This window comes from Aegilops tauschii, chromosome 6, assembly GCF_002575655.3.
Source record: "Aegilops tauschii subsp. strangulata cultivar AL8/78 chromosome 6, Aet v6.0, whole genome shotgun sequence".
In the NCBI taxonomy this organism is placed as follows: domain Eukaryota; kingdom Viridiplantae; phylum Streptophyta; class Magnoliopsida; order Poales; family Poaceae; genus Aegilops; species Aegilops tauschii.
Genome location: NC_053040.3, coordinates 422,689,357 through 422,761,445, shown reverse-complemented (window position 1 = coordinate 422,761,445; position 72,089 = coordinate 422,689,357).

Here is a 72,089-nt window from a genome sequence, read left to right as displayed (position 1 = left end):
AGCCACTAGGGCTGAAGAAAATGCTGTTGCGAATCACTGAAGACACAAACTGCCACTCAAGAGGAACCAGACATTCCTCAGCCTGAAGAACCTGAGATTGCGATTCCTGAGGTTGTGATGCAACTTACTGACACTCCTCAACCCAATCCAAAGGATCCATTCTCAAGGAAGCAAAAATTCAAGACTGATGATTTCTTCGGCGAGCACGTATTCTTCACTGATTACAACCCCTATGACTCTGCTCGCATTAGGAAGAGGCGTTTCTGGACTGCCAGCCAGGCAAATTTTTATTCCTCAGTGTTGTTCAACAAAGACAAAGTCTTCGATCATGAGCACATTCCTCACGTGGATATGGAATCTCTGTCGTGCTTCGTGCCAGTCCTCAGTGTTCTTCACGACGCTGGACTGTTAAATCTCTGCACTGATATATGTGATTGGAATGAAGAACTCATGCTTCAATTCTATGCAACGCTGCACATCACCGGAGACTCTGAAGATGTGAATTCATGGGTGCTGGACTGGATGACTGAAAATACTCACTACAAGGCACCAGCTACTGAATTGCTTCGTGCTTTGCCTCTCAGTCCTCCCCTTGAAGCTGCTCGTTGCATGTACCAAGAGCCTGAGCTTACATATCACTATATGCAGGTGCTGATGAAGCCATTGAAGCCAGGTCAGGCCCCAAGAACCAAATTCCTCGTGAAGGAATTGCTATATGTGCCTCGGACTGTCTATCACATTCTGACGATGACATTGAGTCCTATCAAGGGCCACGACTCGAATGAAGAAGAAGTCGTTGGCATCATGAAGAATCTGCTATTCAATATCATTCATGGCGTCCCCGTCAACTTCCATGATTTCTTCATGAGGACTCTGGCCAATGTCGCAATATCACCATTTGAGTTGAAGCCTTATGCTCCATGGATTATGAGATTCATCATAACAAGGTCTTCACTCAACTACAAAGCTGATACACTGAACCATTGTAGCTACTTGCCCCCGATTGAAGTCCTCAAACGGACATTTTCCACAGCTGATGACAAGGGCAAGGCTTCTGCTGTTATTGACGAAGGCATTCGTCCATTGGATGGTCTATTTCGCAAAGCTGCATCCTACTCCACCAATGACGACTCTGCCACCCATGACTCTGCCACCAACGCACCCAAGCAAAATCCTCAAGGCACAGCTCCCAGGGTGATGACTGATCGTGAGCTTCTCCTCAATCTTCACCAGAAGGTTGGTCGCAATCACAAATGGGTCAAGCGTCAGTTTGGTTCAATTCTTCACAACATGACTGCTATCCACAATGCAGTGAAGAAAAACCATTACTACCTCCATGAAACCTTCAACCGTACCTGGGTTGTTCTGTCTCACATTTATAGCAAAGAAGATCTGAAGAAAATGGGTCTCAAGGAAGATTTTGACTGGTCTGCTCCTCCACCGAAGAAATACAAGAAGGTTAAGGTTCCTTCCTTGGTGACCAGCTCCTATTCTTCATCACGCGACACCGACGGGCATGAAGACTTCGATGACACTGCGGCAGGCCCTACATCAACAATCGACCCCAACAACGTTGGCGCTCCTTCATCAACTTGAGATTCTTCAGGGGCGTTAGTCCTCAGTTTTGATCCTTTTGGTCATTCGATGACAAAGGGGGAGAAATTTAGGTTAGTCTTCAAGTGGGTCTACTTATATGGGCATTTTTTACCAAGTAACAACTCTCGTTCTTCTGATGACTTTGCTGGATCGAGTTGTAAACTTAAACTCTATGGTGGCCTGATACTTTTGCTGTGTTTTTCTGCATGCTTATTCCTCATTAATGTTTATGCACGCATGCTGAATTACATCAGTCACCATATTTCATCATGCATTTCAAATTCTTCATATTATATGTCAAATGCGTGTATGAATTACAAGATATAGGGGGAGATCTCCATGATTCTACTCTTCAAGTGTGCATTGCTTCAAAAGCAAATTCCTCACTATGCACATCTTCAGGGGGAGTTCCTCTATATCTTGCAATCAATCTTCTCAATATCAGTATTTACACTTCATATGTTTATCCCCGTTGAAAACTTAACCTATATTGTCATCAATCACCAAAAAGGGGGAGATTGTAAGTGAATCTAGTGCCCCTTAGTGATTTTGGTGTATTGAAGACTTATATGTTAAGGGACTAATGTGTTCATGAGTGTACATAGGTCTATAAGTCTATGAGGAATTTGATATTTACAGAGAAAGTCGACCCCTAGAAATGAAGTTCTTCGACTGAAGACTTGGTATTCATTCGAGGAACATGAAGCGTAAAGACTTTTGTTTTCATAGTTTCATTTTCCTTTCTTGAGTCATAGGAAACACCGTACAGTTAAAGGGGGTCGAGGAAATACTAAGGAAAAATTTCCATGTGATGCTCAACTCAAAATCCTACACCTACCAATCCCTTCGAGTGAAGCCATTGGAAATCTCATACAGTCGAAGTTCTTCTTGTCTCTGAGGAATTTGTTCTGATTGAGGAGTTAGGAATTCACCAGTGTGGATTTCCTACACAGTGAGGAACATGATAGCCCTGAGGAATTTGATACTCAAATTTCCGACCGTTGCTGTGCTACGCGCCAGCTGTCCCAAAATATCTACCCACCTAACAGTCATATTATTGAAGGGCATTTATGTCTTATCATGTCGGGCTGCTCCCTAGGCTATAAATAGCCGCCCCCTACAACCACTAGCTGGTTGGCTGCTCCGAGAGAAACTGACACTTGTCATTTGAGAGCATTCCATCCTCCGAGGACTCTGAGCGAAAATCATCGAGTGAGGAAAATCCAAACCCAAACACCTACAAACCCAAAGTGATTGAGCATCACTGAAGAGATTGATCCTGCGTGGATCCGATGCTTGTTACCTTTGAAGACTGTGCTTCTTCCAGACGGTTAGGCGTCATGGTCTAGACAATCCAAGAGGAATTGTGGATCGCCGAGTGACCGAGTTTGTGAAGGTTCGGAAGTCACCTGAAGACTTACCACGAGTGATTGGGCGAGGTCTGTGTGACCTTAGCTCAAGGAGAATACGGTGAGGACTGTGTGTCCGGGACTGTGAGTCCTCAGGTTTAAATACCTAGCCGCTCCAACTAGACGTACAACTGAGACAACAGTTGGAACTGGTCTACCAAATCATTGTCTTCACCAAGCTTACTGGTTCTATTTCCTCAACTCTTCCATTTCCTCATAACCGTGTTGTGCGCTTGTTCATATCTGTGTCTGAAGACTTTGAATGAAGACTTTCTCAATTTCCTTAGTTCAATTTCTTCAGTCTGTTTGTCTTCATCCTGTGTTATCCTGTGTTTACGCTTTCTGTACTCTATGCCTGTCTTCATTTCATCATGATGACAATGCTTGTGTTCTGCTATGTTTACTTTTGAGTACTTATTCCGCTGCAAGTAGTTCTTCGCTAAGGAATTTCCTCACCCGCAAATTCCTCAGTGAAGAATTCATAAAAATCACCTATTCACCCCCCTCTAGTCGATATAACGCACTTTCACCATGGACCTCGTGGGCCCCAGCCGTCAGGCTCTCCACGTACAGTCCTCTTCTGATGACTCTCGTATGTTGACCACGCCGCGCCAAGCGCACCGAGGCGGTGGACAACGTCGAGGCCCCAGACTGGAACGACCCGGAGATGGGGAAGACGCGGCAGTGGAGTCGCAGATGGAGAGGAGTGGGAAACTTGACTGGTTCGGGTGCGGGGTGGGCCTACACTCGGCAGATAATAACAGGAGGTGCAGAGTGGAGGGATGGCCTGGCCATCGGCGGGGCAGCGTTTCGCTGAGGAGCGCAAAACAATGCCGCTGGACGCCGAAGGCTGGAGCAGGCGGTCCCGGCAGCGCTGGGGGAAGAAGACGAGAGATTGAAGAAGAATGCCGGCCGTTGGATGTAAATCCAACGCCTTCTTAGGATTCGACCTACTGGCCCACATGTCAGCCAGTCCATTTGTTTTTTAGTCCATTTGGTGGGCTGGGTGAAACAATGATGTAGCATCTATGCAGCCCGTTTATATATATGGTAGAATTTAAAGCCCATTTGCATTTTTCTCGAATGGCCCACTCAACTTTCTTAATTCATCCAGGAAGTCCTTCCAGGTTTTGGAGGTTACACGGTTTAAGGCCCGGATCGCATAGTTGACTTGATCGCGCCTTTTCCCATATAAAATAAGATCTGCTGCCCGGGAGATGTTTTCATCATCATCCAGGCTAATTCCCCGGCTATTTAGAAGCTCCCTGGCTTTAGATTCCTCGAACTGGCAGGACGCGGAGATCGATTGATCAATATGCATATCGAGAGTTGATGGTTGACCGCCGCCCCCCTTGTCCTGCCCCGGCCGGGGATCCGCGGACTTCCTGGGCTGGGTGAAAATATCATGTTGGGCTAGACGGAGAAATGTTATAAAAACATAAACACATGATTGCACGTCTATTACTGCATTGGTCAGTAAAATCTTTGCAAGCTTATGTACGCAATCACTAGGAGTTAACTTGCCAAGTTATATATAAACAATTATTATTATTATTTTGTAAGAACTTTCAACTTACGAAATAAAATATCATTTAAATTTGATGAGTTAATAGTACGTGGGGTATTATTATTTTTTAGGCTAGACGTGGGACAGTTGAGTTGGTTCTAGGGAAAAGTACTGGGAGAAAACTCAGTTTACATCAAAAAGAAAGTGGGAGAAAATTCAGATATAGGATTAATGAAAATGAAAAATAGAACTGAGCTGTGCGTCGTCTTGAAAAAACAAACATAACTTGGGCTGCTGATGTTATAGACAAGCTAGGTTGGGAGGCCCAGAGGCCGCTTGATACCTGTTGGATCCAAAAAATGTTGAAACATGTCGTGGGCTGCCCATGTTAAACAACAAAACCTAGGCCATGGACCTGCTGGGTCCGGGACTGTCAGCCTCTCGACGAACAGTTGTCTCCCGATTCCTCTTGTTTTGCTGACCATGTTGGGAACGATAGACGGCGGCGCCACGGCTAGAGCACCAAGGCGGAGGACGACGTCGAGACCTTGGACCGAATGAACCAGAGCGGGGGAAGACGCAGGCGGAGGGGAGTACGAGGGTTGACTTGTTCGGGTGCAGGGTGGGCCGATGGAGCTGCCGCCGCCAGACAATGTGTGGTAGTAGAGGGATGGCCTGGCCAATAACATAGGCTATGATGGCCAGCCGCTGTATAGGAAGAGGACGAAATATTGAACAAAATAAATAAATACAAATGGATAGGTGGTTGGTCCCATAAGTCTGTGTACGAGACCTGCTGGGTCCACCTGAGGAGGGAAATATGTTGGGAGGAAGGAGATTCAAAGCACGACAGCCTAGTTAACTAGTTTTTTTAACGGACAAGTGAACTAGTTACATACATAAGCAAATATCCACTAAAAAAGCAAACAGGTTAATGGGTTCTTAAAAGAAATATTTCGGACAAAACAGATAATTACGACACATAGGCTAATGCATGAAACACTCAAATGATAAAGGTGCTTATAAACAGTTAAAGTACAACATCTAGACCTTCCTGGCACGCTTGATCATGACACTGCGGCTGTCCATGTACTCGTCGGTTACGGGAAGCAGACACGCCCTTATGTCCAAGATCTGCCTATACATGTCGTAGCATGCGTATGCGTCCTTGGCCGAATAGATTATGGAGGATAGATTCAGAGGTACCTCCCACGTGTTCAGGTCCTTGGTATCGTTGTCTTCTTTCATGTTGGCGTATCAGGGGTCCATGATGGTCTCGGCGAGGTCAACCACGGAGTCCTTCTCCTGCCCGTTGCTGATGATCTTGTATTGCTTTTGGATGTCGACAAGCTTGTTGCACCAGATGGCCGAATCGTCGCGTTCTTCCTTCTCTCCACCGTAGCGAAGGTGCAGTTGGCGCTGCCGATGAAATGGGTGAATGCTCCAGAACCCCTGATGGCCCTACAAAAGTGGTAGATGAGAACCTCGTCCCGCACACATACCTGGGGGACGGCGATCCGCTGGTCCCTGTTAGGAGACGAATAGATGGGCACAAGGTCTAGTCCTGCAACCTTGTGCTTTCTCGTCCTGTAGGTACTGCTTGAACTCGGCGAGGCAGAGCTTCACCGAGTCCGGATCGTTGGTGTACATCACATTCAACTTGGTGCAGCCATAGGACTAAACGGCGAACTCAAAGGGGAACTCCTTGCTGAAGTCCATATCCAGCACGCTCACCCCTCGGATCGCCATTGGAGTCTCTTCAAGTGAACGAGTGTGTAGGCGGCGGTAGCAGTTCGTTTTTCAGCTCTTGGGGAACTGGATTCAACAGTAAACTGAGTGTGTACAGGCGACAACAGTTACTACCCCTCCCTCATCCGCTGCATGCCCGGCAGAAGATGCACCCTCGGTGCATTCAAACGCCTCCATTAAGAAATCTACTCCGGCCACACGTCGGTTCATGAGCGGGTCTGTATTGGTACTGTAATAACAGGAGTTAGTGGTCACTTTACTTAAATTTAATTAGCTTTAATAGAAATTTATACTTAAAACAAGCAATGCATTGGCTCGTTCTATCAGTGCCACAGGATCAACATGCACAACAATTAGAATTATTATTCTCAGGACGCACACGATCAGCACATTTGTCGCACTTTCACAAAGATAATACTACCAAGTTTGAACTGTTTGTTATGGTTGTTTTCCTCTGCATCATCATGCCGTGTTTCCCAGCTTGCAAGATTCGGAACCAACAAATAAGATCCAAATAATAAGTACAACAAAGATGCCCACACATCTCCTTGATTCCCAGCTTGCAAGATTCAGAACCAACAAATAAGATCCAAATAAAAAGTACAACAAAGATGCCTACACATCTCGTTGATTCCCAGCTTGCAAGATTCAGAACCAACAAATAAGATTCAAATAATAAGTACAACAAAGATGCCTACACATCTCATTGATTCGCAGCTTGCAAGATTGAAACCAACCCATTAGAGCCTTTTGATAAAGTGAATATCAGGATTAAATCCATCTTGGCAAGCCATGTCATACAATCGAAGAACTTGACGAATGCTCTTGACCGTCACAACATCTGTAGTTGAGTATTCCTGTTTGCGCAGCACAAACAAGAAGAGCATGATTTCACTTTAATAGTGGCCTCCTTGAACTCAACCTGCAGCTCCACTCGGATGAGGCCTGCCTGGAGTTCCATGATTCACTCATGCGCCTTTTTCTGCAGTTCACCTGAAATGAAGCAAAGATTGCATCATTCAGCTAGCAAGAAGTACTTGCTCTCATGAGCTGGCAGGTTCTTCTTTAGTAGTTGCACTAAAATTGAGGAACATTAAGGTTGGCTGTCCGGCTCAGGTAAGGTGCAACTATAATTTTCTTATCCTTTTGTGCAGTTCCACTAAAATAAAGTGCCATTGTGGTGATAGTGACGGCTCATCTTGCAAAGGCTAATAAAATGTTGCACGAGATTACCAGCACAACTTGACGGAGATTTTGGAAACTCCAATCACCATTTTGTGCAGTTCCACCAAAATTGAGAGATGTTGCCCACGTGACATTTTAGTTGAACTGCACAAGACACTCATTCCAAAAAAAGTGTTTTGTGCAGTTCACCAAAAGATCACAATAGCAACAAGGTGAAATGGATATCCCTATCTGCACAAGAAGATAGAAAGTAAACAGTTGCTGGTCAATAAGAATATACGAAACATATACGAAATGAAAAGAAGAATCTTAATTATGTTCATGGAAATCACGCAAGGACAGTAGAAATTTTAAAACGTCAGCAATGCTTCATGTTACCAGAAGCATTACAATCAACAATGAGATTCCTCAAATATGGGATTACTTTAATGATGGCATTGCTTGTTTACCAGATATGGTAAATCAATAGCAGCTAAAGAGTTGGTTTAAGGGCATGGGGCCGTGGGGACTCTAGGACACTCTGCAGTGTAAAGGAGCAACTTACTTATCATACTGGGGAAAACAGCAGGAGTGCCATTTGTAACACAGTTTAATTGCATCTTATCACTGGAGGCATTAGATTAACAACAACACTGGTTAGACATGTCCCTAAGGTAACAGTGTGATCGCTTCATTTTACATGCGCCCTTACATTAACAACAGCAAAAGGTTGGTATAAGGACATGCGACAGTGAACGCATCAGCACAATGTACCTACAAGGAGGCATAAAGTGGTGATGCCGAGTTTGTTCATGTTATGTGAGGGCAGCAAATCTAATCCTGGAGACCTTTTACTATGTGAGGGCAGCAAACCTAATCCTGGAGACCTTGTACTATGTGAGGGCAGCAAATCTAATCCTGGAGACCTTTTACTATGTGAGGGCGGCAAATCTAATCCCGGAGACCTTTTACTATGTGAGGGCAGAAAATCTAATCCTGAGACCTTTTACTATGTGAGGGCAGCAATTCTAATCCTGGAGACCTTTTACTATGTGAGGGCAACAAATCTAATCCTGGACATACTCTGTTGACTTGTCCACCAGCCGCCACTTTCTATCCCTTTTTCAACAAATAATAGATCTATTCCTTATCCAGTTTGTACTGCGTTTTCCCATTATTTCCCTTTTCAACCAAGAGACCGGTTGGGTATCCGGTCTCTACTACTTTCACCATATTATTTCCTCTTTGAATCAAGTCCTAGATTCATGCTACAACTTTCCCCCCTTTCTTCGTTGTTTGAACAAAGCCCTAGATTTGAATGCATGAAGTAGCTTTACCTCTAATAATACTAAAAAATTAGGTGGCTTTGGAAGAGCTGATGGGAGTAGAAAAAGATGCACATGCAGACACGTGGGGAGCTGGGGCAGTAGAGCAAGGCCACTTTCGAAGAACTTATACCTGAGGGTCGTTGGGATGTCGGCGGCGGCAGGTCAAATCTGCGGACAATACGGCAGGGAGGAAGAAGGGTCGGAGGACCACCCGAGCAGGCGCTGTATCGGAGAGAACGGCACGGGCAAAGGATCGGGCCCCTCCGGCAGCTGTGGGTTTCCTCCCTCGCCGGCGATGACCGCGTGAACGATGCACCTAGTCCTCTACACACACCAGCCGAAGGGATCCAGCCGGATCTATGACCAGCGGTGAGCAGAGAGAAAATGTCGCTACCACTGTCTTGTTTATATCTGGAGAGGATGAGAGAATGAAGAGAGCAACCCTAGTAAAGCAAGCGCTCAGGCCCCTGCGCACATATATAGTGGAGTGATTATCTTTTTCTCTCCACAACAAGCGTTTCAATTTGTGTACGTGGCATTAAAGAAAAGAAACTCTCTATTTAAGGTGACTACCTGTACGACTCCTACTTACTACTACTAGTAGTAGTATTGTTCACTTGTGCTCCCCGGCCCTCCATTCATTGAACAACCCCACGGGTGAATAAACATACAGTACTAGTATCTATATAGAACGAACGAGCTCGAACTATTTTCGCAAAGTTAAAAGTTGAGGGCGGGGCTTTTCCCGGGCAGTACGCGCGACAGTTTTTGCGTAGGCGGTTTGACAGAGAGGTGAGGAGGGTGAGGGAGTAGCGGATTCAACTTACTTACTGCTGGAAAGGTCGTGGTGTGCGATTTGACGGCGCGTTACTGTTTGGATCCATGTGTTAGAGTTAGTTTGAACTCAACTAACCCAAAAATATCCAAACAGGAGGGTTAGTTTGGGTTACTGTTTGGATCCATGTGTTAGAGTTAGTTTGAACTTAACTAACCCAAAAAAAATCTAACCCACCCAAGAGGTGCTTATTTGGGTTAGTTCTTCTCGGGACACTAAAAACACATTTTTCTCTCGCTCTCCCCGTAGCACATCCCTCCCCACTTCCTCGAAACTTCTCGACCTCTCCCTCCCTCCCTCCATCCCTCTCGCACCGCCCATGAAGGCACCTCGCCGTATTCGCGCTCCATCTAACCCTGTCATCCAAACACCTCTTTCGCTAGAGTTACTTCAGGGTTAGTTCAGGATTAGAATCTAACTCTAACCTTTAACCGAGTTAGAGTATCCAAACAGGGCCAGGCGGTACGACCGGCGTGATGCCCCCCTTCCGTTCCACACTCTAATCTAGTGCATGACACATATTACGTCAACCCGGATGCTACTGGCTGTCCCACATGTCGGCGAAGTAGTACCTAGTAGTAAGAAGAAGCAAAGAATCATGCGGTATAAGTCTTTCTAGAGATTCCAACAAGTGACTAGACTACACCGGTGCAGTATCTCAAATCTCCCTTCCGGTTTATAGGGCTCAAATCTCAAATCTCAAATCTCCCTTCCGTTTATAGGGCTCAAATCTCAAATCTCATCAACTAAGGCATTTTGCGATTGGAGGAATGTATCTTGTACTTTACAAAACTACCCTAATTAAACTCATGCATTAATTACGTAGTTCTCTCGTTTTCCTCTCCGCCTTGGTCGCGGTGCACAATATTGGCCACTCCTATATGACTAGCCGCTCTATCTACATGCGGGACATCAAAGCATCCGGGCCCGCGTGCCATCCACCAAATCACAGCGAGGTGCTACAGTCGAAACACACCGGTCACCCCAGTGTGGCCGTCATGACCCGTCATATCACAAAACCCACACCTTTACTAGTAGTGGTAAAGTGGCCTCGAAGTTGGACTGGACGAAGCAACCATCATTTCATTGGAACACTCGTTGAAGCCCTTTCTCCCCTTTCTTGAAGAAAACCTCACTCCAGGCTACTCACTTCTGCCATTTTTCTTTTGTACCGTCGAAGGAAAGGTGGGCGAATCAGTGATGCTGCTATATTTTCATTCCAAGAATCTTCTTTTTGCGAAGCACCGACCGATTCTCACAGCCTATTCTTTTCCCGTTTCCATTGCGATTGTGGTTTCCTTTCGATTGCTTTTTGTTTGTCAGTTCATTGATGGATCCTGGAGCACTAGCCAAAGAGTTTCCGGCGAACAACCCACTGGAGACAGCGATCTCCAGGAAGCGAGCACCGACCAATGAGTTGACCATGTTGGCGGGCCAACCCATGGAGACGAAGAACTCCAAGAAACAAGCACTGGCCAAAGAGTTGACGACGTTGGCGGACGAACTCCTCAAAGAAAGTTGGAAGAACAGTTAGGGCCCCACCGTGCCTACCCCAGAAACTCTGATGGCCACCTATGCGAGGCTCAAGGCCGAGTTTGAGAAGATAGTCGCCGTTGAGAAGCAGTATTCCCCTGGCAAGGTGATGGCCCCCATCGAGGACGAGGAGATGGCCCCCGGAGGGATGGGATCCCCCCGGTGAGCTGCACAAGGTAACAAATAATGGCTTATTACCGAAAGTTGTGGTTTTTGATTATTTGCAATGTGCTTGCTAATATGTTAGGGTTGTGCAGGTGCCGGTGGACGTCCTTGATGATTCCGATGTCGCGGCCCGTCCTATGGACAACGCCCCAGAGATCGTTTTCGATGTCGTGGTCCGTCCTGTTGGCATCGCCCCGGAGATTGATTCCGATGCCGCTGTCCATCCTGTGGACATTGCCCCAGAGATCGATTCCTATGTCGCGGTTAGTCCTGTGGACATCGCCCCAGAGATTGATTCCCATGCTGCTGTCCGTGCTATGGTCATTGCGTGAGAGATCGATGACAAGAAATAGTTGGTCGCGCTAATCCTTCAGGGTAGTTTGCATTGCCCTGTGTTTAATTACCAGAATGATGCGTGTTATCAAACCATCTTAGGGCTAGTGCACTGTGTTGTGTGGGCGGTACTTGCTACTTTTGTTTGATAGTGAATCATGCGAACCCTCTCCGAGTTATGGAAACAGATGTATCGTCACCAGCTTTTGATGTAATATATGGCATGCTTAGATGTAAGTTTGAACAGTTTATCATATCAGCAGGGCTTATTTGATGATTCTTGGTGTTAGTAGGCTAGCTGATGTGCGTGCTATAGTACTTGAAAAACACTCACCGAAGAGAAATGTTGGGGCTGATGAGCTCGTGGTAAGCTTATACTGATCCGTCGTCGATCGGCCAATAGCCCAAGCTCCTAAAATTGTAGGCTTAGCGATCGATCAGACGATAGTCGACACAGATACATTCAGGCCTCATTTGGTTCAATAGGGTAGGAAAATCGTAGCAAAAGTACAGAGACGTACAACACAAAATCATAGCAGTATAGAGACGTCCCTCCGTTCCAAAATAGATGAGTCAACTTTGTACTACTAACTAGCAAGAGGCCAATGCGTTGCATGGAACATCAAGATGCATTTATACGAGCTGTTTATCTCATGGGAGATGAATATGAACGAGGGAAGTCCTTATCTATATCCATCAGATATAGATCGGACGGTCTATATTGTAGGATGGCAGGCACACCATCATCACCAACTCGGTTTTTTTATAAGAGTAGAGACTTTGAAATGGAGGGAGTACAAATCCTAGGCGGGCTAGTTTGGCCTGGTGGGTTTTAGTGATATGACGTGGTACAGTGTCGTCCAGTCTTCGCGTGTGGTAGCAGTACTGCGGGTAGAGTAAGTTTTCATGAAGAAGCGGAATTCAACGAAGTCATGATGGTTCCTTCGTCCGACTAACTTTGTGCATGGGAGGTGGACCAGGATAATGTGGTGAATGGCAGGTGGACCAGGATGGTCGACGTCCCAGATGTCGGCGAATGAAAGTATTCTTTCCGATATAGTGGACGAGCAACGAGTATTCATTGTTTATTTTTGATGAAACCTATTGTCTCCACTGTTACGACGGAGGAGTGTGAAACATGGAAGCCCAGTGAACTTGGCATGTGCACCACTCCCTCCTTCCTCATGTAATACTACCATAGTGTTGACTATAAGGTTACAACTTTTTCTCACTCTCTCTCTATCTATTTCCTCTCAAATGTTATTTACCTTTCTTTTTTTAGACACAATTGTTTTTTTGCCTCTTTTTTAGAATTAGTTTTTTTATACCTAGGAGCACGTGTAGAGACGGGCTCCTGCAGATCCCACTCCTTGACTTTGTCAATGCCTCTCTCTCCTCCACATAAGCGGGCTTGTCGAGAAGACAAGAGATGATCTCTTAGCACAATATGTTTCACCATGTTTTTAGGAATAACTAGTTATTGAAGATAAGGCTAAGAGATGATCCATTGTACACATGTTTTTTGTCATCTCTAAATTACATGCAAGACTTATGATAAGACTATCTTATCAACCATTGTACATGCCCTTTATAGCCCAGAATTTTACTGGTACTACTTGCTATGAATGCGGGCAGCTGGCCTCTGAGGGGGGAGCGCGCGCGGGGAGGTGGTGGGGTGGGGGAGGGGTTCTGGTGGGCCAGGGCGGTAAGAAGCGGGCTTGGAAGCGGTGCGGACTCCCGCATGGCCCACCTCACATTATCACCACATATTTCTTGGAGTCCGTGCACGGCGGGTGGCGATCTCTTCTCGCCCCCGTCTCTCCCCCCTCAGTCGACGCCCGCCGAGCGATTAGATTTTGGCTATCGACGGTTTATTCAATTGCAGTCCCACATGTCAGTGAAAATGCAAGACAACGCGTTTCCCCTCTGGTGAGCGGCGTGCGAGCCAGACTGTCGGGGGTGCGACGTGAATGCGACGTGTATGAGTTGTAAGTGTGCCGCCTTTTCCTTTTGAAATTGCAAAGCATAACATTTTCGTGCGATCGATTGATAGAAATCCAGAACGAAATGACAAGGGCGGTACTTTCCCGCGCGTTAGGCGGGCTAGTTTGAGTGATATGACGTGCTACAGTGCCGTCCACTTGCTCCATTTTTATGTAAGCAAGAGTCTACACTCTTATGTGGGAGGAGTGCGAAACACGGCGGATCTGATTTTGATCGAGGGATAACTGTTCCCTGTGAAATAATGGAGCACTGTTAGCGATTATAGCATGATAGTTAGGGCATCTCCAGTGCTGGCCCTCAAATTTACACCGGCATCTGTCCGAGGACACTGATGGATGCCATCCAATGTTGCCCGCATACCTTTTGACAACTATATGAACTAATCGGACGAAATTTGTGCAAACAAAGAAAATTTCAAATTGACCAGATGAAATTCATTACATTTCGAGAACTTTTCCTATAAACTGGACGAAATTCATTACATATTTCGCACAAACCGTACTAAAACCTACTGTAAACCTAATCTAAACGATCGCCGGGCCCCGACCACCATGCCCAACCATGAACCCGAGAAAGCCGGCCATTGCCTTTGCCTCCTCCTTATCCGCCTCGATAACCTCCTCCTCCGGAGCACAAGGTTGTGAAGATTTCTGCCTCCACGTCGCCGTCAAGCGGCTAATCAGCCGCCGATTTTTATCCCACCATGCTTGGCATCGACTGAGTGGAGGAGCGGTGTCGGTGTCAAAACCGGCGGATCTCGGGTAGGGGGTCCCGAACTATGCGTCTAAGGTGGATGGTAATAGGAGGCGGGGGACACGATGTTTACCCAGGTTCAGGCCCTCTCGATGGAGGTAATACCCTACTTCCTGCTTGATTGATCTTGATGATATGAGTATTACAAGAGTTGATCTACCACGAGATCGTAGAGGCTAAACCCTAGAAGCTAGCCTATGATTATGATTGTTGTTCTTGTCCTACGAACTAAACCCTCTGGTTTATATAGACACCGGAGGGGGCTAGGGTTACACAGAGTCAGTTACAAGGGAGGAGATCTACATATCAGAATTGCCAAGCTTGCCTTCCACGCAAAGGAGAGTCCCATCCGGACACGGTTCGAAGTCTTCAATCTTGTATCTTCATAGTCTTACAGTCCGGCCAAAGTACATAGTCCGGCTGTCCGAGGACCCCCTAATCCAGGACTCCCTCAAGCGGTGGCCTTCCTGGGACCAGAGCGGTGGCGACCTACCGAGTACTACTCTTCCTCGCTGCCGGCTGCGCCCGCGCCTGCGCGCCAGCTTCGTGGTCGTGGCGGCGGAGGGCGGCCGGGGGGGGAGCCGGCGATCTCCTTCGTCTGCTCCTGTGAGAGTACGTCCAAGAGAGCTTTGGAGCGCGCCTGGAGCGGAGCCACCGATGTCCTTCGTCTGCTCCTGCAACAGTACGTCCAAGAGAGCTTGGAGTGCCCGGAGGCCATGGTTGGAGTGGTGCCAACAGAAGGAAGGGACTGGAGGAGAATGAGTGTGGGTCTTTGGCTATGGCCGGGAGCTGGGGCTCAAGTTAATATAGCGAGCGAATGGCAATGAGCCGCGGCAGACGGATGGATGGCTGGCACTGGAGTAGGTTCGTCGGCAGCCGTGGTGTCATTAACGCGGAGAAGTCGCTTGCACCGGGATGCCGCGCGGGTGGCGCTCCCTCGGCCGTCGTGCTGCTGCAATGCCGGCGCCAGTGAGAGGTCGCGTCGGGCGTGAATGCAGATGTTGCTTTAGTGACTTAACCGCAGGTGCGTTGTCTCACTGACATGTGGGCCCAACGGGCATCAGGACCGCATGTCAGTGACACACCAACTACACCTGCAATTAAGGCCGGTGAATGCGGCATTGATGTTCTGGAGAGACGGTGATCGTTTCAGGCGAGAAGCGCGCGCTAGCGATGGAAGGGGTTTCGGTAGGCCAGGGCGGTCAGACGCTGGCGTGGTGGTAAAATGTGAACTCATGGATGACGAGCCTTTGAAGCGTACTCCCTCCCTCCTTTAAAGAGTGTACTTCCAACTTTGTAGGAAAGTCAAACACTTTTATGTTTGACCGTATTTATACAATAATACACCTACATTTATGCCATCAAATTAGTAGCATTAGATTCATCATAAAGTTTATTTTCATCATATATCTAGTTGGTTTCACAAATGTTGCTATATTTTTGCACAAACACGGTCAAACTTTAAAATAGTTTGACCCTCCAACAAAGTTGGAATCACACTCTTTAAAGGACGAAGGTAGTATGCGGCACGTATTGACAACCAGGCATCCATGCAACCGCTCTTGTCGCCAGCTAGCATTCGACGACCACCATTAGACACCACACAACCATACATAACTTACGAATAATGGACGAATCGATGAGATACACACTCGTGTGCAGTGGCACTATGATCGGTTGCTCACGATAGTACATGGAGTACTCCGCACCATAGTACCCTCTCTAGCTAGGCTGTTTTATAGATTGTCGTTGTGATGGACGATATACATGAGCAAGGCGCCGAGTCACGAGTATGACCGTTGGTGTTGAGCCAGGTGAATACATGCTCGGTGTTTGCGGAGGCCTCCAGCAAACGTCTAAACAGTAATGTCACATACGCATAATTTTGGTTTTTATTTCTTTCTCCACTAACAGGTAGGCCCGCATAGATAGATAGATAAAGAACACGAGCTAATGAGGCGCATGCGGACTGTTTGGCCGGTCAACCAGACAAATACGGAGCTATACGCTGAGCCAGTGACCGTATAATCACCATATCTCGTATACAATGATCAAAGTGAGCTATCAAGACAAGTTCAATGACCGCCAATGCATTTTACTCGGTAATAAATGACCAGGATTGAAGGGGAATCCAAATTTCCTTAATCTTCTGTCCTTGAGCTCTTGACAAACCAATGCACTTTACGGTTGTCCGGCCACTCCACCCCAGAGCTGTCACCAAGCGTCGTTCATGCCACCGCGCCGCACACTAACTGGTAAGGAAGCAATGGCATCCCGCTGCGCCGAGTTCCTCGCCGCCCATGACCGCACACAGAATGGTAGGCAAGCGGTGGCATCCCGCCGTGCCGAGTTCATCGTCGCTCGCGACCTCACACCTATGTGGGCGGAATTTGAAGCTGCCAAGGCCGAATGGGCAGTAGAGCAAGAGGCAACCAAAGCCGCACAGAGGGAGTGGAAAAGTCAGAAAGCACTCAAGAAAAGAGAGGCTTGCCACTGCAAGAAAGAAGAGGACACACGCGCTGCTGCGGAGAGGTCGGCGGAGATCCAAGCACGGTGGGGTGTCGCCGACAAATTCGGGAAGGAGAACGACGGCGTCTGGCCAGCATGTGAGAAGTAGTAGTACGAGTAGTTAGTGTGTGTGTGTATCTGTGTCGCCCGTACTTTTGTTTAATTAATTATGAGCATGTAACAGTACTACTAGTTACTACTGTAGTTTTTAGAGCAAATTACCAGTACATTAGCCTAGACTCAATGGAAAAATTCATATCCTATGCATCAACTGGCATCTCTTTCTCTATAGGAATTGAGATGCATGTCATCTCACTTCCTATGATTTTCATATTCCTATAAAATTCCTATCCTATGAACCAAAGGAGGCCTCTGCTGGAGTAACTACTGTAGCTAGCAGTACTGCTGGTATAGTAGTTTTCTTCAAGAAGCGGAATTCTACGAAGTCATGATGGTTCCTTCGTCCGAGAAACTTCACAGTGGGTAAGGTTGGGCCTGTGATTTGATGGCTCATTAGTAATTACTGCGGCGCGACGACCGGGGTGACTCTCCCTTGGAGTTCTATGGGCATGGCAAGTGGACCAGGATGGTCGACGTCCCACATGTCGGCGAGCGGAAGTATTCTTTCCAATATCGAGGAGCAAGGAAACCGCGTGGTATAGTATCACCGGTGATTTATATTTATTTTTTATTTCTAATGAATGCTAGCGTTTCAACTCTTACGACGAAGGAGTGCCAAACACACGGCACGTGCTGGATGTCGCACACGTTAGCGAAAGGAGTGGGACATGAACAACGTGGTAGAGCGTCTCCACTTCTGGGTCGGAGACCACACGTAGTAGTACTACTGTACTAGTCGTATGAATGATACAAAGTGAGACCCGGGGAGAAAGACACGTCTAGTTGGAAGGTCTCGGGGCATACACGTAAACAAATATAAAACCTAATATGTGCCTCCAATTAATATAGTAGTAGTAGAGTACTTAGTCACGTACTCCATAACATCACCGGGCATTGCATGTACAACATTTAGTGGTAGTAAGAGACAAATGCCTATATGCCACGCATGTTCATACTATTTGTGCCTTTCTACTTCACTTACTGTGGTACGTTACACAGGTTCACACGTCCACTCCTGGGTACATGTCCGTCTCGTAGTTCCAGTCCCACGTGTTCTTCATATAGATGGAACGATCCTTGCATGACACGTGCACCTTGATGCTAGATGTGTCGCGTGTTGGCAAAAGGATGAACAAAGCTCACGTAAAAAAATAGAGTGGAAGAACATAGATTCCCGACGACCGAGAAGGAGCAAGGAACCTCGGGGTGGAGCGTCTGCACTCATAATATTTTATATTATTCAGTGATATAAAATCAACCAATCATCTCCACAGTGGACTGGAAGAGTACGAAACACGACAGCCCAGTGTAGTTACATCATACTAGTACATGGCTAACCCACGCTATCACCATATTTCTTGGCTTCCGTCGACACCTATCTCTAGTAATCCAGCAGCGCGTATCGCTTCTCCCTCCTCGTCTCTCTCAATGTGCGGCGGCTGGCGTTTTTGCCGTCTATTGAGGTCGGTTAACTCATCACATGTTAGCGACATGCCAAGAGCATTCTAAAAAAAATCCTTTCACGTTCCGTTTTCGAAAAGAAAAAATCCCTTCACGTACGAATTTTTGACTGTATGCTTTGAGCAACTTGCTGTCCTATACTGCTCCTGTTTGGATACTCTAACTTAGCTAGAGGTTAGACTAACTCATGACTAACCCTGAACTAACTGTAGCCAAAGAGGTGTTTGGGTGACCGGGTTAGATTGACAATAAATGCACTTGATGGAGAGAGAGAAGTGATTTTTCAGTGGTCCCAATGAGAACTATCTCCAGTTAGCACCTCTTGGGTGGGATAGTTTATTTTTGGTGGGTTCGGTGCAACTTGCTCCAATTTAAACCCTCATGCTTGGATACTTTAGGGCTATTTGAGCCCCAACTAGCTCAAACTAACTCTAACCCATGGGTCCAAACAGGGCCTATGGCCAGCCTCGACGCGGAGCAGTCGGTGCACCGGGAAGCAGCGCTCTCTCGGCCGCCGCGCCGCTTCAAAGCCGGCACCAGTGAGAGGTCGCCTCCGCTCTGGCCGGACATTAATGCAGCACTGACGCTCCAGGGCGACGCTGACCGTTTCACGCGGGAAGCGCGAGCTGGCAAGGGAGTATAGGTTTTGAACCGTTTCATGTGTAGTACTGGTAGTTTGCAAAACTACTCAACTATTGCACTCAGTTTCCTAAGAAATTGTGGTAAAAACGTTACTCCTCTGTCTAGGTGTGTAAGTCACCTTACGAAAACCAAATAATCCCAAAACACTTAGGCACGGTACATTAACTCCCTCCCCGTTTCTTGTTTTGTGAGATATCAACCAATAAGAGACGTGGGCCGTGCATGCTTTCAATGACTTGAGACTAATAAGCATGACATGCAGTGGTTAGTTCATTGCATGCAATGCTATTAATTAGCAAAAAGACATTAAGTTTTCTCGTTTTCCTCTCCGCCTTGGTCGCAGTGCACAACGTAAAATGACTTACACACCTACTCCACAGCCGGCTTCCCTTCTCCTTCCTCTTCCACCACCCGCGCACGTTCGCGGGAAGCGACCGATCAACCCTTATATAGGAGTGCTAGCACAAAAAGATGCATGCATGACCACTAAAATTTCCAGATTAAAGAGCCGCTCCGGCGGGAGTATGGCGTATGTTGTTACCTTCGGCCGGGCCATGGATATCGGGGGACGGCGACCAGAGAAGAGGCGGCGGGAGGGGAATGAATGCAGCTACTGTTTGGGTTCGCCGTCCGGCTTAAATAAATGCTCAGCATCACGTGTACCCGCGGGTGCACAAATTGTAACATACGTGTCTGCTTAAGTGGGCGTCACGTAACTGGTGTGTGTGTGTGAGAGAGAGAGATTCTGAGAGACAGAGTGCGTGTGTGCTACTCTAGTCTTCGGACATGTAGTCAACCTTTTGCATCGGGATATAAGTATAATGGTATTTACTTTAGCTAGTGATTTACGTGGCCATGTTAACGTGGTTGTGTAAAAAATGTCACTTCCTGCTCGTGATTTGTGTTATATAATTACAAGCAAGATGCTCGTGCATTGCACGGAACATCAATATGCATTTTTTACAAAACACATGTTGTGCTTTACCCATGCAGGAGTAATCCCATGTGTAAAAACTAATGATATTTCGAGAATTTTATCAGAAAACTGGTATCTCGAGAATGTCATCGAAAAAATGAAAGATGAGAGATAAGGTGAGGAGGAGTGGAGCGTGGTGGTGACTGGTGGTCGGAATGGGCGGAGGCATGGGGATGGACGGCGCCGACAGGCGGCAGCCGCCACCATGCTAGATTGTTCCGGAGACTTTCTTTTTTAATTGCTCAGCAATGAAGTGTGGGAGATAAGGATGTGGAGAGAGGTGCGGCTATCTTTTGTAAAATTATCATAGTTTGCTTTCTATCCGTCAGATATAGATCAGACGGTCTATATTACAAGATGGCAGGCACACCATCATCGCCAACTCGGTTTTTTATAAGGGTACAGATGATAAGTTTGCTAACTACTAAAGTAAAGTAGAATTTGTCCATGTTATACAAGTAAATTAAGGTCATTGTTTATCATACGGGTAAGGGTGGATGAAGGGTGGTAGGAACAAATGCTCCGCCTAGAGCATGTGTGTGGCGAGCAGAGGGAGTGAGGCACAACGATTGTGCAAAAGAGATCAACCTATAAATGAAAGAAGGTTGATGGAGAAACAGATAAATAGAAAGATAAAGATGCTAGCTAGTGTGCGTTAGAGATAGGAGTCGAGTGGATCACAAGGCTGAGTTATGGGTGTGGGTGTGAGTGAGATGAAGAAAGGGTGCATGTGACTCACATACAAACAAATACCGGAGAGAAATGAGATCTCGAGAGATGGAGCTTTGTGTCTGCAAGAGAGAAAGATATTTCAAAACGAGAGTGATAGCTAGAGAAACATATGAGGGAACGCAAGATATCTCTAGGGAGAGAGAGTGTGTGTGAGCGACATACAAGAGAACAGTGGAGAAATATGAGACCCTGGGAGACAGAGTTTGTGTTTGTGTGTGAGAAAGAGATATTTAAGAGGAAGAGTCGTAGGTTGTCATACCTAAGGAGCGAAAGACATCTCTGTATGAGGGGTGTGCGAGTGGCACACAGGGGAATAATAGAGAGAAATGAGACCCCGGAAGACAAAGTTTTGTGTTTGTGTGAGAGAAAGAGATTCCACATGGAGAATCATAGTTAGAGGCACATAGCAGGGAGCGAGATATACTTAGAGAGAGATAGAGTGATGAAGGTCGAGGGAGAGAGTACCGTCAGTGTGTTACGAAGATAAAAGATCATTGTCGACATACAGGTAGCACGAGAGATACCAGAGAGACGATGTACGCGTATAGGTCTAGAGAGATAGTCCTATATAAGCATGAGTGATAGTCATATGAGACGAATATCTGGATTAAATGGGATTCAAATATTTAAACTGGAGATCACGACATCGATAATATCATAACGCAAATTGGTGTATCAAACATGCATATTCATTTGAATTTGGGGACACGTGTAATGTTATATAGTTTATCAATATTGGTGATCCATAGATTCTTTAATTAGAAACAATGCATGGTTTATATGCAATTAATGTCTAAACGGGATTACACTATATGTTGCGTATGTGAAACACATTATACATGTTTGAGAAGTAAAAAAACCCGCATGAAACACACATTAATTGGAGACAGTTAGCGAGGAATGCATACATTGGATTTCAACATAAAGTGGTTTCAAATATTTGAAAATCCAAATTGATGGCTACAACCTTATGAATATGAGATCATGCCATTTGTAAACAATATTTATGTGTAAAGGGTGTTGTGCTTTTGAAAGTATACATAAAAAATGATGTATATAGAATTTTATTCCAATCGGAAATGGATCTCGCCCGAAAAAAAAGAATACAAACGGGATTCGAATTGAGTTGGCACGGTAAACGTGCACTCTGCAAAATTTGAACGAAGCGGGGAAAGTCGCAGTAACCGCCCGAAACCAAAATCAGCGAGATGGAAATCACTACTGCCTATCACTGCCATGCAAATCCTATCTGCTGGATTTCTATAGGCTTCGATAGGGGTAGGTTTGTAATTTCACCCAAACGTGACGTAACCGCCTCTCACCCGGATTCATACATGGTGGGCGCCAAAACACAGTGTGTCCTCGGCCGAAATCGACTCCCTCCCTGATTCATATTCATACACGGTGGGCGCCAAAAACAAACTCTCGTCGGCAAATATTCGGTGTATGCGAGATTACCGTCCTATCCCCAACCGACTAATGTTGCTGTGATGTAGTAGAAATTTGAAACGGGGGCTAAGTTTGTAAATTTCCTCGCATTTGAGACTAGCGCGCCCTGAATACATGGTTCCCCCCTTCCTCTCTACCTCCCTTTTCCCCATTCGTACTCCGTGGGCGCCAAAACACCCTCTCCACCCCAGCCTCCTCCGTCCGCCACCCCATCCACCGCCGTCCTCCTCCACCATGCCGGAGCTGATACCCCGACGCCACCGTCCGTTACAAGAGATCGACCTCTCTCATCCACGGCTTCAGACCGGGATCCTTGCATCCCGTCCTCTCGCTTCATCCCCGTCGTCGTCCACCTTGCCGGCGCCGCTCCTACGACCGTCTCGTCCACCGCGCCCCGCCGCCACCGTCTACCCTCCTAGATCTGCTTCCACGCCGCCGACAGCCATCGCTACCGCAGCACCATCAAATTCTCAAGAGATGCATACACGGCGCCGCACCAGAGGCAGTACTCTTTCGTATCTGCTCAACTTATTTATCGCAGCAAGAAAATAGATCGCCACTGCTTTACTCTGATTTCTTGTCCATCACTTATTTGCTAGTTGAGAGCAAACATTGGTTGCGAAGTTGCCTTTGTCCGGTTTGCACATTCAGATCCGCCATGGCATGCTCAACACTATACTCCCAATGCTTATGGTTTTCGCCTTTTATGTTCCACACTAGTTAAATCACAGTAGACTAAATTTCAAAATTGGGTCAGTCGATTTTTCAGAGCTCGTCGGAGTTCGCCGGTGCGAACGAAGGGGCTCAGGTGGGGACTTTGGTTGTGGGGGGGCGTGGTGGGACCTTGCCAAACGAAGAAAACTCGACGCGGGTGGGGGCGGGGGTGGGGGTGGGGGTGGCGGAGGAACACAGGCGGTGGGGGCCGATGGTCCGGCCGGCGGCCCGTGCGGTGTTCTGTATGGGAAGAATCAGAGACGAGGAAGAAGAAGGGTTAGGAGACGTAGGATCTTCATCCAACCGCCTGAAATGGTCGACTGACCCAAATGCAGACATGCCTTTATATTCAGTACCATCATCGTACCTGCTTAGCACTGCTCCTGAATCCATCAAGCTAAACAATGTGCCACTCATAATTCCAAACTTGTTGCTCAAGTACGAATCTAATATGATGCTGATATTACTAAAACAAATAACATTTAATTGGTCAGCTAATGTTCCTACTTTACTTTAGAAAAAGCACGTGCACCACATATAGAGAGACACAGGGAGTTGCTTTCTTAATGCGCTCTGGTTCATCATGGGTGGGCACTGCGCAACGAACATTTTATTATCCAAAATCTGCTTGCTCTTCTTTAGCATGTTCCTCTTCCGTTCTTCTTTAATAAGTACTCTCTCCGTTCCTAAATACAAGTCTTTGTATAGATTCCACCATGGACTACATATGGAGCAAAATGAGTGATTCTACAGTGTAAAATGTATCTGGATACATCTGTATGTGATCCATAGTGGAAATCTCTACCAAGACTTATATTTTGGAACGGAGGGAGTATGATAGTAGTACAGTATGTTCCTTGTAGTGAAGATGAGCAGGGACATTTGCTGTGTAGAGGTCTATACGGTCGGTTGGTATGGACAATTTCAACTCTTCGGGCCTCTTTGATTCGTAGGATTTTGTAAACATGGGAATAGGATTTGTAGTGGCCTGCCCACTTGAATCCTATAAGAATAGCAAGGAAATGCGGGGAGCTGTGTCGCCTTTGAGAGTTACACTGATATTAACAGTACCGCACCTTCAGTTGAAGAGAGCTGGTATCCGAAGCCTTTCTAGCCGTACCGGCAATACTAGCACATATATTCCAGCAAGTTCCACCTTGCTGATTATACTCTGATGCTTATGGTTTTCCTGTTATATCTACACTATGATCTGTGTATCTGCTTTGTGTCGCACTAGCAGCTGTCCACTCTTGAAGCTAAACACCGCAATGACTTACAAAATTGGCACCAAGGCATTGAGTGCCATTCTGGATGCAATGAAACTCATACGCTCCCCACCTGTTGCTTGTTCAGAATATGATCCTAACGACTCTTGTTCAAAATTGCAACGTATAGAGAGACATCATGGAGTTGCATTTCTTTGGGCGATGTGATTGATCATGAGTGGGCAACCAACATTGTATGCAATTAAGCGGAACCTCAAGAATATGCTTCCTATTCTGTTCTTTAACATGTTCCTCTTTTGTTATTCTGTATTTAGTACGTACAGTATGTTCCTTGTCAGGAAGGGGAGCAGGGACATCTGCAGTCAACAGCTGATAGAGCTCGCATGTACTTGATCGATAGGCTTTCAATTACTAGCGGCAATACAATTTTCAAGCCAGTTCCACTTTCCCGATTTATATATCGTGGTTATGGTGTACCCCTTTTATGTACACTATGATCTGCCTAGTTGTTGTGTGCTCTTGTTATCATGGTTTGGCAATAAACTCTCTATACAGTATATTTTGAACCTATCATCTGCCAACTATCCTTACTTCTGGAGCCTTTTTTGTGTACTTGTGCCAGATTATATAAATGCACGCACCATATTACAACACACATGAGCTCTCTCATCAGAATCCAGTGATAGCACACAAGTGTTTACAGGGGCGCCCCTATATTAGAATATCCTCTGCATTACAAAGATAATCTCACAACTATTTATGTTTTCATGGTTCTCAGATATTATACGTAATTACAGTGAATATCAGAATCCGCGCATCAGAAGAATATTGTGGAACACTGCAATGACTTACAAAATTGGCACCAAGGCATTGACTGCCATTCTGGATGCAATGAAACTCATACGTTCCCCACCTGTAGATTCTTGTTCAGAATATGATCCTAGTGACTATTCTAACCTCGAGCAGTCAAAAGCATATGGCCTGTCATGTTCACCTTGAAGGTGCCTGCTCTAATTTGGCAAGGTTTTATTGATTGCGTGTATCTTGCATATGTTGTATTGCATTTCTTCTACTTTGTTGCACTGCCATATGCTTAGTTTACTCATCATATATGTCGAGATGCCATGCCCATCCATTATCAATACATATTCCATCTGTCATCATACCATGTTTTTTCACTCAAATGTTGTTCTTGTGCATCAGACATCAAAAAGGAAGAGGGTGATTGCCGAACCTGAAGGAGCACCAGCAAAGTCCTTGACAAACGTGGTTGTGTCGAAGAAATCAGACAGCACCCCACTTATATCGGATGTACAACCAGTGACACAAAACGTCGGACCGACTCCAACAGACTGTAGCCATACTTCACTGGCCACACCACTAGCCCCGCCACACAAGACCTGCACTCCAGCAAAAGGTATGCCGATTTCAGTTGCCATAGCACCAGCCGTACCACAGAAAAATCCCACTCCAGCAAAAAGTACAGCAAGTCCATCGGCCGAAGACCTATCCCAACTGCAGAGACGGCCAATTCCTGCAGATTGGAACCCCATTCCAGTTATTCCCAGTTTAGAAGACAATGCTTTCAATGTTGTTAGGACCTACGTGCAAATATTTCCATCATTGGAAGATTATAGTGAAGACAAACACCATTTTCACATCTTCCTGTCCCACTTGCGTGTAAGTGCTATTATTCATGGTGATTATTTTCCTGTTTTCTGCTGATTGAACACATCAATGATTTACATTACATTGTTGTAAGTAGGCGAGGGTCAATCCAGATAGTCATGACGAGCAAAGCTTGCTTGCGCTTTTCAAGGAAGCATTGCAGCAATATTGGTGTTACCTGAGGAAATCACACTTTGATGGCAAGTCTATAAACGAATTTCTGATGAAGTCTCTTGTGCTAAATTTAGAAGACATTGAATGGAAAAACCTTGTTATGCACTGGTTTCGTTCCGAGGATGAGGTACTGTCTATGATATTGCATGACAATTTGAACTTCTACTTTTTCGCATGTGCCTTACGGATCTCTTTTGCAGGAAATCTGCTCGAAAAAGAATTCCGGTTTGAAAAGAACGGCAGGATATCACAAATATGCTGCCCACTGCTTTCCTCTTGTTAGTACCTGTTGTCCTGTATCACTGTACTTGCATACATACCTGGTTCATTATGTGATAGCAGTATGCATGATAGCTTGCTTATCAATTGTTCGCTCCAAATTATCTGATCTATATGAATGGTTACATTAGTGTAGAATATATCCAATGCCAATGAAATTTTTTAGCTCTGCATTGTTCTTGTAAGTACCTGCTGTCCTTTATCAGTGTACTTATATTGACAGGTAGTTGTTCATGTACCATCACTCTGCAGCTTATTTTCCTTTGCCCTCCATTTTCTACACATAAGATCTATATTTACTCTTACCATAAGGTTGGATAACACCGATGGTACTGAAGAAGTTTAGCTCTGCATTGCTCTTGGCTGTACCTTTTGCATGTATCGATGTACTCACATCCATAGCTACTTGGTTATATAGCATCACTCTTCATCTTATCTTAAATATTCTCCATTTTTTCTTATATTGTCACATCTATATTTACTCTTAACAAAATGTAGAATAAAGGCAATGCTTATGAAGAAGATTCTGTGGTAAACTTCTTGAATTGCCCCCCCCCCATCAGCATGGACAAGGGCTTTATAGAGCCTGCCTTCTCCAATAATGTAAGTTTGTCCTTCTCAAGCCTTCAAACTTTGTTGTGTATATTTGGTTAGGCATGACTGCAACAGCTGTTTATTTTTTGTGTTTGCATCAAATTGCATGTTTAAAGTTTATTATGTACTCCAGTTCATAAACAAAAGTTTGTCCTTCTCAATTTAAGTTTTTAGTTGTACAACCAAGTTCCTTCTTCATACCATGTAAATTAAACTATACAGAGCAAGTGATCTCATTTTGCCAATCTGAAATGGGATAAATTGACAGCACACTAACCATTGATACTTATGAGTTCTTGATCTGTAATCCAGTGGTGTCGTGAAGCTGCCAACTCCTTCACAATGTCATTTCCTGCAATGTCTTGACCTGAACAATACCATATTGTGTTAATGCTATTTTAAACTGTGTCACTTTATTCATCAGTAAGAAATGTGATGAATTGTCAGCACTGATACTTATATGTGCAAAACCTGTCATCTGTCTGCTTGTTTATCTTTCAGAGTGAGGAGGATATAAGTGTCAAACAAGTGCAGTCTCACCAGCTTGCTCAGCTGCTTGCGCTGCAGCTCCCGAGCAAGGCTAAAATTTATTGAACTCTATTGAAGTGTTGTCGGTTTTGTATATTATTTTGTCGGCGTGTTTAGTTGCACTAGCGGTGATCTTTCATGCCTAGTGTATGTAATCTGCTGTCTGCTTGTGCTTTATTATCATAGTGGAAAACTTTGATGCCCAGTGGATGTAATATGCCATAATTTCTTTATTGTATAGTCTAGGTTTGTTTCTTATTCACGATGCTGCAGTTATTTTACTATATATATATCTTGTCTTCGCAGTAAACCGGCCAAACCGTAAAATTACGGTCCATAATCGGGCCGTCATGCAAATCACCATGTATGATCCGCATCATGGGCCCCGTCATCTTGGTCCATTAACAGGCCTAAATGTAAACTGGCCCACTAGTAGATTCGGGCCTTTAATAGGCCGAGTAAACCGCCGGCCCTATTTTCCCAAGAAAACTCAATGGGCCTTTAGGAGGCTGAAAAGTAGGTTGGGCCTGAAACGTGCCGAACAGCTCAGGGGCCGACATCAGGCCGAAATAAACCCCGGCCCATGAATGTGCCAATCAAACCATGGGCTTATAACAGGCCAAAATTGTCTCGGTCCTTGTTTGGCCCAATCAGATTATCGGCTGCGAGCAGGCTGGATGCAAACCGGGCCGTAGTTAGGCCCAACTATATGACGGGCTTTTAACAGGCCAAAATTAATATCGGGCCGAAATGTTAAACGGGCCCTTAACAGGCCAAAACTAATATCGGGCCGAATTACTAAATGGGCCTTTAGCAAGTGGGCCCAAAAGCATAGCGTCCAGTTGATGGGCCGAATCTGATATGGGCCATAATTTAGCCCAAAGCCTCTAAAAGGGACGGACCTGATCTAGGCCGTAATTTGGGCCAGAAAATGGTAGGCTTTTAACGGGCCGGATCTCATATGGGCCATTATTAGGCCCGGAACGTGGCAGGCCATTAATGGACCGGATCAAATATGGGCCGGCATTTGGCCCAAAACACGGCAGCCAGTTAATGGGCCGGCCTACTAGGGTCCTCAAAATCTTGTGGGCCTACAGCTGGGCCGGCCCATTAATGTCGGCGAAATCTCGTGGGCCTTTAGCTGGGCCGGCCCATTATGGTCCACAAAAATCTTGTGGCCTTCACCTGGGCGGGCCCATTAGGCCCGCAAAAATCTTGTGGGCCGGCCCATTATGGCCCGCAAAATCTTGTGGGCCTTTAGCTGGGCCGGCCCATTATGGTCCGCAAAATCTTGTGGGCCTTTAGTTGGGCTGGCCCATTTAAACTTTATGGGCCACTTTTGGGCCGGTCCACGTGTTAACATATCATAGGCGCATCTCACCCATTGGATGAGTGACACCTGTGCCAACACGGAGCTGACACGTGTTTCCTACAGCCAATGATGATTCTAGACGTGGAAAATCCCCATTGTTCCGGGCTGTTAACGGGTTATCGGATCCAAAACCGGACCCGATAGCTTAACGGCGTTCCGTTACGGTGGATGCCACGTGTCGGTCACCCTTGACGAAAGCGCTTCTGTGACGCGCGATTTATCGTCATGGAAGTGGACACTTCCGTGATGATAATGTTGATAATGTCATGGAACACTTCTACGACAGCACAGGTATGACTATCTTTATTCTGTCATAAACTTGTCATGGATGTACACGCATGACAGAAAACGTGACCTACTGTGACAAACACGTATCATCACGGAAGTGTATTTTTTTTATAGTGATAGGAAGTGTTAGTGTACATCAAACTATGAGACTACATATAAAGAAGCATGCAACTGTAACTTGACTCCAGCAACTACCTTCTTGCTGTTGAAGCTCACAAAGTTCATCTGATCTTGCCAACTCATCTTGTGTCAAGAGTGCTTCAGAAGTAGTGTCAGGTGGCAAGGGAGCTTGGGAACGTGCTGCAAGCTGAGTTGACCAACGAGTAAATCGTGCAGCTGGTGGTACTATGGAAGGTGTTGCAACAACTAGGTTTGTCGCTGCTTGTTTGGTGGCAGCTATTTGTTTCTGTTTGGCTTGTTCTGCAGCTCGTTTAGCATGGGATACCCTGTCGGTACAATTTTCCACTGGACTTTGACCTTCTATTGCACCATCAGTACCAGCAGAATCTGCAGGATTCTTCCGCTTCCCTTTCCCTGTCGTTCTGTCTTGCTTCCTCTTTCTCTGTGCCATGTCAAGTCAAGCCGACAAGAAAAACGAATAACAATTTAGCTCTTCAGAACAAATTGATGCTTGATACAGACGACCACATGATAGGAGGATGTAATATGTAAGAAAAACAGGACGACATGAGATAACCAGAACTATGATGTGTAAACTAAGCAGAAGACATTTCACTAAATTAGAAGCAATGCAATGGAAGGTAGACACCATATGAAAGATGCTACAAATATCGCTCTGCCAAGTTAACAGTGTCTCATCATAAATACCGTTTAAACAAATGTGAAGCAGTACAAGAAATAAATCATATGCAAGATGCAAACAACATCACACTATCAAGTTAAAGGTCTCTCGTCATTAGTGCCATTGCATATTCACATCATTGCATATTCACAGCTTATGATGTGTAAATTAAGGAGAAGGCATTTCAACAAATTAGAAGCAATGAAAGCTAGACACCATATGAAAGATGCAACGAATATCACTCTACCAAGTTAAAACTGTCTAGTCATAAGTGCCATTTCAACAAATTAGTAGTACAAGCTAGAAAAGAATGCGAGATGTAACCTATATCACACTCCGAAGTCAAACGTGTCTTATGATAAATGATTGTTGCAGGTTACACAATAGTAGTAATTTTGATGTAAGAACATGGTGTGATAGACAGATATTCTATGTTCTAGAAACAGGAACACGTGTCTTATTCAAGTATAATGTGTAAAGTAAGCAGATGGAATTCAACAAAATTAGAAGCAATACAAGCTAGACATCACACATAACATGCAACCACATATAACAGTGCCAAGTTAGAGGGAGCACTGGTGATGGTGCACTAGGGGAGACGTGCTCATCATAAACACAGCTACGTTGAGTGTCTATGCATGCGTTGTCTTGGAATCATCTTGGGTGGATGGAGGAGTAGAAACTGTAGAGGCCCTCCGTTTGGGAGCACCTTTATCCGCTGCCTTGCTAACTTCCTTCCGCTTTATTGATTTTGAATTGTCAAGTAAAACCGACAAGAAAAGGCAATAAAATTCTCTCTTCAGAACTCATTCATGCATGATACTGACAATCACTACTTTGATGTAAGGCAAACACATGATACCAGGATGGAATATGTACGAAAAACAGGACGGCATGGCATGTTCACAACTATTTGTGTAAACTAAGCAGAAACCATTCCAACAAATAAGAAGCAATGCAAGCTGGACACCACATGAAAGATGCAACCAATATGACTCTGCCAAGTTAAAAGCGTCCCATCATAAATGGAATTTCAACAAATTAGAAGCAGCGCATGCTATAAATCATATGAAAGATGCAACTAATATCGCACTGCATATACTAAAGGTGTCTCGTCATATTGATTGATGCGGGATACAAAAAAACAATAGTTTTATGTAAGGACATGCTTAATAGACATATGTACTATGTACTAAATACAGGAAGCATGTCACATTAACAGGTATAATGTATAAGCTAAGCAGAATAGCACATGCAGTTTAACCAGATTGGAAGAACTACAATCTAGACACCATATGCAACATGCAACCACATATCACGCTGCCAAGTTAGAGCAAGCACCTACGATGCTAGTGTAGGGGAAATGTGGTAATCAACTACAGAGCTACGTTCACTATCTTCATCTAGCCTTGCTGTTTCTTGAGAATCATGTCGGGAGGCTGACGCTACATTCTTTAAATGAGGAGTAATCCACTTGCCTGACTGCCTCATCATAAGTGATTGATGAGGGATACACAAGAACATTAGTTTAATGTAAGAACATGGTTAATACACAGATGTACTAGTATGTACCAAAAACAGAAAGGCATGTCATATTCAAAGGTATAATGTGTAAGCTAAGCAGATGCAATTTAACCAAATTGGAAGCAATACAAGCTAGACATCCGGCTGGAGTGGTGAGCATGATCATCTAGGACCTGAGAGCCTGGTGGGAGGCGGGCTGCTTCGCCACCATCGCGGCTTTTTAGTTGGCTTCCAGGTGATGCCTCTCTTTGCTGGGCTTGTCACTGGCTCGGCCAGTGCCCTGACTAGCTATTTGTCTTCTGGTGCTCACGGGATGGTGGTTCATGTAAAAACTATCTTTCCTTATCTTAATAAAGACCGACTTCGGCCTTTCGAATACAAGCTAGACACCATATGGAACATGCAACCACGTATGACACCGCGAAGTTAAAGCAAGCACCTGGGATGGTGGTTAATTGCGAGCGAGGTCATCAACTCTAGAGCTATGTTTACCGTCTCCATCTGCTGACACTGCACCTATTATAAGGCTGAAACGTGTCTGGCCAATCCGCATACGACGCTAGACAGACTTCTCTCTTTTGTTTTTTGCTTCTCTCATAGCAGCAGAGTCTGAAATACCCTTGCATAAAAACACAATAGTGAGAGTATGGGTGAAGTGTGTGCAGAACTAGTGCACTGTAAAAGTAGCAGATAGCAGGTGGCTGAAAAATAAATGATAGGAGACATATGATAGCTCTACAACATTGCGTGGCAAACAAAATTAGATTCTACTCCATATGATTTTGTAATATATGAGCACAGGAAATGTAGGTACTCCTCCAGCACACCACCACATGTGGTCATATCAAGATAACAGTCGACTGAAAATAAATAGGTCAGTCGTATTTTTTAATGAACCGTCCGATCTATAAGGAACGGGCAGATGGCCTTCATCTACCTCCCGCCAGTCACTGTTGACGATCTTTCTCGAACCACCAGCGACCACCGGCGCAGACCCCTGCCTCCCGCCCCCCCTCCCCTCGACCTCACACCACCGCCGTGCTTGGCAGCGCCCACATGCCATCCCTTTAATCTCGGCCGACCTCCAAATCGGGCGCCAGTAGCTCTAGGCCCCACACGCCCCTAAGATAAACACCGAGGCGCTGCTTCCCCGGTGTAATAGACGGACTAGTGCCTGTTACGCCGGGGAATGCTTCTGTTAATTGGGTATCAACTGACCAGGAATTGAAATTCAGGGGGGCGACGGACCTCTAGCTAAGGTGAAATAGTATATGAGGAGAAACCTTGTGCATCGCGAGTTACTAGGAACATCTAGTATCAAGAAGAAGCGGTCAACTAGTGTCTTCTCTAGATGAATACCGTGCAAGCAGACACGTAAGATTTGCACGAATAAGGGAAGAGGAGTACCATTTTCGGTTGCCGGTGTGGTCACCTCCACATGTCGCGCCGATCTTCTTCTTTTTGCCGGGGAAACCGATGTTCTAGAGGAGGGTGCAGGCTTGGACGAACCCATGGCCAAATTGTTGACTGTGTTGCCGTGGCCGTATGTCGGCGGAGGGGAACAGATCCGAGGCGGCGAAGGACGGCGTAGCAGGAACAGCTCCAGTGCGGTGGAGGGTGGCGAAGTTGGAGCGGTAGCGGTGAGGCACAGGACGGCATGGTTGAACTGGCTCGGGTACGGACGGCTCGGCCTCGGCTTCAACTACTAGCCGTGGAGGGCGTTGCAGTTGAGGTTGTGGTGGACGACGATGTCGGGGTATCGGCTCCGGCGTGATGGAGGAGGGCGGTGGTTGATGGGTGGAATGGGGTGGTGGACGGAGGACGCCGGGGTTTCGCGGCTGGTGGAGAGGTAGTTTTTTCGCCCACGGAGTACGAATGGGGAATCGGACGGGTGGGTGGGGGGAGGGGGAGAAGCATGTTTCGATCTGGGACGCGCTTGTTTTTGGCTTTTTTGAACAGAAGATGGGACGCGCTTGTTTGAAATTTGGGGAAAGTACAAACTTTGCCCCCCTCTTAAATTTCGGACCTACTGCGGGTCGGGGGTAGTATGGTAATCCCAGGTCTCCCAAATAGTGGGCGGGAGCGATTTCGGCCGCACGCATGTGTGCTTAGGCGGCCATTGTGTATGAATGTTTTTCGGAGGTGGTTGCGTGGCGTCTAGATGAAGCTACACATAGCCCGGTTTAGACCTTTGGACGTCGGGCCGGTAGGTTTCACGGGTCGGAGTTATTAGAAAAGTAATTTCCTTGTACTACCAAACATTGGTCTCACGCGGTTTCGAGCGAGTAGAGGCTCTTTTGGCGCTTCGTTCGAAATTTTGAAACACAAGCATTCACATTTAGAGTACTCTTAAACTTTGAGGATTGACCTAAATAGAAAACGTTAAATTTGACCTTGTATGTTTGAAAACCTCATTAAATTATCCGCTTCTTTTTGAAATTTTGACACTTGAAAATCCTATAACTATGATTATTTTGGAATGGAGGAGCTAAATTTGAATCTATTTTGTACACGACTACATATGCTATTATGTACAAAATCAGAGCAAAGATTGGTGCCCCCATAATTTAGGTATGATTTACAAATGCCATGATATCAAATTCAAATAATTGAATGGACTTCATAATTTAGGCCTGTCTCTCACGCATTGTCTCACACCTCTCTTCCTAATTGTCGAGTATGATTCTAGCAGAGCATTCTGTACGATGCCCCTTAAAGTTAGGTTGGATGAATAGTAATATCAGAGATAAAGGGGTTACCTTAGTCCGAGAACCTAGGGGTACAAATCCTAGCCGGCTTTGTCAGTGGACATAGAGTCCTTCACAATTATGCTATCTTTGTCTTGTACGACTACTCATCCATGGGTCTCCCTAAATGCGTCACGGGCTGACCAATGTGGCGCAGGTCGGAACCGAACGAAGGGCCTCACCTCGACCCACCGGACCTCACGCGGTGACACACCCTCTGCCCCCACGTCTCGTTATCTTCTCACACCCACACATACCAACACAGACACCACACACAAAAGAAATTCTCCTGGTGCCTCTATCCACTCCCCCTTGCATATACACACTCAAGGGAATCTCTTGCCGTGATGTCATATTCGTCTCTCTCTCTCTCTAGATCACTCTCATTTCTCATGCTATCTCTCCCACGCCCCCCCCCCCCCCGCCGGCCCCTCTATCCATGCCTCTCTCGAATATGTAATACACACACATACCTCTCTAGGCCCTGCCAAATGCATCAACTACACATTCACACATGTTACATCACGTAGCCCATTGATCTAAAAATCCCTCTCTTCACGTTTATTTCGCATACAACATTCCTTCTGAATAAAGTGTGGCCAAAAAAATATTTTAGAATTTCTACATATATACAACATTACAAAGTTATATGGAGGAGTATGAACGCTTGCATTGCATGGTGCCCACAATGATATTTATTCCGCACTGTGAATTTGTATATTTTTATACTATATATAAAGTTAGTCATAATAAAGAGAAACGAAGAGCATCTCTCTCTCCATCGCATACCCCCCCTCTACGCCACTTTCACGTACGCACACAAAACTATCTGCAGGTCCTCTAAAAGTAAGCCCCCAGCACATTCACGCATGTTTCATCTCTCTCTCGCGATATATACAGTGACGATCATTGTATTTGAAGCGAAAGCACGATACGTACGACTTCAGAATCCACTCATTCCGGTCACCATTTACGTTTTGTGGTTATTATACAGTCACGGGCTCACCGTACAACTATGTATTTGCTCAAGACACGACTAGTTGACCAGTTAAACGCTCCACGTGGCACCTCTAGTGTTGCATCACATTATCTCACTACCATCGGGCCCACCTGTCGGCTTGTATCTACTCTACATCTACACTCTTATAACATACTAGCAAGATGCCCATGAGTTGCACAGAACATCAAGATGCATTTGTATGAGTAGTTTATGTTGGGGATATTACCACTGGGCGTAAACCGGCCAGGAGAGGCCGGGTTAACTTCATAAGTAGTTCGTTTGTATCTGAAGCCCATGAAGACTGACGGTGACGCTTCATGAAGGCCCAGGGCCCAAAGCCGGTTTAAGGCCTGTAGACACAAACCGGCATTGAGATGTAAACATGTGTTGTAAGATAGAAGTAGCAGAGACCGAGCCGGACACGATTATGAGCCGGCCTCGGAGTCTGTAAACCGACGGGCGTCAACCCATGTATATAAGGGGACGACCCGGCGGCGGTTCGGGGACAACAGACAACAACTCGAGACTCGGGCAAAGCGTATTCGCTCCCTGGTCATCGAACCCCATCAATTCCATCACAACTAGACGTAGGCTTTTACCTTCATCGTAAGGGGCCGAACTAGTATAAAACTCTCTTGCGTCCCTTGTCCGCTTTAACCCCTTTAAGCTAACCCGTAGCGACGGCTCCACGACTAAGTCCTTTCTCTAGGACATCTACCGTGACAAAACCATGACAGTTGGCGCCCACCGTGGGGCTATCGCACGATGGTTTCAAGTTCTTGGAGGGCAACTTCGAAGGACTCAAGGGTTACGCTGTGGGCCGGATGACCAAGAGTCGTCGCGGCAAGCTCTACATCGACGATGCAGGCTGGGGCCCCGAGGCTGGCTCAATCGAGTACGGGTATCGGGTCCTCTTTGGTGGCATACACGTTTTCATTGGCAAGATCGACGAACCGGGCCCTGAGCCGGACATCTACACCGACCTCGTCGAAACGGCTCAGCGTGCGAGATTTGCCCGGGTCAAGCCTGTCATGAAGCGTGCCTTCATGGGAGTTATCCATGGAGGGGAATCTGAGGATAGATCGGAATCTGGTGGTGAGACCGTCGTTTATTCCGGCGACGAGTCATCGACTGGAGAGACCGAGTCATTATATCAGTTACAAGATGGCCGGATTGGGGGCTATTCCGATGGCGACAGTATTCCGGACCCCTTTGATCTGCCAAACCGGGGTGGCGATCTTCATGGCCGGCACGCAACCAGCGCTCCACTCTTCGACCGCAGCGGCGATGATTTCCGGATCAGTAGCGGCGGCAGTGGCTGGGGTAGGAGGCCCTGTGTGGCCGCCAGCTCAGGTTCTATTTGATTTGTTTGATGTGTTGGCAACGCTGATGGCGGAGGTTAACTCGGCGGATCGGGATGCACACAATGCGGAAATCGTGAAAGTGAAAGATCATATCACCCAGGCAAAAGCAGACTTAGCAGTTGAGGATACCAGGATGGCCGCGGAGCGGGCCGCTTTGGATGCACAAGCTTACCGGATTATGCTGGATCAGAGTGCGTCGAACGAAGTCCTGAAGAGGAGGCACCGATCTCGCCTGCCACCGGTTTATGACGCTAGAAATCTCTTTAACACCCCAGGAGCAGGGACCAGTAATCCGCTGGTGGTAAACCGGGCAGAGGCACCCGGAGCAGGGGCTCCGGTTCAGCCACGTTTGGTGGATCCGCCTCGTCGGAACAACATTGTGGTACCTCATGTCCCCACGCCACCGGGTCATTATTCTAACCCAATGGACAACATTGTCGCTGCCGCTTCACGGCTGGCGGCCATCCCGATCGAAGGCGATTCTCCAGCAGCGGTTGAGACGCGTCGGGTTAAGGAGCTTCTTCAGACAGCCTTGGTTCAACAGGAGGCTTATTCATATAGTCGCGATCGGATTCATTCCACTCCCCGTCCAAGCCGGAGTTACAGCAGGCGTATGGATGAACCGACAGTATCAAGCAATGCGCGGAACCGTGATCCACCCCGTGGCCATAACCCGGCGGGTGGTGCTGGTGATGCTCAGGAGGTGGTAGACTGGGCTCGGGCACGCAGAGAGGCCGAGTTAGCGGCGCAGCCCGAGGCCCGTCAGCTTACTCCGGTTCGTCCAACCACATCGGTGGAACCAGGAGTTACCTCTAGTTCCTTGGGAGTGCCATGTCTTGTCCCAGTGTTGTGCAATGTGCACCTGCCCAAGGATTTCAAGGGCCCGCGCAAGGTGCCGAATTACACCGCCGATTTATCCCCTGAAACATGGGTCGAAAGCTATGAGATGGCCATGGAAATGCTGGACGTGGATGATGCGGCATGTGCGAAGTACTTCACCATGATGCTAGAAGGAACGGCACGCACTTGGCTAAAGAGCTTACCGGCTAATTCTATCAGGTCATGGGCCGAGTTGAGAGCCCGGTTTATTTAGAATTTCAAGGATACATGCAAGCAACCCATGTCAATTGTGGACTTAGCTGCATGTGTCCAGGAGGAAGGAGAGTCAACAATGGGTGCACCGGGTTTCGGAGATTTTGCATTCATCAGACCGCATCAACGCTGACACCGATGTTTTAACATTGGAAGGCAATTGCCGGTTTGAACCCTTGAAGTTGAAGTTGGGACGGCTCAAACGTCATTGTAATGACATGGGAACCCTCATGGCTGCACTGGTGAAGTATGTCGACTCTGATAGTACCAAGGATCCCGAGTCTGACGATGATAAGACAGGGAAGGGAAAGAAGAGCGGCAACGCCAAGGGGCAGCAACACAACCCGGCGGGTCATGGAAACGGCGGCAAGCGTAAAGCGGACCACGGTTTAGACTTTGTGGCTAACACTATTATACACGACAAGGGCCAGCGGCGTAAGGGTAAACCGCCCCGGCGCAGTGGAATGCCGAATCCTAATCCGGACCGTTTGTCGTTTATGTTCAACCAGCCCTGTCCAAAGCATGGGACGAAGGAGGAACCGTCCACACACCTCTGGAAAGATTGTTACATCATGCAAGAGTTCAAAAATTCTGATTCTTTCCGGTATGATCATGGATCAGGAGGCGGTTCGGGCTCTGGCTCTCATGGGCCGGTTATGGCGGAGGAAATTCTGGTTCAGGATTCCATGGCAATCAGGGTGGACATAACAATCAAAGTAATCAAGGTAACCAAGGTGGCTATAATCATCAGGGCAATCAGCAGCAGCAGCAGTCGGGTTACCAGAGCAACCCAAAGCAGTTGAATAGCGGACAGTATCATGTCATCACCACTAGCTTGGACAAGCGTGATCAGAAGCTTCATAAAAGGGTGGTGAATGCCGTGGAACCGGCGATGCCCCGTTATTTGCGCCGGTCCGAGCAGCCCATTATGTGGAGTAGAGAAGATCATCCACCCTGGGTTGACAATCCGGGTCATCTGGCTCTGGTGGTGGCACCTCAGGTGGGAGGTTATAAGTTCACTAAGGTACTCATGGATGGAGGGAGTAGTATCAATATCCTTTATTATAAAACTTTCCGTCGCATGGGGCTAACAGATAAAAATCTTAAACCGTCCAATACGGTGTTCCATGGTGTGGTGCCTGGTAAGTCGGCATATCTTGTTGGTAAGATAGCTCTGGAGGTGGCTTTTGGAGATGAGCATGACTCGAGATCAGAAACCTTGACCTTTGAAGTGGTGAAAATCATAAGCCCATATCATGCCCTATTTGCACGGCCAGCTTATGCTAAGTTTATGGCACGGCCTTGTTATGTCTATCTACAGCTCAAGATGCCGGGTCACAAGGGAACTATAACCATGCATGGAAGCCGCAAGATTGCTCTGGAGTGTGAGGAAGGTGATGCAGCTTATGCTGAGTCGGTTTGTGCAACAGAAGAGTTGAAGTTTTACAAGGACAATGTTGATCCGGCAGATATGACTTCGTTGAAGAAACCAACTACGGAGCATGATCCAGCCCTGAAGTTTAAATCGGTCGATGAGACTAAACTTGTTGACTTCGTACCTGGCGGTTCGTCCAAGCTGTTCAGCATCAGCGCTAACTTGGATCCGAAATAGGAAAGCGCGCTCATCGAGTTCATCCGTGAGAATCGGGACATCTTTGCATGGAAGCCTTCTGACATGCCTGGTGTTCCGAGAGAACTCGCTGAGCACACTCTCAATGTTGATCCTAAGTATAAACCGGTCAAGCAGTTTCTCCGCCGGTTCAATGAAGAAAGACGCAAAGCTATTGGGGAAGAAGTAGCCAGGCTCTTGGCGGCTGGATTTATCGTTGAAGTATTCCATCCTGAGTGGTTGGCTAATCCGGTGCTGGTCCTCAAGAAGAATGGCACTTGGCGTATGTGTGTGGACTACACAGATCTCAACAAAGCTTGTCGAGCAGATCGTTTTGCCCTCCCCCTTATTGATCAAATTATTGTTGCTACGGCGGGTTGTGAGCGTTTAAGTTTTCTGGATGCATATTCTGGTTATCATCATATCAAAATGGCAGTTAAGGACCAGGAGAAGACAGCCTTCATAACTCCTTTTGGAGCCTTTTGCTATGTGTCCATGCCCTTTGGGCTCAAGAGTGCACAGGCGACTTATCAACGGTGTGTGCAGAATTGTCTTCATAAATAGATCGGCCGCAATGTTCATGCCTATGTGGATGATATTGTGGTAAAATCAAGGAAGAAGGAGACATTGATTGATGACTTGAAGGAAACCTTTGATAACCTGTGGGTTTATAAAATGATGCTTAATCCGGCCAAATGTGTCTTTGGTGTGCCTGCAGGGAAGCTCCTGGGCTTTTTGGTGTCCAATAGGGGCATTGAAGCTAATCCGGAAAAGATCAAAGCCATCACCTCCTTGGCTAAACCGAAGTGTATCAATGATGTTCAACGCCTCGCAGGCTGGATTGCCGCGTTGAGCCGGTTTGTCAGTCGCCTCGGCGAGAAGGCCATCCCTTTGTATCAGATGCTTAAGAAAATGGATAACTTCGTCTGGAGTGACGCCGCTAATGAAGCATTTGAGGACTTAAAGCGGCAGCTAGCTAATCCGCCGATTCTCGCTGCTCCGGTTGACAAAGAACCATTGTTGCTATATGTGGCAGCTAACGCTCGGGCTGTTAGTGTGGCTATTGTGGTGGAGCGCAAGGAGGCAGGAAAGGAATATCCGGTTCAGCGGCCGGTTTACTATATCAGTGAGGTACTTATTGAGTCCAAGCAGAGGTACCCGCATTGGCAAAAATTGGTGTATGGGGTTTTCATGGAAAGCCGGAAGCTTAAGCAGTATTTCCAAGGTCACCCCATCACGGTGGTCAGCTCTGCTCCTTTGGGGGATATAATCCAGAACATGGAAGCAACTGGCCGGATTGCTAAATGGGTTATCGAGCTCGGGCCTCACGGGTTGAAATACATACCCCGGACGGCGATCAAATCTCAGGCACTTGTGGATTTCATCAATGATTGGACAGAACTACAAGCGCTAGAAGAGAAGCCGGATTATACTTATTGGACTATTCATTTTGATGGGTCCAGGCAATTGGAGGGCTCGGGGGCTGGAGTCTTATTAACTTCCCCACGAGGTGATAAGTTTTGTTATGTGCTCCATTTAATGTTCCCTTGCACTAACAATGCAGCTGAATATGAGGCTTTACTCCATGGTCTTCAGATGGCTAAGGAGATGAACCTAAGCCGAGTTAAGTGCTTCGGTGACTCGGATCTGGTGGCTCAACAAGTGTCCGGCACTTGGGATTCTAAGGACCCACTAATGGCAGCATATCGTCGTGAGGTGGATATTGTTGCAGGTCACTTTAAAGGTTATCAGGTGGATCATGTGGACCGGCGGAAGAATGAAGCGGCGGACGCTTTAAGCCGCCTGGGTTCCCAACGTAAACCGGTTCCACCTAATGTCTTCCTGGATGTTTTGCATAATCCGTCCGTCAAGCTCCCTGGTGAAGAGGATTTGGCTGTTCCTGATCCGGAGGCTCAGTTGGTGGCAGCTCTGCATGTTATCCCGAATTGGACGGTTCCATATCTGGCGTATATAAACCGGGGCGAGTTACCAGAGGATGAAACTTTGGCCAGGCAGATAACCCGGCGGTCCAAGTCCATGACTATTATCAATGGAGAGTTGCATCATTGCAGTGTGACAGGGGCGTTTCAACGCTGTGTGTCTCCTGAGGAAGGCCGTGAAATTTTGCGTGAGATCCACGAAGGAGATTGTGGTCACCACGCCGGTTCAAAATCTTTGGTGGCCAAGGCATTTCGTCACGGGTTCTATTGGTTGACAGTTCATGCTGATGCCGAGGAATTGGTCAAAAGATGTGATGGCTGTCAGAAATTCTCAAGACACGCTCATATACCGGCTCAAGAATTGAGGATGATTCCAATCACCTGGCCGTTTGCAACTTGGGGGCTGGATATGGTTGGGCCTTTCAAGAGGTCCAAGGACAAGAAGACCCACCTCTTGGTGGCGGTTGATAAGTTCACGAAGTGGGTGGAGGCAGAGCCAGTTAGTAAGTGTGACGTAGGTATGGCGGTTCAATTCATCAACAGGGTGATCTTCCGGTTTGGCTTTCCACACAGCATCATAACAGATAATGGTACTAATCTGTCAAAGGGTGCCATGAAGGAGTTTTGTCAACGTGAGCACATCCAGCTTGACGTGTCATCAATGGCTCACCCCCAGTCCAATGGTCAAGCGGAGAGGGCCAATCAAGAGATCTTGAGAGGCATCAAACCCCGGCTTATGGTTCCTTTGCAACGGACGCCGGGTTGTTGGTTTGAGGAGTTAACTTCAGTGTTATGGAGCATCAATACCACACCCAACAGATCGACATGATACACACCATTCTTCATGGTTTATGGAGCAGAAGCGGTTCTTCCTAGTGACATCCGTCATGACTCACCTCGTGTAGCGGCATACGTAGAAGCTGACAACGAGAGGGCACGGCAGGAAGCTCTTGACTTGTTAGATGAGGAGCGTGACATGGCGGCAGCCCGTTCGGTGATTTATCAGCAAGATCTGCGTCGTTATCATAGCCGCCGGGTTAGAACCAGAACCTTTCAAGAAGGAGATTTGGTGCTTCGACTCATCCAGGATCAGACGGATATGCACAAGCTATCCCCCCCTTGGGAAGGACCTTTTGTGGTCAGCAAGAATCTGCACAACGGGTCATACTACTTAATCGATGTTCGAGAGCGCAAAGACTCACGTAAATCGGAGGAGGAGACCAACCGGCCGTGGAATATTGCTCATCTTCGGCCCTACTATACTTGAGCTACAGGCTCTGCTTATGTACATATTATGACATTGTATATATTATGATCAATATAATAAACTGGAACCTCAGCTAAAGCGGGGTATCCGTTGTTTTCTTACATCATGTGTGGTTACATGGAGCTTACAAAGTGGCGTCCGGTTTACCCCTTGATTCGGCTTCTCAAAGCTTGATATTAGATCACTTGGGGGCTTGGTCGTATCCGAACCATAGCTACGCCTCTTGATCGGAGTAATGCCACAGCATCACTTGGGGGCTTGGTCGTATCCGAACCATAGCTACGCCTCTTGATCGGCGTAATGCCATAGCATCACTTGGGGGCTTGGTCGTATCCGAACCATAGCTATGCCTCTTAATCGGCGTAATGCCACCGCATCACTTGAAGGCTTGGTCGAACCCGAACCATAGCAACGCCTCTTGATCGGCATAATGCCACAGCATCACTTGGGGGCTTGGTCGAACCCGAACCATAGCAACACCTCTTGATCGGCGTAATGCCACAGCATCACTTGGGGGCTTGGTCGAACCCGAACCATAGCAACACCTCTTGATCAAATTTGGGGCCTGGCAGCCCGTGAAAAGCCTCGACTACAACGGTTTTATTTGCCTTTTGCTAAGTTTCTTTTTCTTTTGCTAAGATTTATGATGTTTTCAAACCAGTGTTTATCAACCCGGTTAGTCTGTCAACTACAAAGTTGTCAGTACATGACCAAGTTATAATCCGGAGACTATCAGCCCGGTCTGGTTTTGACTCATAGTCACCAGTATGGAATAAACCAGTGTTTATCACAACCCGGAACGGTTTTTATTGTAAACCGGCATTATATAACAGGAGATGCTTTTACTCCGGATTAGGGTTATTACCCTCATTACAAGGTTGGTCAGCCAATACTATGCCTAAAGGTCACAGGTATCATATATTTCCATATTTGGTTATCTTTTACAACCTTGGTTATAAACCTTGGTCATATATATAGTTGGGTATCATGACCCGCTCGGTGGTAAACCGCCAGAGCGCTTTAAGCTTCTTATCTGCAGGAACAGCTTGAATAAATAGCTATGGATTATGAACATCATGTCTCAAGCATGGCGGATTAACACGCATCAGTTGCAGATAAATATGCACGAAGGCATAACAGACCACGTGCTTTAACTAGCCTATTACAAGGTGTTTCAGTGCCCAAAGGAATAATTGTTTCTCAATAAACATTGCAGTATGGAAGATTAAACCGGCCCCCGGGTTATGATCGCTGAGCAGCTTGACCTGACGGCTGCGGATCGTCTTGCACGGGTTCATCTTCTCGTCTCTACCCAGCGGCTGGAAGTCAACAATTGTCCAGTCGATCCCGGTTAAAGCTTGGAAAATAGCTTCGTCTCTTATAAGGGTGGACGGTTCAATGTCAGGGGCATAAGTGTGCTTACAGATTGGAGGGATCAGGTTTTGAGCCTCGGGAGTTGGTGCAGCAACCCGCTTGTTATTGGTATCATAGCTCGCCTGGTAAAATGAAAGATCGGCTTCTTCAGCAAGTTGACAAGCCAGTGGACGTACTTCCCGGTTTATGGCACGGAGATTGGAGGGACCAGGTTTTGAGCCTCGGGAGTTGGTGCAGCAACCCGCTTGTTATTGGTATCATAGCTCTCCTGGTAAAATGAAAGATCGGCTTCTTCAGCAAGTTGACAAGCCAGTGGACGTACTTCCCGGTTTATGGCGCGAAGATCTTCAGTGCCAAACTCTGGTCCATCTTCTTTTAAGCTTGGGTAGCCTTTGCCACGTCCGTCGGATCAAGATCAGACACCCATGCTTTTGCCCGGGTTAGTGCGGTCAGAGCGCCAGCCCTTGCAGCAGACCGCTTCAGCTCTTCTATCTGGGCAGGCAGCATAGATAGCATGTCTAAGATATCCTTGATCAACGTCGGGGGTGGCTTATTGTGAGAAGCGGTGCAGATAATCCGTTGTGCGCCGGTATACAGTTGTTCTACCAGCGTGTAGGCAGCTTTCAACTTCTTCTGCACATCAGAGCCCAGATGGCTAATGCGAGTTCCTATATCATTACAAACATCAGTAAATCCGGCAACGCATCAGTAGTCAGCTCGTCAACCACCGGTTTAAGAGCGGCTTCTGCGTTTTCAGCCCTTTTTATCAAAGCGGCTTTTTCAGTCTCCCAATCCGCCCGCTCTTTGTTGAAGCCCTCTTTCAGTTTCTCCATAGCGCCTAGAGCGCGGGTCAACTCTTCCATCGCTTTGGAGGCTTCAGCTTGCTGGGTTTTGATGCTCTCTTGCAGATCAGCGGTTTGCCGTTCCTTCTTGCTCAGCTCCGCCTGTAAAGGGACAGATGTATCATGAGTTGACATTACATATTTGAAGTACCAAGCCCATAACAAGTTATGCCCTTGATACTTGGGGGCTAATGCATGTTTGCTCTTGATCAGAAATTTCTACAAGTACCAAGCACAATACAAGTATTAATCTTGGCACTTGGGGGCTAATGTGTATTTGCTCAAAAAGCTGTTGGTATGGGAGTTCTTCTACAGTCCCGGTTCATCTTTATAAAGTTAAACCGGCCCTTGGGGGCTATACCGGTGAAAGAGCAGTATGGCAAATTTTAAAGAAACCGGTTCATCTTAACGAGGCAATCCGGTCCCTGGAGGCTAAATATGAAAAGATAAGTTATGACACAAGTCCCGGTTTAGATCAGTATCATAAACCGTCACTTGGGGGCTACTAGGAATTGATAAACTGCAATTGGACAAAAGAGAAAATTGGTAGTTACCTCATATCGCTCCTTCATCAAGTTTACCAAACTAGGTTCATAATCACGGCTGGTATACAGACGGTTCAAGAAGCCAGAATGAATGTCTTGAGCATTGAGATGGGCGTAGCTTGATAAATCGGCATTCCATTTGCCTTTGCCGATAGCAGAGAGATCATCCTTGGCAGTATGCTTTGACAAAGCTACAGGATTGCCAGGAGTGGTGTGGCCAGTGCCAGTAATCATAATGTCATCATCTTCTTCATCAACGGCCTTCACCGGAGTTGGCGGTTTATCAGTGTCCTTAACTGGACTGACCGGTTTGTCATCAGTCCGGACAGGGCTGGTTGGCCGGTCTGCATGGCTTGTAGTGTCAACTTGCACTTGTTTAGCAAGGAAGTCATGGTCTTGAGGCGGCGGATTGTGAAGCATGGCGTCAGCATCGGCTTCTTCCGCCTCTGGAGTTGTTTCCGGTTCAGCAGCTACATTATCATCAGCCGGTTTGTTTAACCGAGCTTTCTTGCTGGGTCTTGGCTTGGCGCTGAGAAAACATAGACATAAGGATCAGTACAGTATGTAAAACACATTAAGAGTAAAGACATGTGCATAGCTCACCCAGGAACTGTTTTAAGGGGTGGAAGCTGTGTGGCCGATGACTCGCCAGAGGATGAGTGAGAAGTACCCTGATAATTTGAATCAGACGGGTTAAGAGGCTGGCGAAAACAACCTGCTTTTGGGCATGAAGTATCAATGGGATAAGAGACCTCTGATCGGCGTTTCCGAACCGGACTGTTCGGTAAACCAGCGGAGGTAACTACCTGGCCGCTGTGCCGGGTTGTACGGCAAGCTTCGTGTTGTTGCGTCTTCAAAAGAAAGTTTGGGTCCAAGTAAGCAAGAGGGTGAGAAAATTTTACTTTCCGGTTTGCTTGACGGGTTTTTGATGTTGGCAGAGGATCTGAATCGGAGGAAAGAATGGTTACCTCTACGTCCTCAGCATGACTGCCTTCAGCGTCATCCTGATAATAATCATTGTCAATGAGATGTACGAAAAATGAACCAAGAGAGTCAAGTTCTACCTCTGGGTCCGGATTACGCACATCGTCATCAGCTGGTAGATCGGAGGATGCGGTGGTCCTTCTTTTTGCAGGTTTTTTAACAACCTTGGTCTTTGGACGAACTGGCTTGACCGGTTTGTCTTGCGGCTTCGCCGGTTTGTCTTGTGATGCTTCTTGTTCCAGAACGGATCATCACCCTGTCAGAAAATAATCACACTTTCAGAGAATATTTGGACAGAAGCAAATTCAGGTACAAAGGATTATATGATTCTTACAGCTGGTGGTTTGTTGAAGGTGCAGAAAGGGAGTAGTCCGGTTTGGGCACAGACGGCCTCCGGTTCGTTCAGTATTTTCTTTACAGCCTCAGTGACTTCTTCGTCTGTAAGCTGAATGTCAATGTGTCGCTGAGCATCCTTCAAACTCCCCGTGTACTCACACATCAAACCGGGGCGCCGGCTTAAGGGCAGAATACTCCAGCTTATCCAACAGCGAGCAAGATCAACTCCTGTCAAACCGTTTGCCATGAAGGCTCTGAGCTTTGATAATTGAGGAGCATAGTTGGCCCTCTCTCTTGCAGTCAGCCTCTTAGGGAAAGGGTGTGTGTTGCTCAGGCGTTCAGGGCGATAACCCGGCAGGGGGTTTTCGTCAGATGGAGAGGTATCCATGCAGTAAAACCAAGTTTGGTTCCACTCTTTGGGGTGACTGTGGAGTTTGGGATGGGGAAGGCGACTTCTTTCCTCTTCTAAACCGCCATTCCGCCCAGTTCCGTATTGGGTCCATCTGAGAACTCGGTGCGACGGTTTAAGTGAGAGAAATCCCTAAACAGTTTGACTATAGGTTCCTCTTGCAGATAAACTTCACAGAATACTTGGAAGTGGCAGATGTTGGTAACAGAGTTGGGACCGATGTCTTGAGGGCGCAGCTGAAAATTGGCTAGCTCATCTCGGAAATTTTTTGAACCAGGAGGGCTAAAACCTCGTCCGAGATGATCAGCAAACACGACTACCTCTCCATCCTTGGGTGTAGGAGGATTTCCCGGGCCAGGGACCCTCCAGTGGATGACATCTTTCTTGGCTAAAGCGCCCGTTTTAACAAGGTTGTTTAACTGCTCCTCGGTAACTCGAGAGCGAGCCCAATTGCACTCATAGACTTGTTTAGCCATGACAAGGAAAATCTGAAAAATGATTATTTCCGGTTTAAGATTTACAGTGGACAACTGTACGGCGGTATGAGGATACAAGCATATTGGTAAACCGGATTTGGTTATTCGTAAACCGAAGTCTGACAATGGAACGGTATAATGCATTGACGGTTCAACAGGGGACTAATGGTATCTACCGGGTCATCTTTTTTCTGTGAAGTTAAACCGGTCAAATCTGGTATTCAAAGTGTGTAAGTGAAGAAAGAAACAAGTTTCACATCTTGCTATGGTAATTTCAGATCTACCGCACACAGGAAAACAAAAGGTGTTCTGACCTAAATTCCAGCGTACTAAAGGTTCACCAAGTAAAGATGAGTTGGATATCAAACAGGTGCTGAAACTACTACCGCGCGAGATGTATGTCGCTTAAACTGCTACCGCGCGAGATCTATGTGGTTTTTGGATCTAATCCATGGATATAAATAAGGAAAAAGAAGGGCGGCGACGAACACTGATGAACGACAGAAACCCTAAGTGCAGATCTATGGTAAGAGAAAGGGGAGACTTACGGAGGCTGTTGAGCAGCGGCGGCGCGTGGAGGAGCTCTGGTACGTTCAGGTCGATGCAGCAGCCAGGGTTGGTGCAGCATTCGAAGGTTGACGGCGGTGGCCGAGGTCGAAGGTTCGGGCGTCGCGAGGATGACGATGACGCGAAGAGGCACGAGGGGTAAAATGGAAAGACCCACTGGCCCTATTTATAAGGGAGTTAAACGACACGCGCGAAAATCGAGGAGCCGAATTTTTGGATATGAGGCGCAGCTGTCGCCTCAATTGTCGGAGGCTCATTAATGAAGGTGGGTTATACACAGTTTTAAATGACAGGTGACGTCACGGCGGTTTACCATGATCCTAGAAGATGATGTCACGGCGGTTTACAAGATTATATGAAGATGTCAAAGAAGAAATTTTCTTAAAGTATTGAGGATTGACATGAACCAGTTCAAATCAATCTGGGGCCTAATGTTGGGGATATTACCACTGGGCGTAAACCGGCCAGGAGAGGCCGGGTTAACTTCATAAGTACTTCGTCTGTATCTGAAGCCCATGAAGACTGACGGTGACGCCTCATGAAGGCCCAGGGCCCAAAGCCGGTTTAAGGCCTGTAGACACAAACCGGCATTGAGATGTAAACTTGTGTTGTAAGATAGAAGTAGCAGAGACCGAGCCGGACACGATTATGAGCCGGCCTCGGAGTCTGTAAACCGACGGGCGTCAACCCATCTATATAAGGGGACGACCCGGCGGCGGTTCGGCGACAACAGACAACAACTCGAGACTCAGGCAAAGCGTACTCGCTCCCTGGTCATCGAACCCCATCAATTCCATCACAACTAGACGTAGGCTTTTACCTTCATCGTAAGGGGTCGAACTAGTATAAAATTCTCTTGCGTCCCTTGTCGGCTTTAACCCCTTTAAGCTAACCCGTAGGGAAAGCTCCATGACTAAGTCCTTTCTCTAGGACATCTGCCGTGACAAAACCACGACAGTTTATCTTGTGGGAGAAAAGGATGAACAAGGGAAGGCCTTATTTGCAAGTGTGGAGAGGGGTGTGGGTATCTTTTTGGAAATTGCCATAGTTTCCTTCCTATCCGTCAGATATAGATCGGACGGCCTATATTGCAGGATGGCAGGCACACGATCATCGCCGACTATGCTTTTTATAAGAGTAGGGATAAAATACACTCTTATAAAAACAGAGTTGGTGATGATGGTGTGCCTGCCATCCTGCAATACAGGCCGTCCGATTTATATCTGACGGATAGGAAAGAAACTATGAAAATTTTGCAAAAAGGTACCCACACACCTCTCCACATTTGCAAATAAGGCCTTCCCTCATTCATCCTTTTCTCTCACAAGATAAACTAGTCATACAAATGCATCTTGATGTTACGTGCAACGCACGGGCATCTTGCTAGTAAGAATGAAAACAAACGACAAAAAAATATTGGACGGTGGTTCGAAGTCATGACTGCGGGCACAACGGACAAGGTGGCCTTGTATTGGTATGCTGAGCCATCTGTTTTAACACACAGGAGTTGGTGTGGTGATTATACACACACGCACGCATGCACACGAACTGCATGGACGCAACACTCACACGAACACATGCACCCACGCACGCACGCAACACTCACACGTACACACGCAGCCACGCACGCACGCAACACTCACACGCACACACGCACGCATGCATGCACACACTAGTACACCACACGACCAACACACACTCTCACGCTCAAGTGCTCAACCTACACGTGCATGCGCACACAACATGCCCTGACAGACACATACACAACGAGGTGATTCCCGCGCACGGGGTGGAGTCTTGTCGCGCCTGCGTAAATTTGTGTTTATCTGACCTTTTCCCTATGCGAACTGACAAGTGGGACCCACAAGGAACATGGTCAATTTAACTAGTCAACATGGTGCCACGCAGACTATTTGGCCGGTCAACAGAGTGCAATATGATGCTGAACCGTGAGCAAGTGACCGTATAATCACCGCAAAACGTTTATAGTGACCGTAATCAGCTTATTCTGAAGTTCGGTGAACGTATTACGCTTTTCTCTCTGTAGGCCCTCCAAAACTACATCTCTACACGTTCTCGCATGTTACATCTAACAACTATGCAATACAACACTACTACTACACTCTAACACAATAAATCATATGTGTTTTTAGTTTTACTAGATATCATATTGTTACTTAATTATTCAGTTTGCATACATTAAAATTGCCTTTGAAATGTATGGCCAGTATCATATACCGCACGGGAAAAATCCCGCCCTTTCCTGTTTAATCGGGTTTGTATCGATGGATCGTGCGAAACAACAAAACTATAGTACTATATACAATACAAGTGACAGTTCACTGGGCCATCGTGTCGTGTACTCCTCCATCGTAAGAGTGGAGCGCTCGCTTTCATAAATCTTCTAGTCCCTTTCACCAACATGTGGGACATCAAGCTACCGGGTCCATGTGCCATATCGGAATACGTGCAGAGCAGCAAGGGTGAAGCACCCAGTGATGGCGCCGGCGTAGTAATGAGCAATGAGGCGTCAAATCACAAAGCTGCACCTTTCCCGCAGTTAAGTTGGAGGGATGAAGTAAAAATGCTAAAAAAAGAAGTTGGAGGGACGAAGCAACCATCATTTCACTCGTTGCTGAATCCGCTTCTCCCTCATCTTCTTCAAGTTAACCACGTGTTGCTTCTGCCGTTGTTCTGCCTCATGTGGGAAGCGGATCGGCTTGGTAAAGCACTGACACGTGGGACCACATGCTAGCAAACCGCCAGGACAACGTCCTCTAAAAATATGAAACCTCCCCCGCCATCCGCGCGGCAAAATCACCTCCTTTTTACTAATCTTGATTATATAATTTTTTAGATCAATATAATTGAGATTTGTATAGATAGCACACAGGAGCAAAACCAAGTGGTACGGTTAAGGGCATCCACAATGTGTAGCCAAATGTGAAAATAGCTTTTGGCATCGTGGGAACCATTGTGGACGGTGTTGCCAAAGCCAAAAGGATGGAACCGAAGCTCCCTGATTGATTGATTGATTGATTGAAGGAATAGAAAAATGCAACGTCTCTCCTCTTTCTCCCGTGCTTGGACGCATGTACAGTATAGAGGATAGAGTCTACTCCCATGTCCCTTCTATCACAAATCACAAAGCAGTGAGGCGTCAAATCACAAAGCACGGACGAAGCAACCATCATTTCACTCTTCGCTGACGCCGCTTCTCCATCGTCTTCTTCGAGAAACAATCTCACCGCACTAAGCTGGACGGACGACGCTATTGTGTACGAGTAGTACTAGTACATTTACGCGTCCTTTGGTTCAACGGACTTCCTGGATGCAAATAAGGCGGTTGTCTCGGCTTGCAGGCGGCACTTGCGAACGACTTACCGTGGTCTCCCTCAATGGTGTTCTCCGTCGAACGCACTTCCCCAAACCACAACGTTCGAGATATCGTCGACGTCACCGCAATGGGGAAGGAAGTCAAATATAGTTGCTACCTCCATTTTTTTGTACACAAGGCCAGTATATCAAAATTACAATTTGCAACAGGCCATTAACACTAATCGAGGCAAAATTGATGGGGTTTGCCTCGTACTAGCAACCAAGGACATTAATATCCCCTGCATGCATGCGGAAGTGAGAAGGTTGGTTTGCATGGCGCTGCATTAATCAAGCGATGAGGAGTGAGATGGTCAGCTCTTTGGGCTTTGGAGAAAAAATACGCATTAATTGACACGTGAAACGAGGATTTGTATCGATTAATCCGGCGAAGGAAAACCCCGCCTTTCTTTTTTAACACTAGTACTCCTAGTACGTAGTACTACATACTTATCCTGTTTGGGTCTAGGCCTTGCATTGCCATACTTCACCACACTTTTTTGCCAAGCTTGCCAAATGTTTTCAAAATGAAAAGGAGGTACACTTGCGCACGGCTGTCGCGGTCGCACCGCACCCTCACACGGTCGCTCCTGCACGCCGCGGTCGCACCGCACCCTCACATGCACAGTCGCTCATGCACGCCGCAAACCCAACCAAGGGAACGCACCCTCACTCACACGTGTTGTCGCATGTGAACAAACCAAACTCAGCCATCCTACCGCTGACACATAATTTTCGTTCATAGAGTATGTTTATCCAACCACATGTTGGGGAGTATCTGTACGGCCCGTGCGGTGGTCTGTTCGGGAAGAAGAAGAGGTGAGGAAGAAGGGTTAGGAGACGTAGGATATTCATCCAACCGCCTGAAATGGTAGACTGACCCAAGTCAGGAGACTTGCATAACAATATATGTTTTTACACAGCAAAAGATCCATAAAAACAACAACATAAAGAAAAACTATCACTGCTCGTGGAATGAGACGGCCTCGTCGTCTTTGGCTGCCGGCGCGAACCAGCCGTAGCTGCTGACGTGTGTCTCCACACCATGGTTGTCCTCGGCCTCCAGCTACTGGTTCACACGGAGCGTGCGGGCACTCTGCACGGACGAGAGCACCGCCCGGTTCAAGTCTAGGATGTCTGGTACCGCCTGCAGGAGGGCCTCGATCGCAGCGGTGTCCACGCGCTCCGCGTCGAGTCGAGCCTCCGCCGCCCGGTTCAAGTCCAGGACGTCCGGTTCCACCTGCAGGAGGGCCTCGATGAGAGCGGCATCCGCGCAATCCGCGTCGAGTTGAGCCTCTACTGCCCGGTTCAAGTCCAGGACGTCTGGTTCCGCCTGAAGGAGGGCCTCGATGGCAGCGGCATCTGCGCACTCCGCCTCAAGTTGAGCCTCCGCCGCCTGGTTCACATCCACGACATCAGGTTCTGCCTACAGGAGAGCCTCGATGGCAGCGGCATGCGCGCGCTCCGTGTCGAGTTGAGCCTCTGCCTCCCGGTCCTCCTTTAGTATCGCCAGGTTGAACCGCTGGTCCGCCTACACCATGGGGGACTCGGACGCCGGCACGAAGTCGACGTCCATCGCCTCGTACCCATTGGGGGCCTTTTGCGCCGCGACCTCCGCCATGAACATTGGATCGGCTTCCTCCTCCTCGTATCTGTTGGGAATCGTAGCATAATTTTAAAATTTTCCTACGCTCACCAAGATGCATCTATGGAGTATACTAGCAACGAGGGTAAAGGAGTGCATCGACATACCCTTGTAGATCGCGAGCGGAAGCGTTCCAATGAACGTGGATGACGGAGTCGTACTCGCCGTGATTCAAATCACCGATGACCGAGTGCCGAACGGACGGCACCTCCGCGTTCAACACACGTACGGTGCAGCGACATCTCCTCCTTCTTGATCCAGCAAGGGGGAAGGAGAGGTTGATGGAGATCCAGCAGCACGACGGCGTGGTGGTGGATGTAGCGGGATGCCGGCAGGGCTTCGCCGAGCATATACGAGAGAGAGAGAGGTGTTGCAGGGGGAGAGGGAGGCGCCCAAGGCTGTGATGTTGCTGCCCTCCCTCCCCCCCCTTATATAGGCCCCCTTGGGAGGGGGGGCGCCGGCCAAACCCATCTAGGGTGGGGGGCGGCGGCCAGGGGGGTGCCTTGCCCCCCAAGGCAAGTGGGAAACCCCCCCCACCCTAGGGTTCCCAACCCTAGGCGCATGGGGGGAGGCCCATGGGGGGGCGCCGAGCCCACTAGGGGCTGGTTCCCTTCCCACTTCAGCCCACGGGGCCCTCCGGGATAGGTGGCCCCACCCGGTGGACCCCCGGGACCCTTCCGGTGGTCCCGGTACAATACCGGTAACCCCCGAAACTTTCCCGGTGGCCGAAACTTGACTTCCTATATATAATTCTTTACCTTCGAACCATTCCGGAACTCCTCGTGACGTCTGTGATCTCATCTGGGACTCCGAACAACTTTCGGGTTTCCGCATACACATATCTCTACAACCCTAGCGTCACCGAACCTTAAGTGTGTAGACCCTACGGGTTCGGGAGACATGCAGACATGACCGAGACGCCTCTCCGGTCAATAACCAACAGCGGGATCTGGATACCCATGTTGGCTCCCACATGTTCCACGATGATCTCATCGGACGAACCACGATGTCGAGGATTCAATCAATCCCGTATACAATTCCCTTTGTCAATCGGTATGTTAATTGCCCGAGATTCGATCGTCGGTATCCCAATACCTTGTTCAATCTCGTTACCGGCAAGTCTCTTTACTCGTACCGCAATGCATGATCCCGTGACTAACGCCTTAGTCACATAGAGCTCATTATGATGATGCATTACCGAGTGGGCCCAGAGATACCTCTCCGTCACACGGAGTGACAAATCCCAGTCTCGATCCGTGCCAACCCAACAGACACTTTCGGAGATACCCGTAGTGCAGCTTATTGTCACCCAGTTACGTTATGACGTTTGGCACACCCAAAGCACTCCTATGGTATCCGGGAGTTGCACGATCTCATGGTCTAAGGAAAAGATACTTGACATTGGAAAAGCTCTAGCAAACGAAACTACACGATCTTTTATGCTATGCTTAGGATTGGGTCTTGTCCATCACATCATTCTCCTAATGATGTGATCCCGTTATCAATGACATCCAATGTCCATAGTCAGGAAGCCATGACTATCTGTTGATCAATGAGCTAGTCAACTAGAGGCTTACTAGGGACACGTTGTGGTCTATGTATTCACACATGTATTACGATTTCCGGACAATACAATTATAGCATGAACAATAGACAATTACCATGAACAAAGAAATATAATAATAACCATTTATTATTGCCTCTAGGGCATATTTCCAACAGTCTCCCACTTGCACTAGAGTCAATAATCTAGTTACATTGTGATGAATCGAACACCCATTGCGTCCTGGTGTTGATCATGTTTTGCTCTAGGGAGAGGTTTAGTCAACGGATCTGCTACATTCAGGTCCGTATGTACTTTACAAATATCTATGTCTCCATTTTGAACACTTTCACGAATGGAGTTGAAGCGACGCTTGATATGCCTGGTCTTCCTGTGAAACCTGGGCTCCTTCACAAGTGCAATAGCTCCAGTGTTGTCACAGAAGAGAGTCATCGGGCCTGACGCATTGGGAATCACCCCTAGGTCGGTAATGAACTCCTTCATCCAGACTGCTTCCTGTGCTGCCTCCGAGGCTGCCATGTACTCCGCTTCACATGTAGATCCCGCCACGACGCTTTGCTTGCAACTGCACCAGCTTACTGCTCCTCCATTCAAAATATACACGTATCCGGTTTGTGACTTCGAGTCATCCAGATCTGTGTCGAAGCTAGCGTCGACGTAACCCTTTACGACGAGCTCTTCGTCACCTCCATAAACGAGAAACATATCCTTAGTCCTCTTCAGGTACTTCAGGATATTCTTGACCGCTGTCCAGTGTTCCATGCCGGGATTACTTTGGTACCTTCCTACCAAACTTACGGCAAGGTTTACATCAGGTCTGGTACACAGCATGGCATACATAATAGACCCTATGGCCGAGGCATAGGGGATGACACTCATCTTTTCTATATCTTCTGCCGTGGTCGGGCATTGAGCCGTGCTCAATTGCACACCTTGCAATACAGGCAAGAACCCCTTCTTGGACTGATCCATATTGAACTTCTTCAATATCTTGTCAAGGTATGTACTCTGTGAAAGACCAATGAGGCGTCTTGATCTATCTCTATAGATCTTGATGCCTAATATATAAGCAGCTTCTCCAAGGTCCTTCATTGAAAAACACTTATTCAAATAGGCCTTTATACTTTCCAAGAATTCTATATCATTTCCCATCAATAGTATGTCATCCACATATAATAAGAGAAATGCTACAGAGCTCCCACTCACTTTCTTGTAAACACAGGCTTCTCCATAAGTCTGTGTAAACCCAAACGCTTTGATCATATCATCAAAGCGAATGTTCCAACTCCGAGATGCTTGCACCAGCCCATAGATTGAGCGCTGGAGCTTGCATACTTTGTTAGCATTCTCAGGATCGACAAAACCTTCCGGCTGCATCATATACAACTCTTCCTTAAGGAAGCCGTTAAGGAATGCCGTTTTGACGTCCATCTGCCATATCTCATAATCATAGTATGCGGCAATTGCTAACATGATTCGGACGGACTTCAGCTTCGCTACGGGTGAGAAAGTCTCATCGTAGTCAACCCCTTGAACTTGTCGATAACCCTTAGCGACAAGTCGAGCTTTGTAGATGGTCACATTACCATCCGTGTCCGTCTTCTTCTTAAAGATCCATTTGTTTTCTATGGCTCGCCGATCATCGGGCAAGTCAGTCAAAGTCCATACTTCGTTTTCATACATGGATCCTATCTCGGATTTCATGGCTTCTAGCCATTTGTCGGAATCCGGGCCCGCCATCGCTTCTTCATAGTTCGAAGGTTCACCGTTGTCTAACAGCATGATTTCTAGGACAGGGTTGCTGTACCACTCTGGTGCGGAACGTGTCCTTGTGGACCTTCGAAGTTCAGTAGTAACTTGATCCGAAGCTTCACGATCATCATCATTAACTTCCTCCCCAGTCGGTGTAGGCACCACAGGAACATCTTCCCACGCTGCGCTACTTTCCGGTTCGGAAGGGGTGACTATCACCTCATCAAGTTCCACTTTCCTCCCACTCAATTCTTTCAAGAGAAACTCCTTCTCCGGAAAGGACCCGTTCTTGGCAACGAAGATCTTGCCTTCGGATCTGAGGTAGAAGGTGTACCCAATAGTTTCCTTAGGGTATCCTATGAAGACGCATTTCTCCGACTTGGGTTCGAGCTTTTCAGGTTGAAGTTTCTTGACATAAGCATCGCATCCCCAAACTTTTAGAAACGACAGCTTAGGTTTCTTCCCAAACCATAATTCATACGGTGTCGTCTCAACGGATTTCGATGGAGCCCTATTTAAAGTGAATGCGGCAGTCTCTAAAGCATAGCCCCAAAATGAGAGCGGTAAATCGGTAAGAGACATCATAGATCGCACCATATCCAATAGAGTGCGATTACGACGTTCGGACACACCGTTTCTCTGAGGTGTTCCAGGCGGCGTGAGTTGTGAAACTATTCCACATTTCCTTAAGTGTGTACCAAACTCGTGACTTAAATATTCTCCACCACGATCTGATCGTAAGAATTTTATTTTCCTGTCATGTTGATTCTCAACCTCATTCTGAAATTCCTTGAACTTTTCAAAGGTTTCAGACTTGTGTTTCATTAGGTAGACATACCCATATCTACTTAAGTCATCAGTGAGAGTGAGAACATAACGATATCCTCCGCGAGCCTCAACACTCATTGGACCGCACACATCGGTATGTATGATTTCCAATAAGTTGGTTGCTTGCTCCATTGTTCCGGAGAACGGAGTCTTGGTCATCTTACCCATGAGGCATGGTTCGCACGTGTCAAATGATTCGTAATCAAGAGACTCCAAAAGTCCATCTTCATGGAGCTTCTTCATGCGCTTGACACCAATGTGACCAAGGCGGCAGTGCCACAAGTATGTGGGACTATCGTTATCAACTTTATATCTTTTGGTATTCACACTATGAATATGTGTAACATCACGTTCGAGATTCATCAAAAATAAACCATTGACCAGCGAGGCATGACCATAAAACATATCTCTCAAATAAATAGAACAACCATTATTCTCGGATTTAAATGAGTAGCCATCTCGAATTAAACGAGATCCAGATACAATGTTCATGCTCAAAGCTGGCACTAAATAACAATTATTGAGGTTTAAAACTAATCCCGTGCGTAGATGCAGAGGTAGCGTGCCGACGGCGATCACATCGACCTTGGAACCATTCCCGACGCGCATCGTCACCTCGTCCTTCGCCAGTCTCCGTTTATTCCGTAGTTCCTGTTTTGAGTTACAAATATGAGCAACCACACCGGTATCAAATACCCAGGAGCTACTACGAGTACTGGTAAGGTACACATCAATTACATGTATATCACATATACCTTTAGTGTTGCCGGCCTTCTTGTCCGCTAAGTACTTGGGGCAGTTCCGCTTCCAGTGACCACTTCCCTTGCAATAAAAGCACCCAGTTTCAGGCTTGGGTCCATTCTTTGACTTCTTCCCAGTAACTGGCTTACCGGGCGCGGCAACTCCCTTGCCGTCCTTCTTGAACTTCTTCTTACCCTTGCCCTTCTTGAACTTAGTGGTTTTATTCACCATCAACACTTGATGTTCTTTTCTGATCTCCCCTTCCGCTGATTTCAGCATTGAATATACCTCAGGAATGGTCTTTTCCATCCCCTGCATATTGTAGTTCATCACAAAGCTCTTGTAGCTTGGTGGAAGCGACTGGAGGATTCTGTCAATGATCGCGTCATCCGGGAGATTAACTCCCAGCTGGGATAAGCGGTTGTGCAACCCAGACATTCTGAGTATGTGCTCACTAACAGAACTATTCTCCTCCATTTTACAGCTGAAGAACTTGTCGGAGACATCATATCTCTCGACCCGGGCATGAGCTTGAAAAACCAGTTTCAGCTCCTCGAACATCTCATATGCTCCATGTTTCTCAAAACGCTTTTGGAGACCCGGTTCTAAGCTGTAAAGCATGCCGCACTGAACGAGGGAGTAATCATCAGCATGTGATTGCCAAGCGTTCATAACGTCTTGGTTCTCAGGGATTAGTGCTTCACCTAGCGGTGCTTCTAAGACATAATCTTTCTTGGCTACTATGAGGATGATCCTCAGGTTCCGGACCCAGTCCGTATAGTTGCTGCCATCATCTTTCAGCTTGGTTTTCTCTAGGAACGCGTTGAAATTGAGGACAACGTTGGCCATTAGATCTACAAGACATAGTGTAAAGATTTTACACTAAGTTCATGATAATTAAGTTCATCTAATCAAATTACACAATGAACTCCCACTCAGATAGACATCCCTCTAGTCATCTAAGTGAAACATGATCCGAGTTAACTAGGCCGTGTCCGATCATCACGTGAGACGGACTAGTCAAGATCGGTGAACATCTCCATGTTGATCGTATCTTCTATACGACTCATGCTCGACCTTTCGGTCCTCCGTGTTCCGAGGCCATGTCTGTACATGCTAGGCTCGTCAAGTCAACCTAAGTGTATTGCGTGTGTTCCGAGGCCATGTCTGTACATGCTAGGCTCGTCAACACCCGTTGTATGCGAACGTTAGAATCTATCACACCCGATCATCACGTGGTGCTTCGAAACAACGAACCTTCGCAACGGTGCACAGTTAGGGTGAACACTTTCTTGAAATTATCATAAGGGATCATCTTATTTACTACCGTCGTTCTAAGCAAATAAGATGCAAAAACATGATAAACATCACATGCAATCAAATAGTGACATGATATGGCCAATATCATTATGCTCCTTTGATCTCCATCTTCGAGGCACCATGATCATCTTCGTCACCGGCATGACACCATGATCTCCATCATCGTGTCTTCATGAATTCATCACGCCAACGATTACTTCTATTTCTATGGCTAACGCGTTTAGCAACAAAGTAAAGTAATTTACATGGCGTTATTCAATGACACGCAGGTCATGCAAAATAATAAAGACAACTCCTATGGCTCCTGCCGGTTGTCATACTCATCGACATGCAAGTCGTGATTCCTATTACAAGAATATGATCAATCTCATACATCATATATATCATTCATCACATCTTCTGGCCATATCACATCACATAACATATGCTGCAAAAACAAGTTAGACGTCCTCTAATTGTTGTTGCAAGTTTTTACGTGGTTTGTAGGTTTCTGGCAAGAACGTTTTCTTACCTACGTATGACCAGAACGTGATTTGCCAGTTTCTATTTACCCTTCATAAGGACCCTTTTCATCGAATCCGTTCCGACTAAAGTAGGAGAGACAAACACCCGCTAGCCACCTTATGCAACTAGTGCATGTCAGTCGGTGGAACCTGTCTCACGTAAGCGTACGTGTAAGGTCGGTCCGGGCCGCTTCATCCTACAATGCCGCCGAAACAAGAAACGACTAGTAGCGGCAAGAAGAATTGGCAACATCAACGCCCACAACTTCTTTGTGTTCTACTCGTGCATAGTAACTACGCATAGGCCTGGCTCATGATGCCACTGTTGGGAATCGTAGCATAATTTTAAAATTTTCCTACGCTCACCAAGATGCATCTATGGAGTATACTAGCAACGAGGGGAAAGGAGTGCATCTACATACCCTTGTAGATCGCGAGCGGAAGCGTTCCAATGAACGTGGATGACGGAGTCGTACTCGCCGTGATTCAAATCACCGAGTGCCGAACGGACGGCACCTCCGCGTTCAACACATGTACGGTGCAGCGACGTCTCCTCCTTCTTGATCCAGCAAGGGGGAAGGAGAGGTTGATGGAGATCCAGCAGCACGACGGCGTGGTGGTGGATGTAGCGGGATGCCGGCAGGGCTTCGCCGAGCATATACGAGAGAGAGAGGTGTTGCAGGGGAGAGGGAGGCGCCCAAGGCTGTGATGCTGCTGCCCTCCATCCCCCCCCCCTTATATAGGCCCCCTAGGGAGGGGGGGCGCCGGCCAAACCCATCTAGGGTGGGGGCGGCGGCCAGGGGGGTGCCTTACCCCCCAAGGCAAGTGGGAACCCCCCCCCCACCCTAGGGTTCCCAACCATAGGCGCATGGGGGGAGGCCCATGGGGGGCGCCGAGCCCACTAGGGGCTGGTTCCCTTCCCACTTCAGCCCACGGGGCCCTCCGGGATAGGTGGCCCCACCCGATGGACCCTCGGGACCCTTCCGGTGGTCCCGGTACAATACCGGTAACCCCCGAAACTTTCCCGGTAGCCGAAACTTGACTTCCTATATATAATTCTTTACCTCCGGACCATTCCGGAACTCCTCGTGACGTCCGGGATCTCATCCGGGACTCCGAACAACTTTCGGGTTTCCGCATACACATATCTCTACAACCCTAGCGTCACCGAACCTTAAGTGTGTAGACCCTACGGGTTCGGGAGACATGCAGACATGACCGAGACGCCTCTCCGGTCAATAACCAACAGCGGATCTGGATACCCATGTTGGCTCCCACATGTTCCACGATGATCTCATCGGATGAACCACGATGTCGAGGATTCAATCAATCCCGTATACAATTCCCTTTGTCAACTAGAGGCTTACTAGGGACACGTTGTGGTCTATGTATTCACACATGTATTACGATTTCCGGACAATACAATTATAGCAAGAACAATAGACAATTAACATGAACAATGAAATATAATAATAACCATTTATTATTGCCTCTAAGGCATATTTCCAACAGTATCTTGGCTCCAAAGAACTCGGGGATTGGCCCGCCGCAAGGCGAGCTTATGTAGCGACCAGACCTCGGACGGTCAAGTCTCTGTGCATCAGTGTCATCCCTGGATCAGTAATGCTGATATGCACAGTACTCGAAGGATTTATAACAGAGCAGCAATCACACACTTATTACATCGAATGTCTCAAAAGAGAACTTAATACAATAAATATGGCTTAAGGCCATCTAAAAACGATAACAGCGGAAGACTTGGAAGATAAGCGAGTCCATCAACTCCAACGGCATCACTGAGTATAAGACCACGACCTAAGGCACCTTACTCGTTGTCTGAAAAGTATGCAACATGAAACGTTGCAGCCGAAAAACGGGTCAGCACATGGAATATGCTGGCAATGTAACACATAGAGAGTAATGAACAAGATAATGCTATACTACATGCATATATGGCTGGTGGAAAGCTCTATGGTTACAGTTTTGCGAAAAGCCAATTTTTCCCTACGGCAAAGAAATAAATTTTATTTAACTATCATGGTGGTTGTTAAACATTGAGAATGGGTGACACCATCTCAATCCCAATTAAGTTTCAACATTAATCCCAACAAAATTAATTAAAGTAACATGATGAGATTCACGTGATAATCCAAGTACTAGATACTCAAGATGTCCATAACCGGGGACACGGCTAACCATGATTAGATTGTACACTCTGCAGAGGTTTGCGCACTTTTCCCCGCAAGACTCGATCTCCTCCGTTGGGATTCTCGCACTACATGGTGTTTGAGAAACGGATGACCGAGACATAGTCTTTCAGAAGCGTTAGCACCTTACGATCGAGTAGACAGTTACACCTACTTCCCCTACATCTGCTAGTCTACCACTGTAAGAATTCACACAACTTAATCAACTATGCTAGAGCCCATAATAGCTTGCGGCTGCACACGGAAGTTTCTAGCATGAATAATCTTATGATCCCTTTGAGCCTGGGTGGCGGTCCATAAAAAACAGGCAATCGCTGGAATACCCAGGTGCCTCAGTCCACCCAGATGTGTATTTAAGTTGCCACCTTAAGTTGAACCATTAATTAACAAACTCACATCTGTCATGGATACACTCAAACCCAATCCACGTCTACTAGCATAGCATAGCAATATAAGCAAACGTAGCAGTAACTCCCAAGGGTTTGAATACAAAACAGATAATAGGTACTACCTCAATCTACTTCCCAAAACCCACAATTTAATCAGATCCTAATCATGCAGTGTTTGAGGATTGATCTAATGCAATAAAACTGGGTAATGAAAAGTATGATCAAAGTGTTACTTGCCTTGCTGATGATCCGTGAAACCTAGGGATTCGAAGTAGCAAGCGGCGCACTCCGGGTACTCTATCGCAAACAAACAAGCATACAATAAGTACTCATCTAATGCACAGGTAAAACTCGAATAAGAGATCTAAGCAGAAAGTTCAACTTAAGAACTCCGGTTTGCAAAAAGAATCAAATCAAACGAAGCAACGAAAGTCTAACGGCGAAAGAAACAAGCTTCGTTTACTAATCTGGACCTAAGTCAAATTTTACAGAAGCAAAAACTTGTTTGAGTTGGTTAAACGGAAAGAGGGCTTCGAGACGAAACTCTAGGCGCTTGAATCGCCTGATTCCGACAAACGAGCGAAAAGAAAAATGAAAACAAAAAACAGATTGGAAATCGCGATCAGAAATAATCGCGGAAAATCCGAGAAAAAGAAAACGAACGAATAGGCTAACGAACAAACGTTCGTTGTCTACGGCTAAACGACGAAAACCGTTCGTTAAAACGAACGTACGGACGAACGTCCGCTAACTAAACTAAACCGGGATAAAAAATAAAAACCGATCTGTTCTAAAAAACGAAAACTAGGGTTTTTTTTTAAAATCGGATCGGTTCAGAAAACCGAACGACGGCGGGGCGGCGGCGGCGTATACCTCAGGCAAGGCTCCGGCGGGTGGGGTGAGGCGGCGGGGTGGGGCGCAGGACGGGCGGCGGCTTCGGGCATCGGCGGCGGGGGGCTTCCGGCGGCTTCGGCGGCGGCGGGCTTCGGGCGGCGGGGGCGACTTCTGCGGCGGCGGGCTTCCGGCGGCGGGGCGGCTTCGGTGGCGGGGCAGGACGGGGTGAGGCGGCGGGGCGGCTTTTAAGAGGGGGGAGGGGCGGCTTGGAGGATGGGGCAAGGCGGCGGGGAGGCGGAGTCTGGGTCGGACTCGGCAATGGCGGCGGCGATCGCGGTCTCCTAGAGGGAGACGGCGGCGCGGGGAAGCTGGGCCGGCTCAGCTGGGCCTCGGCCCAGTCGGGCGCTGGACTTTTTTTTAACAATTCCGCCGAACAGAAAATAAATCCTAGAAAAATAAATAAAAATCTTAAAATGCCAAAACAAATTTTCACCGTCTAAATAAAATATTTAGAACGAGATGAACATTTTCTTGGCCCTAAAATGCAGTTTAAAAAACATGCAATTTTTCCTAAATTCGAATAAAATAGCGAAAAACTCCAAAATAAAATCTTATTTGATTTTTTATTAAATCCTCAATATTTGTTATTTTTGGGAAAGTCATTTTATTCCCTCTCTCTTATTTTTATAAATGAAATAATTGAAGATAAAATAATAAAATCAAATAATCCTCTTTTCAAAAATTTGAGGAAACCCAAATATGAAAATAACGAAATCCCCAACTCTCTCCGTGGGTCCTTGAGTTGCGTAGAATTTCTAGGATCAAAATCAAAATGCAAATAAAATATGATATGCTTGACTGGTTTCTCCTCATAGGTCAAATCACTATCCAACTGAATTGCTTCCAGTGGCACTGCATCTCTCAATGGTATATCAGCCATCTCTCCTTGGCACTTCTTCAACTGGGAAACGTGGAACACATCGTGAACTCCTGACAATCCTTCGGGTAATTCCAACTTGTAAGCAACTTCTCCCATACGCCCCAAAACTTTGTATGGTCCTACAAATCGTGGCGTTAACTTTCCCTTAACTCCAAAGCGCTTAACTCCTCGAAGTGGGGATACACAAAGATAAACTCTGTCTCCGACTTCGTAAACAGTCTCCTTGGGTATAGAATCCGCATATCTCTTCTGCCTGGATTGGGCTACCTTGAGCCTATCGCGAATCAACTTCACCTTCTGTTCAGATTCCTTAATCAAATCTGGTCCAAACAACTGTCGGTCTCCAACTTCGTCCCACAACAACGGTGTTCTGCACCTTCTTCCGTACAGCGCTTCGAAAGGGGCCATCTTCAAACTGGCTTGATAATTGTTGTTATAAGAGAACTCTGCATAAGGCAAATTGTCGTCCCAACTGGATCCATAATCTAGCGCACAAGCTCTCAGCATGTCCTCCAAAATCTGATTGACTCTCTCGGTCTGTCCGTCTGTCTGTGGATGAAAGGCTGTACTGAACTCTAGCCTGGTACCCAAAGTTTCGTGCAACTGATTGCAAAACTTTGAAGTAAACTGGGTTCCTCTAAATGATACAATGGTCCTCGGAACTCCATCCAGACATACGATCCTGGTCATGTATATCTTTGCCAACTTAGCACTAGTGTAAGTGGTCTTCACTGGGATGAAATGAGCTACCTCCGTCAAACGATCGACTACAACCCATATCGAGTCATAGCCTGAACGAGTCCTGGGCAATCCCGTGATAAAATCCATGCCTAGCTTATCGCACTTCCATTCGGGTATCGGCAATGGTTGTAGCAATCCTGCTGGCTTCTGATGCTCTGCCTTCACTCTCTGACATACATCACAATCTGCTACATACTCCGCAATATCCTTCTTCATTCCGGTCCACCAGAAAGTATCCTTCAAATCCAAATACATCTTGGTATTTCCTGGGTGAATCGAATACGGCGAATCATGGGCCTCTTGCAGAATCAACTTCCTGATCTCCTGATCATTAGGCACATAAACGCGGTCCTCAAACCATAAGGTATCGTGCTCGTCCTCGCGAAATCCCTTGGCTTTTCCTTTGCGCATCCTTTCCTTTATTTTGGCAATCTCCTTGTCAGTCTTCTGAGCTTCTCTGATCTTATCCATCAAAGTAGACTGTATTTCTAATGCGGCAACATAGCCTCTCGGAACTATCTCCAAACATAGCTCGCGAAGATCCTCGGCTAATTCCGTTGGTAACTCTCCGGTCATGAGTGTGTTGACATGGCTCTTGCAGCTCAACGCATCTGCTACTACGTTAGCCTTTCCGGGGTGATAATGCAATCTCATATCATAATCCTTTATGAGCTCCAACCATCTCCTTTGCCTGAGATTCAACTCGTTCTGCGTGAAGATGTATTTCAAACTCTTATGATCCGTGTACACCTCGCAGTGGTTTCCGATGAGAAAGTGTCTCCATGTCTTCAACGCATGTACTACGGCTGCTAACTCCAAATCATGCGTAGCATAATTCAACTCATGGGGCTTAAGCTCTCGTGAGGCATATGAAACAACTCTTCCTTCCTGCATAAGCACTGCTCCAAGTCCTCGACGAGAAGCATCGCAGTATACTTCATAATCCTTGCGCTGATCTGGCAGAATCAACACTGGTGATGTAACCAAACATTTCTTCAACTCCTGGAAACTAGCTTCACATTCCTCAGTCCAATTGAACTTGGTGTCCTTCTTCAACAGCTCCGTCATGGGCTTTGCAATCCTCGAGAAATTCTCAATGAATCTTCGGTAGTATCCTGCGAGTCCAAGAAAACTCCGGATCTCTCCAACTGATGTGGGTGATTCCCAGTTTGTTACAGTGTCAACTTTGGTGGGGTCTACTGCTATTCCTTCTCTGGATATAACATGTCCGAGGAATCCAACTTCCTTCAACCAAAACTCACATTTGCTGAACTTGGCGTATAACTGATGTTCTCTGAGCTTCTCAGGTACCAAACGCAAATGTTCCTTATGCTCCTCTTCATTCTTGGAGTAGACAAAAATATCATCAATGAACACCACGACGAACTTATCCAAAGACTCCATAAACACCTTGTTCATCAGGTTCATGAAATAGGCAGGTGCGTTAGTCAGACCAAATGACATAACAGTATACTCCTACAGCCCATACCTAGTGGTAAAAGCCGTCTTAGGTATATCCTGCTCTCGAATCTTCAACTGATGGTATCCTGACCGCAGATCGATCTTGGAAAATACCTTAGCTCCTTGTAAGCGGTCAAACAGATCATTGATCATCGGCAGTGGGTACTTGTTTTTGATGGTCACTTCATTCAGTCCTCGATAATCAACAACTATCCTTAACGATCCATCCTTCTTCTCCACTAGAAGTACTGGCGATCCCCAGGGTGAAGAACATGGGCGAATATAGCCTTTATCCAGTAACTCCTTAATCTGCTTCTTAATCTCCTCCAAATCTTTTGCGGGCATCCTGTACGGTCTCTTAGATATTGGCCCTGTGCCTGGCAAAAGCTCAATCAAAAACTCAATGTCTCTATCCGGTGGCATGCCTGGCAAATCCTCTGGAAATACGTCAGGGAAATCCTTCACCACTGGTACTTCCTCCTGTACAACTCCTGATAAGGAATTCACCTGAGTCCTCTTCGGCACATGCCGGGATACATACTTAATCCTTCTTCCTTCTGGGGTGGTAAGTAAAATTGTCTTACTGGCGCAATCGATGTTTCCTCCGTACATCGACAGCCAATCCATACCCAAAATCACATCCAAACCTTGCGACTCCAAGATTATTAAGTCTAAGGGGAAAACATGCCTACCTATGGCCAATGGCATCTGAAAACATCCTTGGCTTGCCATATACTCTGCTCCTGGTGAACTCACTAACGTAGGTGTTCTAAGAACTTTGGTGGGAAGTTTATACTTATCCACGAATCCCCTTGATATGTATGAATGCGATGCACCAGTATCAAAAAGAACGAGTGCAGTAAATGACTTAACCAAAAACTTACCTATTACTACATCTGGCTGGGCTTCAACCTCCTCCACGGTAACGTGGTTCACCTGTCCTTTATTGAAAGGGTTCGGCTTCTTCCCAGAGCTTCCATTGCCATTTCCATTCTGGGCTTCAGGACATTCATTGGCATAATGTCCAGTCTTCTGACACTTATAGCAACTGACTTGGCTCAGGTCTCTCTTGGCTGGGGTTGATGGGTTGGTACGGTTCTGGCCGTTGCTTCCTCCATTCCCGTTACCATTCTTGGGGCCATTATGATTGTGCGAACTACCTCCTCCATGGGTATGCTGAAAATATCCTCCCGATATCGGGGTAAAACTTGGCTTCTGCTGAGCTCCAGAATTGTACTTCCCTTGTCCATACTTCCTCTTGCGGTTTTCAATCTGCTGCTACTTCCCTTCAATCATGAGAGCTCTATCTACCAACTCCTGGTAGTTGTTGAAGGTTGCTACCATCAACTGCATGCTCAGCTCATCATTCAGTCCTTCCAAAAACTTCTCCTGCTTGGCTGCATCAGTAGCAACGTCATCTGGGGCATAACGTGCTAGTTTACTAAAATCCTCCACATACTGGCCTACGGTGCGTCCTCCTTGGCGTAGGTTGCGAAACTCACGCTTCTTCATGGCCATAGCTCCTGCTGAAACATGGGCAGTACAAAAAGCTTGCTGGAACTGGTCCCATGTGACAGTGTCTATAGGGTGTGTGCCTGTGTAATTCTCCCACCATGATGTTGCAGGTCCATCAAGCTGATGTGCGGCAAAACGCACTCTTTCCGCATCTGTGCATCCTGCAGTGGTCAACTCCCTTCCAACTTTGCGGAGCCAATCATCTGCAATAATCGGCTCGATGCTACTGGAATACACCGGCGGATTCAGTCTCAAGAAACGGGTTAAGTGATCAACAGGTGGTGGTGGTTTTGGGTTGTTGTTGTTGTTGCCTTGGTTCTATACTAGTGCTTGCATCAAGACATTCTGTTGCTGAATCAACTGAGTGATCTCCGGTGGGAAAACAAATCCGGTGTCGCGTCTCGGAGGCATCTTATGGGTTTAGAAAAGATGAGAATTTAGAATAGAATGAGGTCTAGAGAGAAAACACTACCCATATGCACATGAGACAAACACAATCAATATCACTCAAATCAATTCAAACAAGGCATACAATCGATCTAACTATCGTCACAAAGTGCTCGGACTATACTATATACATGGGGGAATACTACTACTGATTATGGTGGTCTACTAGAAATTTTGTTCGGTCGAAGACTCCATGATATCGGCTCCAGCTTCATCAACAAAGTCATCTTCACTGGGGTCCGAGTCGGTGTCGTCGATGATGATCTAGTTATCTGGGCAAGCGCAATCATCATCTTCTCCTCCTGGTGCTGGGTCTCCCATGAATACTCTGATCTTCTTTTCCAGGTCGTCATTCTTCTCCACCAGTGCGACGATTTCCTCCATATAATCCTCGCGCGTAGCCTTGAGTTCTTCCTCCAACTCCATGATCTTGGTCAATGCCTTCTTCAGATCTATCATGCCTGCGCACATTTGGTTCTTCTGGCACGAATGTGTTGGTTTGGCTCCTGGATGAAAGCTGCAATTGATCTATCCTTCTTGGTATTGATCATCTCCCATTGCTCATCTCGGCGCCCACAAATCTGGTAAATAGTATCCTTAAGCTCCTTGTGGTAAACTTCTCCAATGCGTCCCATGGTGATGTGGGCTGCCATGCTCTTTCCTAGACTCCAGGTTGGTGCATCAAAGGAAAACTCTATGGGCTCGGTGACAGGCATGAACGTCCTTCCTTGAACTTGAACTTGAATCATCCAACGCTCCTCTTCTGGTAGTGTGGCCGTTGTAGGTTCCGGTGAAGCTTGGTATTCCGATGTTTAGGTATCTAGTGACTTCCTTCAAGTGGCGTCCAAAGGGTGTATCTTCATCTGGTTGCATGAACTTGTTCCTGGCATCCGCCATCCTAAAAGCGTGGAAAATGGAAACGAGTCAGAAATGAGAAGAGAATAGTGATCTAGGGTTTAAGCTTAGTGGTCGTGTCCTACAGTCAGTGTGTGCTCTGATCCCATCTTGTAGCGACCAGACCTCAGACGGTCAAGTCTCTGTGCATCAGTGTCATCCCTGGATCAGTAATGCTGATATGCACAGTACTCGAAGGATTTATAACAGAGCAGCAATCACACACTTATTACATCGAATGTCTCAAAAGAGAACTTAATACAATAAATATGGCTTAAGGCCATCTAAAAACGATAACAGCGGAAGACTTGGAAGATAAGCGAGTCCATCAACTCCAACGGCATCACTGAGTATAAGACCACGACCTAAGGCACCTTACTCGTCGTCTGAAAAGTCTGCAACATGAAACGTTGCAGCCCGAAAAACGGGTCAGCACATGGAATATGCTGGCAATGTAACACATAGAGAGTAATGAACAGGATAATGCTATACTACATGCATATATGGCAGGTGGAAAGCTCTATGGTTACAGTTTTGCGAAAAGCCAATTTTTCCCTACTGCAAAGGAATAAATTTTATTTAACTATCATGGTGGTTGTTAAACATTGAGAATGGGTGACACCATCTCAATCCCAATTAAGTTTCAACATTAATCCCAACAAAATTAATTAAAGTAACATGATGAGATTCACGTGATAATCCAAGTACTAGATACTCAAGATGTCCATAACTGGGGACACGGCTAACCATGATTAGATTGTACACTCTGCAGAGGTTTGCGCACTTTTCCCCGCAAGACTCGGTCTCCTCCGTTGGGATTCTCGCACTACATGGTGTTTGAGAAACGGATGACCGAGACATAGTCTTTCAGAAGTGTTAGCACCTTACGATCGAGTAGACAGTTACACCTACTTCCCCTATATCTGCTAGTCTACCACTGTAAGAGTTCACACAACTTAATCAACTATGCTAGCGCCCATAATAGCTCTGCACACGGAAGTTTCTAGCATGAATAATCTTATGATCCCTTTGAGCCTGGGTGGCGGTCCATAAAAAAACAGGCAATCGCTGGAATACCCAGGTGCCTCAATCCACCCAGATGTGTATTTAAGTTGCTACCTTAAGTTGAACCATTAATTAACAAACTCACATCTGTCATGGATACACTCAAACCCAATCCACGTCTACTAGCATAGCATAGCAATATAAGCAAACGTAGCAGTAACTTCCAAGGGTTTGAATACAAAACAGGTAATAGGTACTACCTCAATCTACTTCCCAAAACCCACAATTTAATCAGATCCTAATCATTTAGTGTTTGAGGATTGATCTAATGCAATAAAACTGGGTAATGAAAAGTATGATCAAAGTGTTAATTGCCTTGCTGATGATCCGTGAAACCTAGGGATTCGAATTAGCAAGCGGCGCACTCCGGGTACTCTATCGCAAACAAACAAGCATACAATAAGTACTCATCTAATGCACAGGTAAAACTCGAATAAGAGATCTAAGCAGAAAGTTCAACTTAAGAACTCCGGTTTGCAAAAAGAATCAAATCAAACGAAGCAACGAAAGTCAAACGGCGAAAGAAACAAGCTTCGTTTACTAATCTGGACCTAAGTCAAATTTTACAGAAGCAAAAACTTGTTTGAGTTGGTTAAACGGAAAGAGGGCTTCGAGACGAAACTCTAGGCGCTTGAATCGCCTGATTCCGACAAACGAGCGAAAAGAAAAAAACGAAAATGAAAAACAGATCGGAAATCGCGATCAGAAATAATCGCGGAAAATCCGAGAAAAAGAAAACGAACGAATAGGCTAACGAACAAACGTTTGTTGTCTACGGCTAAACGACGAAAACCGTTCGTTAAAACGAACGTACGGACGAACGTCCGCTAACTAAACTAACCGGGATAAAAAATAAAAACCGATCTGTTCTAAAAAAACGAAAACTAGGGTTTTTTTTTAATCGGATCGGTTCAAAAAACCGAACGACGGCGGGGCGGCGGCGGCGTATACCTCAGGCGAGGCTCCGGCGGGTGGGGTGAGTTTGCGGGGTGGGGCGCGGGACGGGCGGCGGCTTCGGGCATGGCGGCGGCGGGCTTCCGGCGGCTTCGGCGGCAGCGGGCTTCGGGCGGCGGGGGCGACTTCTGCGGCGGCAGGCTTCCGGCGGCGGGGCGGCTTCGGTGGCGGGGCAGGACGGGGTGAGGCGGCGGGGCGGGGCGGCTTTTAAGAGGGGGGAGGGGCGGCTTGGAGGAGGGGCAAGGCGGCGGGGAGGCGGAGTCTGGGTCGGACTCGGCGACGGCGGCGGCGATCGCGGTTCCTAGAGGAAGACGGCGGCGCGGGGAAGCAGGGCCGGCTCGGCTGGGCCTCGGCCCAGTCGGGCGCTGGACATTTTTTTTAACAATTCCGCCGAACAGAAAATAAATCCTAGAAAAATAAATAAAAATCTAAAAATGCCAAAACAAATTTTCACCGTCTAAATAAAATATTTAGAACGAGATGAACATTTTCTTGGCCCTAAAATGTAGTTTAAAAAACATGCAATTTTTCCTAAATTAGAATAAAATAGCGAAAAACTCCAAAATAAAATCTTATTTGATTTTTTATTAAATCCTCAATATTTGTTATTTTTGGGAAAGTCATTTTATTCCCTCTCTCTTATTTTTATAAATGAAATAATTGAAGATAAAATAAATAAAATCAAATGATCCTCTTTTCAAAAATTTGAGGGAACCCAAATATGAAAATAACGAAATCCCCAACTCTCTCCGTGGGTCCTTGAGTTGCGTAGAATTTCTAGGATCAAAATCAAAATGCAAATAAAATATGATATGCAATGATGCTCTAATGTATAACATTCCAAATTGAAAATTTGGGATGTTACAAACCTACCCGCCTTAAGATGAATCTCGCCCTCGAGATTCAGGTTGGATAGAAAATAGGTGAGG